Source organism: Triturus cristatus, chromosome 5_1 (assembly GCF_964204655.1).
Source record: "Triturus cristatus chromosome 5_1, aTriCri1.1, whole genome shotgun sequence".
NCBI classification, from domain to species: Eukaryota; Metazoa; Chordata; class Amphibia; order Caudata; family Salamandridae; genus Triturus; species Triturus cristatus.
The window spans coordinates 972568378-972640466 of NC_140587.1; positions in this window are offsets into that span (position 1 = coordinate 972568378).

Sequence of the window (72089 nt, forward strand, 5' to 3'; positions counted from 1 at the left end):
AGGCATTGTGGCATCTCTGCATACCCCGCCTGCCAACTAACAGGCACCACCTGCCACCCCACCCCGACCCATGGACCCTGAGGACCCACAGATTGACTTCCAACATACACTGGTAGGAATACAGCGGGAGTTGGTATGGCAGGTATGGGCGGGGATGGAGACTGTGGTGGCCACCTTGGAGGGAGTCCGTGGGTGCCTCAGTTGCAATAGGGACAACACTGCCGCCATTAGAGGCACATAATCTCAGCTACGTGGCTTCCAGTAGTCCCTGGCTGACATCGAAGGTATCATGAGGTAGAGGCATAAACAAATGCCTGCCAAAGTGGCACCAGCAAGTTGGCCAACCAGCAGGGGGCAATAAGAACCATCTTGGAGTCCATGGAGCAGAAAGAAGCAGGGCTCCTACTTTGCTGCCATGGCTGCCTACCACCACAACGTTGCTGCTGTGTTGCAAAACCAGCAGATCCTCCTCGCTGCTGTGCTGCCTCATGTGTTTGCACAGATGAATTCTGCTGCATTCACAGGATCCACATCTTCTGCCCCTGATGTGTGTGCCTCCCTTGGCTGCCTCACCTACAACATCACCCTCACTGGAGACATCACACATCTGCGGAGGGAGATGTGGATGGCACCTCTTTCGAATGAAGAAGTCTCCGCTAGGATTCATCTGTGCCACATACGCAGTTTCTCCTTTGCCCTGTGCTTATGAATAGGCCAGGGAACATCTGCTGCCATTGTCCTCATTTTTGACTTTGCACTGTTTGTGAACTGTCAATGTGGCCTATCCTCTCTAATGACATTCTGGTCATTCTCGTGGCTGAAGCACTCCTCTCCTCCACATGTCGCATGACATGTTCCCCACATGGACTCTGTCTGGACATCCACTGGTTCTAAACATCTTTTGGGGTTGTGGTCCAATTAACTTTACCTGTGAGTCACTTCAACATTTGCACATGTAAATACATGCAATTAGAACTACCTGTGTGTTGTATGTAGGAGTCAGGACCAGATTGACCATTGACCATCCTGTGAGACAATTAAACCAACTACTTGCCAAAGGGGCATGTTTTTGTGGAGTTAGTGACAATGCTAGGCGGTGATTGTTTAACATGTTTGGTGAACACTATGAGGCCGATTACAATGTCGTGTGTCTGCCCGACACTGTCTCGTAAACGGGACCGACCAACCTCATGTTGGTGGTCCCGACCCCCTGATTAGGATGTGACCGGACACTGTCCGGTCGCATTTCGACATTTCACTATGGGAGCATGTGTTATGGCCGTAAACCTGCTGGAAACCATGCATTGTAATCCCAAGGGTGGAAAGGCCACGCTTTGGGATTACGGACCGGCCTCCGACTGGTGAGGGGTTCTTTGAGCCCGTCAGAAGCCAGCTGGAATGACCAGCTGGTTTCAATTCCGACCAGCTGATTCATAATCAGCCGGTCGGAATTGAAACCCACAATGGCGGTCGCAAAGCCTCCAACCGCAGGTCAGAGGCTTTCAGACTGCCATCGTGATGAGCTCCTAAAATGTGTGTTGACTAGCAAGTGATTACTCAAGGTTGCAAGCATGAAGTTCAACTTGTGTCACACAGTTAATGGTAATGGTGAATTAAGTCAGCCCACAAGTGCCGGGTCCACCCATGGTATCAAGCATACAACATTGGGCTGATAAGTAAAAGCTTAAACTGTGAGTGAGTACTGGGCAGCAATCAGTATGTGAATCCAGAAACCTACTAATTGGCCAAATGCTTTTGTCCACAACATGGCATGTTGCATGATGTACCCACACAGAGATATTGTATGTGAACACATGATTTGCACTGGTTCAATTTCCCTTATGAATGCCACGTCCACTGCTCAACAATGTCTGATAGATGTTGTAAAGTCATGGCCAACCAGACAGATCCCTGTCCAAAGGTAACACCTACTCACACATGTTGCCAAACACTGCTAGCAAAGACATATACATATACATTACATTACCTGAGCACACATGCTAACTCACACATAGTAAATACTCACGTAGACCTGTATGTAGCAAACAATGACGTTTAATGTCAATGGGAAAAGTAGCAACTACCTATCCTATACTAACTAACTATTCTAACTTAACCTACACCATCTTATCCTACCTACTTTCTAAAATGACCTTAACTTAGCCTAACTTACTCTACACATTTAGAACAACATGATAAATAACAACCCCACCACCCCTCTTTAAGACACGTCTTCATACTAGGACAACAGAAACTACACCTAAACATCAACTACCTACACGTAGAATCCTAAACAATCATATATTGTTTGTATTTTAGTAAAATTGTATATTTTTTGGTTTTTTTTATACATATGGAACGCATCAACCCCATTCACAAAAAACAAAAGGTAATCCTACCCACTAAAATTCGAACCCACTGCTACAAAACCCCTAAAGCCATTACCCCTACACTATCACTATAACTCCACTATCCTAAACTAAGCTATAAAACATGATAACCCACATTAAAAATATTTCCAGGGGAACGGGCAGAAAGGCTCCCTGTGGCTAACATGGCCTGCATCTTCTCACTTCCTGCTTCAGTTCTTGGAGGAGAGTCAATGTCCGGTCCATCTTGTTTTCCAAGACACCCACCCACACTTTTAAGTATGAAAGGTCTCTTTCTAGTTCCAGCGCAAATGAGCTAGGCACAGCTTGTGGCCTGAGGAGTGGGGCCAGGTGGTTGGTAGAATCCACTAGTGGATGGCCTAGGTACGGCTGACTTGGAGGAACGTTGCCCTGATTGTCCTTTCCTGCCTGAGCTCCTCTCCTCCTGGGTTGGTGGTCCTAGAGGAAAGCTGCTCCACTTCCCCTTAGCCTTCTCCTTCTCGTGCCATTTCTTCTTGAAACTGTGTGCCTTTGCAACTCGTCTGAGGTGGTGGTAGCACTCCTTTCTTTTGATATGCTGCCTCAGCTGCTCTGGGCTTATGTTGTCAGATGAAGCAATACGGATAACTGTCGGCCAAAGGGTGACTAGGAACAGGTACCAACATCATGAAACAACATTATTTACACAACATCTAAGGTAGCAGCCCTACTGCCTAAGTTCATCTTGCAGTTTAGAGTGAACATAAACGTGCCTATTATGTATCATATCAGATGTACTAAGCCCTAAATGCAAAGTCAGGCCAATTGTTCCACAATGCAATTGCAACACCATGGCATATCTAGGTATGGCCATGTTAAACTCTTCCAGGAGGCAAGGTTCAAAGCTGAAGCCAGAGTTTCTTCCATGACGTCAGATACATTATCATTGAGCTCCAGCTGAAGTTATTGTTTTTGCCGCCAAAAGGTTTCATTGCTGCTGAGGTAGATTTGCCACTTCGCCTCGGTGTTAGGCGTTACCATCAGACTTTGGGCCTTATGCAGATTTTGACCCATAGAATACTCCATCATAAGCATGATGGATGTCGAGTCCACCTATACTACATCTGCATTACAGCCTATGGCACTTGTGCTGTGGTGGATGAGAGATCCATCACATTTTGACAGAGTATTCCATCCACCAAAGTCTAAATAAGGCCCTTACTCACTCTTCTGTTCTCAAATTTCACCAGCAGGTAAAGGCTGGAAGCTGGAGACACGCAGAGCTCCACATGGTCACACATATTTACACAAGGTCAGCTGAACTGGTTTTTCGTTTTCAGCGTGATAAAAAATTGGGAATTATATGATTAGCATGCCTACTGATGGTGTACACTCGCTGCCCTGGGAAAACCTCTGCAATTTTTACCAGTCCTGCAGAGGTGGGAGAAATGACTAATGACCTTTTTTTAAAGTTGCTAAGAAAGTAATCCCTGATATCTCTTGCAGCCTCGGGTCCTCCTGCAGGCTTTACAGCACCAGGTTTCTGTAGGATCTAGATTTGGATGGTCAGCTGGGCCTTCTTGGAGTCAGGAGTTCTACGTTGGTGATTCTGTAGTTGGTGATAGGAGGCCAACCACTTGACACTTGGAGAGCATTTCCAGTCCACTGGAAATTGAGCCTTTGTCTGTTGATAAAGTGAGTCTTATTACAAATGGACAAGCATCAAATGCAAAAACCCTACAGTAACCAAATGATGGCTGATGTAGACTTTGCCAAATATGAAGATGTAACACATTTAACATATTAACATTATGCCAATTATCACATATCTATTGCTAGACCTTTACAATACATGATGTGAGAAGGTATTTACACATTCATTGTCATAAACACATTTGAAATATATTTACAGGTTATCTGCATCTGCATGATAATGTAATTGAGGCCGAGAACACCTTAGGTTTTGGCTCAGCAATAAAAGTAAAGAAAGACAAAATAAATAAATGATTTCCCTCCAAGGGCCTGCACGCAACAACATTGTAGCTACTCCTGCTCCATATTTGTGTCTTGAGGGCAGTACTTTTACTTCTAGGACCACATGTTGAACCTCTTTGCCTTTAGAGTTAGGACAAGAACCCACAGAATGAGAGTTCGAAGAATTCATCTGTTTTAAAATATTTCTGCATTCTAGAATCTGGAAAACTCTGTGCAAAACGTTTGCATATAGGATGCCTCCAATGTATATGTTATTGTGTCTACTTATTATTTTATCCTTGTGTTTTAAACTACTTTATTTGTTTTAAATCTGGAAGAAATGTCAGTCTCTAAATATAAAATTCTCTGCAAGACTTTGGCAGCAATTAAGATTTGTGAAGTGAATTGTACATGGATCAGTGAAAAGCAGAGCTCATGTAGGGCCTTATGTAGGTGGGCTTGCATTTACCACTTCATAAATACCGAATCATACCGATTCGGTATTTATGAAGTGGTAAATGCTATGTAGGTAATTGGTCGGTAAATAATACCGATTCGGAATAATTCGGTAATTACCGAATCGGTAATGAGGCATACCTTCCCATTGATGGGAAGGTATGCCTCATTACCGAATCGGTAAATACCGATTCGGTAATGGGGGAGCACATGCAAGGGTGGCAGGGTGTCACATTGACACCCTGTTGCACCCCTGATTCGGCCATGTGTGCACATGTGGCACACATACATGCCCTGAGGGCATGTGTGTCTGCCACATTGCACACATCTACGGGCAAAATAATGCATTTACACACATATTCGTCATTTACCACCAACTATTAGTTGGTGGTAAATAACGAATCCCCACACACACCACACAGTCCCCCTACATCTGATTTCTGTATTCGGAATTTACCGAAGCGGTAAAATTACCGAATCGGTAATTTTACCGATTCGGTAATTTTACCGATTCGGTAAATTCCGAATACAGAAATTCTCCCCCTACATACCAAAAGCCAAAATACCGGTCGGTAACGTTATAATTACCGAAAATCGGCCATTAACGACCGGTATTTGGCTACCTACATGAGGCCCGTAGTGAGGACAAAAGAGTACGTTTCTGTCCGTTAATGAGAAAAGAAGTCATTGATATGCATTCTACCATCAGCCCCCAACAAATGATACCAGGCAATTTATTATGCCGTGAACATCTTTGCAAATTGAAAACAATAAATGGACCTCAATTGTTGATAACAAATGTGCTACTAATATAATAACAGAGGGGCATGTGTATCAAATGATTTTGTATTCGCAAACGCTGCGATTTGCAAAAACACAGCGTTTGCGAATACAAAATCGCAAAACGCGATGTATGAGTCATTTTCGCATCGCATCATTAAGGAATCGCTAATTTTGCGATTCCTTAATTTTGCCTAAGCATTTAAGGAATCGGAATTTGCGATTCCTTAAATGCTATGTAACAAGCACCCAAGTTGTGCGATTTCTCCTTAAGAAATCGCAAATTACCACCAACTTCAAGTTGGTGGTAATTTGCGATTTCTTTGAAAAATGCCCTTTTTGGCATTTTTCAAAGTGCCATGTGGCACAAATACATGCCCTTAGGGCATGCATGTGCGCCATATGCGCACACATGCTCATTTCAGGGGTGCATCAGGGTGTCCTTATGACACCCTTGCACCCTTGAAATTATTCTTAATTTGCGATTCTCTAATTGCGAATCGCAAATTGAGAATGACTTCCCATTCATTCCTATGGGCCTCCTGGTCCATAGGAATAAATGGGAAGGTATTCCTTAATTGCGATTTCGCAATTTGCTAATTGCAAATAAGGAATAACAAGAAATCGCAAAATATTTGCGAATTTTTAACTACATCCCGTTTTGCGATTCTCAAATAGCGATTCTCAAAAAATCGCTATTTGAGAATCGAAATAACGGATTTTGATACATATGCCCCCTTGTTACTACAGTTGCGACAAAATACGGTTGAACACAGTCCTTTTCAGTCCTTTTGGCTGAAATGGAAAATGAAACATTGAACAACAAGTGGCAGAAGTGGCAAATGTAGAGGTTGCTTCTAATGACAAATCACTACATGTAGTAGTTGGAAGACCCAAGATGAAAAAAAACGCATTGTATTCAGCTGTTCTCTGAGGCTTAATGTCACAGAGCTACTTTCATCAAGTTATCTCAAATGTTCTTGAAACATGAAGAACAAATCACAACTCATACTGCAAAATCCAAACTCTAACTAATCCAAAAAATTTAAACAAGTCTTCTCTTTATGCAAAATCCTTGAACCTTCTGCCAGAATACATAGAGCAAACAACCAAAAATCTTCCCTTTAGGAAAACTCTGAAGAACCTCCTTTATCATCAAAACAACCAGGATTGTCTTACTATTATGCCTCTGGTAAAGTCAGCTCTGGACTACGGTTGGAATTGAATCTTTAGGGTTCCGAATATTTTCTGACATCAAATCTAGCTTTGCATTGAAATGCATTTGGGAATCTAGTTTCTCTCTCTCTCTCCCTCTCTCTATCTCTCTATCTCTCGCTCTTCTCTCTCTCTCTCTCTCTCTCTCTCTCTCTTCATCCTGTCCTCCCCAATATTACTTCTTTGCTCTTTATTCTCTGTTTCCCACCCTTCACCTAGGGCCCAGAGCCACATCTCCTCCTACCCACTTGCTCATTCTGCACCACCTACTGGGTTTTTTGGCCGACAGTAATTTCAAAATGTTTTTCTAACAAATATGAGATGACTACCTATGCATATCTATGCACATTCATGGAGTTTGAATGTGATTTGTTAAAATATTCACAAAACGCATTTAAAGATGGCCACAGCAGATGCACAAACATCCATGGTGGCTGTCTTTGAATGCATTTTGTAATATTTTACAACAGCCCTTTTAAAGATGCCAGCCAAGGGTGTGCACACATTTTGAACAGCCATCTAAAGGAAAAAAAGACATAGGCAAGCCAATAGGGTTCACAGTCGAGAAGTCTTTACATAGCATATTGTTGCCATTTATATGTATTCACAGTGTTGTCTTCCACCATAGCATTTCATAACTTACAGTGTCAAGTCAGTCCAATAAAACTGCAGTTTATTGGACTGCTTAATTTTGTAGATCTAAAGATAAAGCTGCTTGAAACATGTTCTGTAAGAAATTCCATTGACGTGTTGATACTTAATATAAGATTATCCTTTATAACTATCTTCTCAATGCTGATTGAAAATTTGGAGAAGATTGCCACCTTCATACCTTACTCTCAATCTGTTGTTCCACCACATGTCATAGGGTCATGAAAATACATGTTTCATATAGGGGAGACAGATATCCAAAGTCATATCTCAAATGCACACATATCATCTGTGTCTGTGTTCACCATATTGTATTTCACTGTTAAATTTACATTGTAAATAGAAAATGTATGCAGGTTTGCATCCAAAGTTGTATCTTTAAAAAGAGGTTCGCAAATAAGTGTGAGTAGATTAATATTGTGTTTTTTAATGAAAGCAAAATAGAGAAACAGAAATATGATGCATAATACTGTAGCACCATAAAAGTGCATTATGGTTGAGCAGAGATATATTTTTATCAGCTTGAGTGCTGATGACCTGAGGGGGTCTCCTAGAGCTCATGCAGTCCTCTCTGCTGTTTAAAAAAGATATATTTATCAGTATTTTTATTATAAACAATGACATTTGGAATATCAGTATGATCATGCACATTCATAATAAGATCATTTAACATGCAGCAATATTTATTCTGGTTAGACTGCTATAGATATGTCGTTCAACAGATAAGTAACCACAAACAGTAGTAATGGCTTACTCAACCACGGGAATGCTAAAATCCAGTTGTAATGGTCAAAGATGAGTGGACAAGGTGCAAAGGGGGAAGCCCATCGGGTCCTGATTTGAATATTCTGATTATCAGGGACCAGCATATACTTACGCGCTAAGCGGTGAGGGTACAATCCCAGGGAGTAAGAGGATATTGATCTAAACAAACGGATGAAAAGGGGCAGGGCTTGTCTAAAGGTCACCATCAGAGTTAAGCAGTGGATCTGCCACCAGTTTAATCATCGAGCCGCAATATGACTGTCTATGGAGTCATGGGCCATATCCTGTATGTGGCACCTTTTCTTGGATTGCACTTTCAATATTACAGAAGGGGAAGCACAAGCATCTGCAGTCCCTTTTGTAATACGAAAGGGACCCCGGTGCGCATAAGGAAGCCGTTTTTATAATTATTTTCTTCACCTAATTAAGCTGCTTACTTTTTGATACTAATAACTACTTTACAGTCCTGTGGAACGTTGACAAAAAAGAATTAAATAAATGTTTCTGCAGTTGCTTCAAATAGGTTGCCTTCTTCATCTAATGTTCTGTTATTGTGTTATCCTCATTTGTCTTCCACCCCCTACACCATACAGCATGGGGTAATGGATCATCCCACTTTGGTCATGGGATAATTTAATTTCACTGTGAGTGACAGCATTCTTCCCTTTCACAAGAACCACATCCACACACAAGGTACCTCCCTTCTGTGCCTGGCACTATTATGCCAACGCGTTATTTTGAGACCAAAAATGTTTGCTTTTAGCCAAAGTTTATATTTTATTTTTATATTAATGGAAGCCCAGCAGTTTCCCCAACAATATACTTTTACAAAATCAATTTCCTCAACAATAAATTTTTACAAAACAAATGACAAAACAAAAACAAGCATTGACAAAGTCTAAAGGCAGGATGCCAAGGCCAAGCCTATCGTCTTTGCCTGTGTTTCTTTTTTTATAGTAGACAATAATGGTTCAAAATACTAGATGATAATGTGTGCATTTTTGTGGTTGATAACACACGTGGCTACCTTTTAGTGAAAAGGTACCACCGACCTATGCATCTTTTCATACCTACAACAGTGAGTGAGAGTGCCAACCACATGGGACTCAGACACACTACCAACAATCATAGAACCAATGATAATATCCCTGAAACGCTGTCTGAGCAGACAGAAACGGGTTGAAAGCTCCATTGATACTGAACTTTCATTCATGGTTATCTGGGAATCTTAGTAACTTCAGCACCACATTAAAAGAAGAGCATTATCCTACATAGAACAGCCCTCAAAGCTGTCCATCTCTTCAGCATGTCATTTATCCTTCGGTTAGTGCAGAACAACATTCATGGTGCTTTTCCAATATGTCCGAGGAGCATGGATGTTTTTGTCCATAACAGTATAGATTATTGTGTTGAACACAATGGTGATCGATTTCTTGTCTTCAAGTATGTACATGCTAATTAATGGTTAAAATTGCTAGTTTTGCATGTCAATAAATAAACGGACTTCCATAGTCCTTTGTTGTTCTTGTCCTATAAGTGGGGCTACTGGTTTTAGTATATTTCATTTTTTTGAATTTCAGTCTATCTGTAGCATATTTATTGGTTGCCTATCTCATGGAAATGTATGTGCATTGTGTTTCATGTGGAAAAAAAGGATTGCACGTGGTTTCTTCTACATTTGTAAGTTTTTTTATTTTTAACAGGTGTTTTCGTGATACCATAATACAATCATCACAGGACATCCAATTTGTAGTACAAAACATGTCGGCAGCTGCAGGTATCTAAGGAAGAGTCACTCTTGTTGGAACTCCCAAGGAGGGGTTTACTAAGCTTTAGCATCGTGTTTACATCACAAAAATTACACAAAATGACGCAAAATCTTTTTTTTTGTAATTTACTTTCCAGCGCTAAACTTGTTTACCTCTGGAAATAGCGTAAAAGTAATGCGCCATGGGGGCGTACCAAGGCTGGTGCATGGGCGTTCCCATGCAACCACCTAAGGTTTCTCACGCTAAACCCAATTTACTAAAAACAGTAGATTGGGTTTAGCTTGAGAAAACTGTGCCCTTTTCAACTAGGCGCAAGGAAGGAGAAATGCTTTCATTTCTCCTTCCTTTTCTGACTTTGCATACAGGCTGCACTGTGCCGCATGCATACCCTTCCTGTACAAAACCTATGCTGGATTCATCCACACACCCTAGCTCTGCGGTGCTAAGGTGTGTGCATGGCGCACGGCAGCTGTAATCAGTGCCGGCGCAAGGGAAAAGGGAGGAGATAGCCATATCTCTGAAGATATGGCGCTCTCCTGCTCCCTTCCTGTCGCGCAACGCAGTTCAGCCTCATGGGGGGCTGTGCTGCGTCGCGTGACTTTTTTGTAAATCTCCCCCACCCATCCAGGGCTTTAACCTGCACAGATAGTGACCTGACAGGCATTGTTGATAGTTGTGAAAGTCACTAAAAAAGAAGAACAGCTTTTTTATTTTTCTAAAAATGATTACAGACAGTGGAATGTATTTCATCTTCCGTAGAGATTTGTAAAAACGGAAAGCCGAGAGCCTTGCCTGAAATTATCATTAGTTGTAGTTGATCGCCAGTACTTTTTTCTCTGGCTTTCAAAAGTCAGAAGTTACCAGAAAATCACGCGGACAAATGTAGGATGATATTTAATTCTTGCTGGTTTGTTTGGTAACATACATGGTAAGACTTTTTTTTTGGTCCTGGTTACAAGCATGGTGGAGCGGAGCAGTATTATCATGCTAAGAGTTGTCCAGTATTTTAATCCTCAAAATAGCCAGGCCAGAGACAGTGGACTCAGTTTCACCGGGTTCAGTTCTGCACCTGAAAGCAGAGGAGAGGTGGTGGCAGAGCAAGTCCTGCGGGCAGGGGCACAGCTGGGCCTTCGCTTGTCCCCTGCATCAAAACCAAAGCTATTGGCTACGCCTGGTGCTGACTTGTCTTTTCCCCCATAGAGGCAGCAACAGGGACCTTACAAGCAGGCAGGACAAGAATAGAGGAGGAGACAAAATCCAGTATTTGATCTGAAAAGGAAAAAACATCCAGTATTTGATCTGAAAAGGGGAAAAACATTCAGATTTTGGCCTGGCATTCCAGGATGCGATCGTTACTCTCCATTCCAGGCGGAATAATTTGGATTTGCTGGAATCTGCAGAGATGCTGCACAGATCATAATTCTGGCAACACAGTGTCCCCACAGCTACATGAGAATCACTCGTAATCTGGACCTTGATATCTTTCTACTAGCAGTTGCGGGTGGACTTTGAAAGCGGTAGAGAGAGCGAGCACACTCCGCGAACGGAGTGGAGTTCACCACCCAAGCCTAAGAAATACCCTACTCGAATTGCACAAAGTGGTTGAGAAAAGCAACAAAGCAACACCTTCTCCACAGAAGTTTAGGTAGCTGCTAATGCATTGTGTACATTCTGAAACAAGCATTTTCAATGCAATAGGTCTCGCATTCACACGATTTTGAGCTATTGGCATTGTAAATGACAACAATGCCTTCTATTTATGTTTTGGGTTTTAAAACATAAATACAAGGCATTGTTATTTCCAATACTAATACCTTAAAATCTTCCGGTTTGATAACTGCATTGAGGCCGGTGGACACCTGTACCTAGCGCTGGGACACCTCTAATGAGGTCTCCGCACACCGCACTGCATAAACCATCTCAGCGATCTCAACGAGATTAGGCCTCTAGGATTACTCTGTCCCCCCCAGCCTGGCTTGCAGTAACCCTATTCAGACTCCCCAGCATCCAAGCCTATGGCTTTCAGGATGCAGAACTCTCCATGCAGCAGGTGCGTGAACCCACTCAGCTAACCCCCGCACAGCCATGCTCTTGCATTACCGTGACGTCTCCGGCCTGGCTGCGGGAGCTTCCTGGTGCAGCAGGAGGTGGAGAGCTCGTTGGACCCGGTCCGGACCCGATGAACGCAGCACTTGAAGACTGAGCTAGAAAAAAAAGGGACATCGCTTATGGGAAGGCACGTGAGGAGGGCAGAGCTAGAGCAAGGGGCAGCGCTTATGGGAAGGCGCGTTAAGACAGAGCTAGAACAAGGGGCCAGCGCTTATGGGAAGGCAGGCACGTGAGGAGGGCAGAGCTAAAACAAGGGGCAGTGCTCATGGGAAAGCACGTGAAGACAGAGATAGTACAGGGGGACAGCGCTCATGGAAAGGCATGTGAAGACAGAGGTAGTACAGGGGGACAGCGCTCACTGGAAGGAACGTGAAGAGGACAGATCTAGTACATGAGACATCAGTTATGATAATGCACATGTGGAGGACAGAGCTAGTACAAGGGGACAGCACCTATGGGAAGGCACGTGAGAAGGACAGAGCTAGTGCATGGGACAGCACTTAAGGGAAATCACGAGTGGAGAGGGCTCCAACATGGGACAGCACTTACAAGGACACAGGTGAGGACAGGAATAGGCCAATACAAATATTTCATTTTGGACATAAACACACATTTTTCTCCCCCTCCCCAAAAGAAACCTTGTAATTTTCATGAAAGAAACACTTTTTTTGTCTTTATGATCGATTTGGTCCCCAGACACGAGCTTGTTATTTGCATCAGGTGCCCTCATGTAACACTGTCAAACATGGAAGTCACCATTATGCCAAGGATACACACAATTAAGCCTAGTACGTTCACAGAATTTCAAGGATGGCCATCATTATTCTAAATTCAAAAACAGAGGTTCACTGAGGAGAAAGATTAACTGGAGAGAGTTGCATAGAGGTCGGACATACTCATGGAGAGACAGTCAACAGGACTGTTCCATGTTGCTCTCACACATCCCGGAGGATGTCATGCTTTATCATAGAAAGATTGCTCCTCGTTGGGTCAGTGCTGCAATGCCTTATGGGTCCCCCAAAGGGTCACTTTGGCTGAGATCTGTTGTTTTTGTTGCCGTATGATGAATGCAAGTGAGGTCTGGGTGGGGTGGTGAAGGGTGTGTAGTGACGAAAAAGTTAAAACTGATTAGGGGCATCGCTGAAATTTTAAATAACTGGATTCACCATCAGATTAACAACCTAATTATAAGGTCAGTGCTACTTGTGGGATTATAAGGTATCCTAGTAGCTGATTGTTTGTACCTAAAGATGGGGTCAAATGTTAGTCAAGATTTCGGGGGAGCAGTGGACCAGGGTATGTGCGACACACGACTCACACTTGGGAACCTTTTACCAAGCCTGTGTGACAGTTCTGTTTCACCCCAGGGTCTACCTTATTTTCCAGTCATAGGTTGGACAGCAACACCAAGACAAGCAGGTACCAATCTTAGGGCACCAACACCTACACAAATGTAGGGTAGGAAGTTTCACTCACTATTATTTTTGTCCTGTAGAACCGCCACGGATTCTTATGACCACCAGGGTTGTGATACATATTGACTAACATTTGACCCCATCTTTAGGTACAAATAATCAGCTACTAGCTTACCTATAACATCTGTGTAACCTTTGTTTTTTTCCTAGCTTTATCCTGTTACCTTTGATATTGGTTATGTGAGTGACTGTATAGGTCATTGAGTGGGTGTGAGAATGGCTGTCTAGGTCAGCGAGTGTGTGTGTGAGAATGGTTTTATGTGTGTGTGAGTGGGTGCGTGAGTAGCTGTATGGGTCTGTCTGTGGGTGTGTAAGTGGTTTTGTGGGTGTGTGATTGGGTGTGTGAAGGACTATGTGGGTCTGTGAGTGGATGTGAGAGTGCCTCAATGGCCATGTTAGTATGTATGTGAGTGTCTGTGTGGGTGTGCAAGTAGCTGTGTGATTGACTGGATCTGTATAGAACCTCAATTGCCACTTTTCCTTTAAAATGAGTAAACAATAAAAATGGAAAACTTCAGGTAGATATTTTAAAAATTATAATATAAGGAAGGGACACCTGGTATTATACCACCTGTTTCTAATTCAGGCCCCTCATGTCATTATCACATGTGTGTCCACATTATAAGGCCTCACAATGCCTTCATAGAGTGATGAATAAATAGATTTGATTGGCTGAAACAGTTTTCAGAGGACGTGTCCTCCCACATTTTATGACTGTTGGGTGTAGCTGTCTGGTTTCACACCTCTCTTTACATTAACAGAATCCTGACTTTTTGGTGAGTATTTTATTTATCTAAAGAATGACAGTCTCTACTTCCAGTCAGGACCCAAATGCAGAGGAGAATGTATCATCATCATCAAAGGAAGAGCTGTCGAAAAGAAAGGGAAGTATTGCCTGGAAGTAGAAGAAAAGGGTGTGGCATGGCAGTTGCAGTGCAAACTCTGCTCTCAAAATACTTTTTAGAGGCACCGCTAAAAAATACACCAATGGAACAACATTGATGCTGAAGCACTTCCAAACCATCAACTCCAAGCACCTCTTCAGAGCAGAGAAAGAAAGAGAGGCAGCATCAGTACCTGCTATGGTACAACTAGCAGTGCTACACCTTTACTGTGCCTAATACTGAAGCCTTTCCTGCAGTAATCTGGATTTAAAGGATAAGCACACATTTTGCAGGATGTGAAACAAGGTGTTGTCTGTGGGAAAGTAGTCTCTTTCTGCAATTGTGGAAGCCAAACGATGCCACAGATGTTAATTTTTTGTTTGCTTGAAACTGTTGCACAAATTTTGTGCATGTTGTTTTTTAGTTTTATTTTTCAGTTACCATTTTTGAGAATAAAAAAATACACCCTTACAAATAAAACATTTTCAGAAACATCAAAAAAACAGGTTCTCAAAAAAAATAGGGTCCTTTTAGAAAGAATAACTATGTGTTTTTGGTTGGTATGTCATTGTATATGCCTGTCAGTATCCGTCTATATATATGTTACTTTAGCAATAAGTGCCACCCAAAGAAAGAACACTCTCAGACGCCCTTGCCTGTTCAGTAGTGCCGTTTATTTTCAGTAGGCTCTCCCGACACATTTTGGCCCAGCCAGTCCTTTGTCACTGTAATATATATATATCTTAGATTGAGTGGGTGTTTGAGTCATTGTATAAGGGTGAGTGAGAAGTTGCATAAGGGGCTGTATGGCTGAGTGAGTGGGTGGAAGGGTGGCTGTATGGGTGAGTGAGTGGGTGCATGAGGGGCTGTATGAGTTAGTGAATGGCTGTGTGAGTGGGTGTATGGGTGAGTAAAAGGGTGCATGGGTGGCTGTATGGGTGAGTGAGTAGGTGGATGATGAAGGGAGTGACCAGATTAGGGCCACTGGGTCATTTATGACTACCTCATAGCCTTCCAAACAAGTGAAGAGTTGGTCAGACAGTAGAGAATACAAACAATTATTTATTAGTAAAATACACTGCAGAGGAGACCAATCTGACCAGCACCCAGAGATAGCTTGCGAGGGGACTGGCTCCCCAACACTTGGTAATGCATAATCATTCCTCTGACAACCCCCAACCACACCCCCAGTGGCTTGAGCTGTACATGAACAAAGAAGGCACAGAAGGATGGTCTACCACCTGCGAGATGGGTACACACTATCACTATTTCAGGGTTGCCTTGCTAGGCTCGGCTCCTCCTAGCATAGGAGCAGGGCTACGAAGAGGGATAGACATGCAGAGGCAGAATGGCCTATTCATTAGTGAGCCAGAATCCAACCTTGAACACAAGAGAAAATAGCTAAACACAGTCTTCCACTGAGGCAAGAAATACGGATAATTGGAGCTTGAATCAGTCACCACATAACACAGCCTACGAACTCCAAAATGTAGCCGCAAATGTTAACTTAAACGTGTATTATAAGGATAACTCAGTAGGGTACATTTAAGCGTGGCGGCTACTACTAATCATAGCCTTCTAAATGCTAACATAACATAGCACAAAACAAGTCCATGAAAGTACATAAATTGCCAAATTTCAACAAACCCTTCTTTTAGCATATAAAAGGCTAACTTTGTTTGTGCTATCAAGTAAGGGTATTTACAATTATAAGCAAGAAAGAATAATCACAATTTGTATTTTCTCATTTACTAATATAGCTAAATAAGCATGTAATTACGAAACATGTTCAGTATTCAAAAATGCCCTCATCAATATTCATCATATCCTATATATCCTGCATCATCATAATTGTGGCTTTAGCATCAGATATCGCTGTTTTGGGTGTAGGTGTCAGCTTACTAACACAGTAGGAGCAACAGACTGGAAGACAGTTAATAAACAAGCAACACGTAAAAATGACACCTGCAATGACCACTTAGAAAAGAAGTATTTTCCAACCCCAGGTAGTCATCAAATCCCAGAACCACCCAGATAAGGACCAGGTCCCATTCTCTTGGTGAATATCAGAAGCAAGCCTGTGCAACTTCTGTATGGCTGCATAAACACTTGGGGCATGGTCCAGTATGTACACGCAGCAACTACTGCTGATGACGGGACAGGCTTCTCTCCTATCAGCAAGTATGACATCTAACACCATCCGGTTTTGAAGAGCAACAAGTCTGGTAGCCTGAAGCTCGGCTGTAATATTGGTCAGTATTACTGCAGTGGTTTTAAAATAACCCCGTCCACTACCCTGGTGAGGTGACAAATACTAATATTATTGTACATAGGAACCCAAAAGGGCAATATACCCTTCATAGCATCAGTAAATTGCTGCAGGGTAGTGTCTGTTTGATCTATATCCTCAGCTTCAATGACCCTTTTTACCCGGGGCAGGTGTCTACTACTACATTGTAGCCTATGATCTTTGTAATAACTAGATGGTGCAATATATATGGGTGGCAGCAGGAAGGAGGCGTAACATATGCCGGACCAGCCCCTAGGGAGCCATATATAAGTCTGAGATCCACAAACAAAATACACATTATGGGTTGGGAGTAAGGGCGGACTACTAGTTGTATTCAAGCAGTATGTGTAGTTGCAATTACTTTTCCCTACTAGGACATTTCCGAAACCCTGAACACAAAAACTGGCTGTATTGTTTACTACTGGTATAGGCATTGCTCTTGGGTAATGTTACATGAATGGAAAGATTTAAAGTACTCAGTGACATTAAATCCCTGGAAATCCATCATCTCATTCTGGAGCCACGTGGCATTTTTCTTGGTTCTTAGACATTCATGCAAGCATCTGGATGTAAAGTACCCTGTTCTTCTCCTTTTCCCAAAGAAAATCCTTGATGTTCTACTATATATTCTAACACGGTCTCGTAGTCAGACTGAGTTATATTCATTGGTCCTGGACCAATTATTCAAGGAAGAGTTAGATTAACAGAATTAACAACTTATTTGACCTTACATTAATCAGCTGCCAAACGTCTGTAAATCGTGAAAATAAATGTGCAGAAAAAAACACTAAGTATTATTACAATATCTTTATTTAGTCATTTAAAGGAACAATCATTAGGGGGTCAAGAAGGTAGGAAAATGTTCTAGGGAATGTGTAAGAAGGAGTGCTCAAGTGTATATATAGGAGTCAAGAGAGCTCAAAGTGTGTAGGAAAGTAAAAGGCATATATTCACAAGACTGTACAAAACTGATAATCAATAAACAGTTAGCTGCAACCTGGCCACATGCAAATTATTCATTTGAATTTGTAAGGAGAGTTTCCTTAAGGCTGTAAACAGGGGTAATGGGGAAGGGGAAATTGGTCCAGGTGCGGTAGGGGGTAGCGTCGATCTTTCGATCCGGCTTATCGGCAAAAGAGGGACTTTAATACCTCAGCTATGCGGATCTTCCTCAGGACAGGGGGATGGGTGAAGTGACCCTCATCACTCTTGCAATGCTCAATTGGAGTCCAAAACCTGGTTACACCAATGCCCGTAACGTGGCAAGGGCCAGCTAAGGACAATTCCCGTTATTCAGTAGATATAGACCATGGCGGTGGGGCCCAAACCATCCATGGAACAAAATATTCAGATCCATATCTGTGGCAAAAGTTGGCTGAATGAATCAGGCAATCCAGGGCACAGCGTGATTTTTACATTTGGAGACAATCTGATCGACGTCCTTACTTCATCCTTTCTCCATCGCGGTGGCTGCTACCGCGATGGAGTAAGGACGTCGATCAGATTGGGAATTGTCCTTAGCTGGCCCTTGGGAAGCTCCGTGAAATGGTCAAAAATCTCTGCAAGCACGCAGAGTTCCGCGAACACGCGGAATTGCTTGTTCCGCCTGTTCGCAATGCTTTTTTCCTGTTCGCGAACACTGTTTGCGTGCTCAGGGGCAAATATCTCGCGAACACGCATTTTGAAAGCGTAAACAAGCAAAAAATTCCGCGAAGCAGTGGAACGCAGAATTTTTGGCAATTCCGTGTTCTCCGCGGAACGCAAAATTACCCAAATTCCGCGAGCGGAATGGAATTTACCGCTCAGGCCAATCGAAAGGGAAGGAAGGCGGTGCAAAGTTGCCGGTGGGTGTGCCTTTTCCAGGATTGTGAGTCATACAGATCATACAGTGTTCTACCAGATGAGCAGCTACCTTGGGGATATTGTCATTCTGCCATATGGGATCTAGTACCTTACATATTCCCTTTGCGCTAATGTGGGCTGGGCCATGTGCCATAGTGACAACAGGGAGCACATATGCATTAGGCAACATCCATCTTTGTTTCCCAGACAGATCAGTCCCGCACACATCCTCATCTAGACGCCCTGTACTCTCCTGCCATATTGCCAACTCATCCATTGTCGCCTCACTCTGTATCTCTTTAACATTATCTAGTTTGTCCTCAAACATTCCATTTTCAGTCACCCATCTAGCTGGGCCTGCCACAAACATCTTTTTCATCTTTGATCTAGCTGTCTCTTTCGCTCTCTGATCTGCAAATGCATTTCCCCTCCTAACATCATCAGTAATCGCCTTATGCGCACTTCCCTATTGCTACTCTTTTTGGAAGTGTCAGAGCTGACAAGAGTCTATATATCAGTGGGCCAGTCTGTATTGGTAAACCATGTGAGGTCAGAAACCCTCTCTCCGCTCAAAGGCGCCCAAAGTTATGAGCGACCCCGAAGGCATACTGGCTGTCAGTATAAATATTGACAACCAGTCCTTCACTTAACTCACAAGCCCAGAGAAGGGCAATAAGTACTGCAGCTTGGGCCGACTGATACGGGACACGTGATGTTTCAACAACAGAACGCAGCGTTGTTATTGCATACGCTGTAGTAGTGGTGCTATCCGGTAACTTAAAACAGGAGCCATCGACATATAGTTACCCTTTTGGGTCAGATAGAGGGACATCAGTCAAGTCTACCCGTCCCTCTGTCTCCTCTTCAGTACGATATGCACAATCGTGTTCTTCTGTATCCCTGTTCACTGAAGGGAGGGATAGCAACGTGGCTGGATTGAGAGTGGCACATTTCTTGATAGTAATGTGCGAAGCAAATAATGTTAGTTCATAGCCAGTCAACCGTGCACTAGTGAGGTGCTGTGTCTTTGTTTTGTTTAGAAGTGTATCCACAGCATGAGGTACCATAACTGTGAGAACAGTATCAAGAATGAGCCCCGCCGATTGCCTGATGGAGATTGACACGGCAGCAGCAGCTCTTAGACAGCTCAGGAGGACTCTGGTGACGTTATCCAGGATAGCAGAAAAGTATGCGCAAGGCCTTTGCTTACCTTCAAAGGCCTGTGTTAAGACAGAGAGTGCGCAACCAGCCGTCTCATGTACATAGAGCACAAATGGCTTCTGGTAGTCAGGTGTACCTTGCACAGGAGCAGAGCAAAGCGTAACCTTTAATTGCTCAAAAGCTTACTGGCATGCAGGTGTCCAAGGCAAGGGTTCATGCACATCTTTAGTGGTTAGTTGGAGTAGGGGCTTTGTTAGTAGGGAATAATTTGGGATCCAGTGACAGCAGTACAAAGTAATGCCAATAAACGCACGCACATCACATTGGGTATTAGGGACAGGCATGTTATTGATAGCAGCAATGCGCTCAGGCGTTAGTCTACAACCCTCCTGTGACAGTGGGTGACCCAAATAGGTAACCTCCTGTCGACAATATTGAAATTTGGAAAGGGACACTTTATTTCCGTGGTGCGCCAAATGTAACAATAACTTAACAATTGCGTCTTTGCAGCCTTCCTCAGTGTCAGAAGCCACTAAGAGGTCGTCGATGTACTGCAATAAGACATTGTCAGAGGGGAGTGTCAAAGAATTCAATTGCCCTTTCAGAGCTTGACTATAGATACTAGGACTTTCAGTATAGCCCTGAGGAGCACAACAGAATTGGAAGCTCCTGCCAGCTATGGAAAATCCAAACAGATATCTACTATCTGGATGGATTGGAATGCTAAGGAAGGCATTTTTAAAATCAATCACAGAGAAGAATTTCTCAGAGGGAGAGATCATCGTTAACAATGTAGTATTGTCAGGAACCACAGGATATTGAGGAATCACAATTGTGTTTATCGCGCACAGATCAATAACACAACGGTAAACATCAGGGTGAGAATCAAAGGCGGCCGATGGTGCCTTCTTAAGAATGGGAAGAATAGGGCTATTGCAAACATGTGCTACTGTCTCCTCAACCACTTCTGTCCTTATTAAGTCCTTAATTATTTGCAAAAGGGATTTCTCCCCCACCTGTGGTATCTTATATTGGGGAATATGTTGTTATACAGCATTACCTTTGATCGTAATAGAAACCGGTGGGATCTGTAACAACCCCACGTCCGTATCTCCTGTAGCCCATAGAGTACGTGGCACATCCTTGAACTCTGCAGGGAGGGGGTTATCTTTAGTAAAACACTGCTTTGAACTAATCACCTTTGGGCCAATGGGCATGTAAACACCATCTGGTGAACAGAATATGGTCGCATGTAGCTTCATAAAAAATCTAATCCCATCAAATTCTCCCCACAATTAGTTGTCAGTAAAAATGGTGAGGCAACCGTGAAAGGGCCAATAGTCATTGCAAGGGGCTTGAAAATGGGGCTCACAACCGGCACACCTGAGAAACCTACAGAAACATTATTTAGGCCAGACAGAGCTGCCCCTGGGACCAGCGAATGAGAAACAGAGCTATTTATAGCACCCGTATCAATTGGGAATATCTTGGCCGTGCCATGTAGGTCAGCGGTGACATAAGGTCCACGCTGATCTACAGGCACCAAAACTGGTCCCTATCCCTGCCAATCCGAGCTGTAGGACATTCCTGTCACCTCATCCATATCATAATTATCATGATAATACTGTCCTCCTCGAGTATTATCAAAATAGTTCTTATTCTGACGACCAAATGATGAATCCTACTTCTGCATCTTATCACAGCCACCTCCATCATGACCACGTCCTCTAAAACCCCGACCTCATGGAGCCGCAACTTTGTGTAACCGCTCTGGACACTCACTTTGCCAAAGCCCCACCTTTTTACAATACGCACATTGGTTCGGTCCAACAGGTGCACCTGCTGTGCTGCTTCTGTTGGTCAGAGGCAACTGCTGTGCCAACCTTGAGCCCCCTCTCCACCTCCCATTTACCCTTGTCACTTGCAGCATTAACACCTTTATCCTTAAGTCCTTATTCTTATTCTCCACTTTCTCCTTCTCCTCATTCTCTCTGTGCTCATAATACTGTGCCATACTCAATATCACTGATGGGGAGGAAGTAGTCCAAGTACTCTCCGCAGCCTGCAGCCGAGTCGCGATCTCTGGAAGCAGGTTCATAACAAATCTGTTAACAAACAATCGGATACCACCCTCCACCGACAAATCTTGGCCGCTCAAATCCAAGAACACACCTTCAAACCTAGTGAATAAATCAGATACACTTTCATCCTTCTTCTGATGACATGCTGTTAACTTGTCCCAATCTACTCATCTAGGTGGAAAAAGAGAATGTATATAAGTAATGATGCGACATGGTAAAGCTAATCTTTCTGCCCTCGCCAGGCTTCCGGTCCTTATCCCATGCCCTTATCTCATTCCATGTGCACCCTAACTCCAATGCATGATCCTATGTATGCACCTGCCTCCATATATCCACTGGTACCAATAATCCAAAAAACAGCACAATAGCACCTAGTGTCAATACCATGGAGGAAGTTGCCTCCGTCAATTTCTTATAGTACGCAGTTGGATTCTTCCTAGGGTCTTGCAACTGACTTTTAAGGGATAATACCTCACTCCTCTTCCAAGGATTGTAGACCCACTGTTCCTGGAAATGAGCCTCTACCCTTTGCTGAATAACAAGGTTTGCTGCATTATGCTGGTCCGGAATCTTGGGATGGTAAATGGGATGTACCTCCCTCATAGGGAACTGCGTAGCCATCATTGGGGTCTTCTGATGTAATCTACCACGGTAACCAACCAATGTCGCAACATTACTAAAAACGGCATTGGGGGCCAAATCAGTAGCATAAACACAATCCCGGATATCATATATGATCTGTGGTGCAACACCATTGAAACACTGTTCCTACAATCCTATTAACGTAGCCAACATGTGCTTAAGAGCATGGTGCTGCACAAACGGCTCATAATCTTTCATCACACTCCACACATCTTCCACACTGTATATCGGATTCCGGGCCCACTGCGCAGCCTGGTCAGCCACCATTATTTTCTCCTCATTTCCCACATCGGATCTCTTCAATGCCCTCCCCATTTGTTCTCGCGCTGCTGACCAATTCCCCTCAACCTCTCCACGCACAGGTGTCCCAGCACTCAGCAGCTCCGGAGACAAAATATTTGAGGGGGCAAGAGCAAATGAAGAAGCAGGTATCCACGTTAGCAATGATTGCGAAGAAGGGGTGAGAGAGGGGAGATAACAGGTGTAGGGCCATCAGGCTGAACAGGAGAAATAGTGACCCCCGCACCTGCAGCTGACAGGGACAGAGAGGAAACAGGTGGGGCCGAGGCTGGAGCAGTAGAGCCAGAGGCAATAGCAAGTGTAGGATCTGAAAGCTGTGATGCCGAAACAACGGGGTACACGCTCTGCGGGGCATAAGGGGGTGGGGGTCGAGTATCTAATAGTTTTTCCACAAAAATATCACCTTCTTCCCGAGCGACATAACATTTATCACTCTGTAAGTGAAACTTCCTATCTGCACATTCTATACCCTTCTCTGTTCTCTTTCTATCATAAGCCACAGCTTTCTGCATCTCTGTCCTCACTTTACCGATTTGGGCCTCCTTCTCAGCCTAAATATGTCACTGCTTCGCTTCCTTCTGCCACACCTGGAGATTGTCAAACATAGACTCTCTACTTCTGTTAGCAAACAATTTATCCTGCAGGAAATTCAATTTTCGTTCATCAAATGTACCCATAAGTGGCCACTGCAAGCCGGCATTGTCCCCCTTATGCCAGAGAGTGCTAAACATAATAGGGCCAATACTGTACTTGACGTATACATCTAAATTTGGGGTACCTTCTGGAGGCACAGGCTGCCTTTCCTCCAATCGGGCCTCGGTGGAACAACACCGGCATCCAAAACACTCCAATTTACTCAAACAATGCATCTTAATATAAGACACATTCACTGTCCACACCGGACAAATACCGTACCAGACAACACAAATCACGACGGTCCATAAACCGTACCAGGCAGTTCGCAGATTGCACCAGACAGTTCGAAGACTGTACCAAGACAAGTAGATAGGCTCTCGCCCCAAGCCTTTTCAAGAGTAGACCAAATTTCCAAGTGGCCTGGCAGAGCGTTCGCAAACACTCTGCATCTCAAGGGTCCGCAGACCCACCAAGTCCGAACAAACTAGGACTCAAAATGGCGCCATAGGTATAAAAAAAACTCACCTGGTGCACACAGGTCGAGTAAAGTTATTCTCCACTGCCAACTCTTTGGACCAAACAGTCGAATCCAAGGATTTCGCCTTCTCAGGACCTCAGCCGGGTGACCACTAGACAAGGAGCCGCCCGATCAGACAAGCGGAGCAGCTGCGAGTGCAAAACTCTATCGAGCAGGGTACCCTGATCCGCCCATCTGACCAGACGTAACCCTTTCCTCCTTACACCTGATTACGTGTGATGCTGGAACACCCGATGGCGGGGTCCCTATTCGGGCACCAACTGAAGAAAGTGACCCGATAAAGGCCATCCAGGTCACTTACAACCATCTCATAGCCTTCCAAACAAGTGAAGAGACGGTCAGACTGTAGAGAATACAAACAATAATTTATTAGTAAAATACACTGCAGTGGAGTCCAATCTGACCAGCACCCAGAAATGACTGTTGACCTGGAGGTAAGGCCGCTGGCCCGGATGGGATACCAATAGACCTCTATAAGTCAAACCTGGAGATCTGGGGGCCCATCTTGACAAGAGTCCTACAAGCATGTTGTGAAAAGGGTTTTATAGGCACCTGGTCAGAATCGATTATAGTTCCCATTTTTAAAAAGGGCGAGCGAGGGAACCCTGCCTGTTACCACCCAATATCCCTGCTGGACTCCCTAATGAAGATTGCTGGCAGAATTGTCCTTGATCACTTACAAGCATGGACAGAAGAAAATGATATTTTAAGTTATGTACAATATGGCTTTAGAGCCGGGCTAGGTACCAATGAGCAGATCCTGAATCTTAGTGTATTAATTGGCAAATATACACAGGCAAAGCCAGGGAAACTTTACCTGGCTTTTGTCGATCTCTCAGCCGCCTTCGACTGTGTAATACATAACAAGTTGTGGGAAGTCCTCCACGAATTAAAAGTCGACCCTGTTTTATTACTTTTTTTGAGACAGCTGTATTCAGGCGCAAGGGCAAAAGTTCGTTATGGACTTAAGGGAGAGTGCACGGAGCCATTCAGGGTGGAGAGGGGCGTTAGGCAAGCTTGCGTTTTGGCACCACTCCTGTTCTCACTTTATACCAACCCCCTGGAGCAGGAGCTGGTGTCACACACTAGGGATCCCCCGACAGTTAACGCACGCCCGATAGCCTCCCTCCTTTATGCCGATGATGCAGTACTTATGTCTCGCACACAGGTTGGTTTACAGAGGGCCCTTTCCTTTTACACGTGTTTTATGGATAGGCTTGGCCTTAAGCTGAATGCAAAAAAAAGCTTTGTCATGACTTGTGGGGGGATGAAAAGTAAAGCTAGAAGTTGTCAGGCGGGTGGAAACCGGGTGGAAACCATCAACCTGTCCAGCTACCTGGGCGTCCTTTTTAATAGAACAGGTTCATGGACTGCAGCAGTTAAGGCCAGGAGTTTACTTTTTATGAAGTTTATAGCCGCCTTAAAAAGCTTCTTGAGAAAACTGGGGAAACGTCCGCCCGTAATGCTGCTAAAAATCTATCAAGCGAAATGCGTAAGCATAGCAATCTACGGGGCGGCCATATGGGGTTTCCAGGACTGTAGGTCGATACAATGTATCGAAAATGGGTTTTTTAGGTACATCCTGGGAGTCCCAGCTAGCACCTCAGTTTTCAATTGCCATAGTGAATTAGGAGCTGTTTACATCACTGACCTAATTAAAATCCAACCAATTCTGCTATGGCACAGAATTTGGACATCAGCTAGCATGGGCCTTAACAGGGAAGTATTAACTGATGCCATGAGACTGGTTAATGTGGATAAAATACCCTGGTTTAGTTATGTTAAAAAGGTCATGCAGGATATTGGACGCCCAGACTTTTATTCCTCACCTGATAATATGAACTCTACCAATCGAAAAGATTTAAAAAAAACTTGCATGACTCACCTTGAAGAAGTTAGGCTAGCCCTGGAACTGAACAAAATTATGGTGATTCATCACCAAATTATCTCTGTAATAAGTGAGATTCAACCATACCTAATATGTGTGGCAGGAGGTTATGACAGATACCTGCTATCCAGATTCAGATTTGGGTCTTTCCATCGTCTCATTACTCACCCAAACACCAACGACTGGTCGAGGGATCTTTGCCGCTGCCCATGTGATAACATTTCACCGCAAACCACTCTACACGTAATTTTATTTTGTAAATATTATGTTAATGAAAGACGCAGATGGCTGATCCCTTTCCTAAAACAAGGTGGATGGAGGCAATGCCGTCCAGCCTTCTTGTATCTACAGAAGCTGGAAAACTGTTACTGTATCGGCTCAGTGATGGGCTTTCTAAAGGGTGTGGTACGAGCCAGAAAACATTTAAACAACTAAAATGTTAATCCCGCTATAGGTTGATTCAGTCAGAGAGATACCATTGCCTAAGGAACTTTATACGGTCTACATGAACCCAACTTTATTATTCTGTATATATTTCTATGTGATGTGTAATGATATTTTTTACATGTAACTTATGTCTTGCTTTTTAATTGTTGTTTTTATCTACATGTTTGCTTTTATGATTTTAATTTCTAAAATCGAATAAAGCTGGGTTTTGATTTGATTTGATTTGACTGTTGATGGGACTGGCTCCTCAACATTTGATAATGCATAATCATTCCTCTGACAACCCCCAACCACGCCCCAGTGTAAAGTTTCCGGCTTGAGCCATACATGAACAAAGAAGGCACAGAAGGAAGGGCTACCACCTGCGAGATGGGTACACACTATCACTATCTCAAGGTTGCCTTGCTAGGCTCGGCTCCTCCTAGCATGGGAGCAGGGCTACGAAGAGGGGTAGGCATGCAGAGGCAGAATGGCCTATTCATTAATGAGTCGGAATCCAACCTTGAACACATGAGAACAAATAGCTAGACACAGTCTTCCGCTGAGGCAAGAAATACAGATAATTGGAGCTTGAATTAGTCACTACATAACACAGCCTACGAACAACAAAATGGAGCCGCAAATGCTAACTTAAGCATGTATTATAAGGATAACTCAGTAGGGTACATTTCAGCGTGGCAGCTGCTACTAATCATAGTCTTCTATATGCTAAAATAACATAACACAAAACAAGTCCATGAAAGTACACAGATTGCCAAATTCCAAATGTATGTCACCCTATGGATGAATGAGTGGGTGTGTAAGAGTCTGTTTGAGTGAGTGAGTGACTGTGTGAATGGCTGTATGGCTGAGCGAGTGGATGTGTGAGTGGTTGTATGGGTATATGAGGGTTTGTTTGAGAGGATGTATGAGTGACTGAGTGGGTGTGGATGTGGGTGTGGGAGTGGCTAAATGGGTGAATGAGTTGGTGTGTGAGGGCTTGTATGGGTGAGTTGTGAAGGGCTGTATGGGTGAGGGAAAGTGTATGTGAATGGCTATATGGGTGAGGGAATGGGTGCATGAGTGGCTATATGGGTGTCTGAGTCAGTATGTGAGTGTCTGCATGGGGGAGTGACTGACTGTGTGAGTAGATATATCAGTGAGTGAGTGGGTGGTTGAGTGACTGTATGGGTAAGTGAGTTGTTGAGTGGATTTTTAAGTGAGTGAGTGACTGTGTGATTTCTTCTATGGTTGAGTAAGTGACTGTGTTAGTGGCTATATGGCTGAGTGAGTATGTGTATGAGTGGATATTTAGGTCAGTGAGTGACTGTGTGACTTCCTCTATGGGTTAGTGAGAGACTGTGTGAGTGGCTTTATAGCTGAGTGAGTGGGTGTATGAATGGCTTTATGGGTGAGTAAGAGGGTGCATTAGTAGCTGTATGGGTGAGTGAATGTTTATGTGAATAGCTGTATGCATGAGTGAGTGATGTATCAGTGAATGCATGGCTGAGTGAGTGGCTATGTGAGTGGCTGTTTGGGTGAATGCCTGACTGTGCCAGTGACTGCATGGGTAAGTGAGTGTATATGTCAGTATCAGTATGAGTACATGAGTGATATATGAGTATTTATATAGGTGAGTGAGTGTATGTGCTGGCAGTTGTGCTGGGAAGTGAGTCAGTATGTTACTGACCTTTATGATGAGTGTGTGGGTATGTGAGTGGCTGCATGTGTGAGTGACTGGGTGTGTGAGTCGCTGTATCAGTGTGTTTCTCGATGCTTCAGTGACTGTATCAGTCTCTCCCTTGGTGTTTACCTTGACATTGTAAGTTTGTTGAACAACACAGCAGTAATTTAGAAGTTACTTTACTCCAATAGATGGTGCCATTCATATGTTTAAAAAGAAAAAGGACATAAATATAAGTTAGTATTAAATTTTACGGAATTACACAAGTAACTTTTCATTTCTTTAATGCATAAGTTCACATTATAAACAAAACAGTAGATATTTCTTATCCTGTCATATTATCTTACATTACATTAAAGCATTTAATTTTCCCTTTTTTACTATTCTCAGCTTCTATACGTGTACACCATTAACGATGTACTGTATAAAGATTCATCCTTAAACAGTGGGAAAGAAAATTATATAGAATAGAGAAAAAAAACCTGAACTGCACAGTATGTCACTATAAAAAAAGTGTCATGGAGCATTGCACTCACTACAGTTATTTAATCAATTGTTTTACCTATAGTTGCTGAACTAATCAAAACAAACATATCTTAAAAATAACTCTTTTATTTTTAGAAGTGGTACAATACTACTAATAGATATAAAGGACAAGTGAATTATGGAAAATCTTATCAAGAATTCACTCCTGTTAGGCTAAATGAAGTCATGAACACTGACGATCCACTTAGAAGAAATACCGTATACCACTTTTTAAATAGTAATCCTCCTCAGAACTTTGGTTGAAGAACAAAAGATTGGAATTTGGTAGTTTAAAAGGCAGTATTTGTTATTTAAGGTGTCTGTAATTACAATCTATCCATCCAGTTTCACTCTTTAAATAGACAGTGTAGTTTACAGATGTTACACTATGTCCTTTGTGAAAGATGATAGCCATAGTAGTATAAGTTTTTCCCGAAAATGTTATTTGTCCAGCTTTGAAGTTTGTCATTTCTGTTTCCAATGTACTGCCATCTGCTGTGAAATGTTGTAGCAATGTAGCATTAATGGCATTTTCCACTTCTTCATATATGTAATATCGACATACCATCTGATCGACAATTTGAGCAAGTATTGTTTGGTTGGCTTTTTTGATCAGTGTGTCAAAAGACACAGTGCAAAAGAACAATCTTCACACTCATGGTTCCATGAGTAACTAAGCCAAAATAAGTCATCAAAACTTATTTCTTCTTCTTCTCCAAGGATGGCCATTGTAAACTCCTGTGTGTCTTGTTGAGTGTTGTGTCTAAATAGTACTGATCCACTACATTTGTCTACTAGATCTCGAATGCCTGAAGCACAAAATATTACAGTCCTATCACTATGTAAACATTGCAGCAAACCACACAGTGCAGAACATAATATCTTCTGTGGTTTCTGTTCATTTCTATTTATAAGATGTGGTAAATGAAAAAGTACATTGAGAACAACATTTGCATAGCCTTTGACAGCTGGTAACCTAGAATACCTCCCTCATGCTCCAGTTTTTTCTACTTAATAGCGTCCTTGTTCTTCTTCTTTTCAGCAACATAAGCAGGATCCTTCATAATATTTTGCTATGGACATATTTTCAATTTTTCAGAAATGGGATACTGTCTTCAATGAGGAGCATATACACTTCTTAACCCGATTGTACTCTTTGGCACAACTTACATCAACACTTAATTTGCTGTCATCAAAATCAACCATGAACAAACTGGACAATGTTCTAACTCGGGATAATGCTACATATGACATACCCTCTTTAAATACAGTACTACAATCATTAATAAAAGCTATGTCCACACTTAAACCTTGAGATATATGGATAGTTACAGCGTATGCTAGAGAAACTGGAAACTGCTGCCGCTGAACATACAAGTCTTTTACATGTAAAGAATTTACAATACATCTACCAATCTGCTTCACACCATCAATATGATCAAATTTAATTCCAAATCTCATTCCTATTTGGAAAGGTAATTAAATCAATCACTATATTAATCCTTCCTCAACATTTCAAGTATGCCAAAAATTGCTCTACAGTTTTTGCAAACACATACATAATTTTCTAATCCCACTCTTCTGGAAACACATTTCTTCAATTAATATAATATTGCTTGTAGTTTTTTACTTAGCAGTACTTTCACCCTCTGATGTTCCATTTTGTTGATTGTTGTAATTTCCAAAATGTCTTCTATCATCAGCTTGAGTAATTGTTTGTTAAAACTGGAGCACTCCTGAAGTGTAGGTATTAGGCAGACTATGGATTTCCCTTCTTCTAAGAAATTGTACATTAGCTGTGCTGCTGTCTTGCTTGAAGTAAATTGTTTCTTTATAAGTCAACTTTCTAAGCAACGCTTCTATTCCTTTGTGAGAACTCCAACTCTAATATCCTTCAGAATATTTCCATATTCCACGTCAGATGCTTGACATATATTGTTAAGTAGTACATTATATTGGAAGTTTAGCCAAATGTTTACATTTCCAATACTTCCCAATGAATTCTGAATTTGATCATGGACATGTGTCTTGAATACAGGCTGTCCTTTGACGGGTAAGCTGTAGTAGGTTGCCGAAGACAAGTGAGTGCTTTCTTCCAACCAGCATGTCATACTCAGTTTTTAAAATCTGTTCCATTCTCAAGTGTATAAAAGGCAAGTATTAAGTTTGAGACCATGTTCACCTAATCGATGATTAAGTTTCAGTTTCTTCAGTACTCTAGAGACTTCATGACAAACTTCACTGGATAACTTTTGGCACTCCAGTTTATTGTCATGTTCTACAGGTAGCATAAGTAGGTGATGTAAAGTAATTCCTTTAATGTTATGTGAAGTCCAGTTGGTGATGTTACTACACACAATAAATTTGATTCTGTATCTCTCTGTGCAAAAGTGGTGAGAAATTCAATTAAAAAGCTGTTCCCAGTGCCAGCTTGACGACTGACATATAATAGTATTGGCTTAAATGATAAACATTTACATTCATTCTTCTTATGGGGGAATACATGCTCTATTTTCTCTTTCACCTCCATATACATTTCTTTCTGTTTGTCATTTAGTTGTCCAGCTAACTGTTCTAAATCAACACTTTCCCATCTCGCTTGTTGCATTGCACTTTCCACCTCATTCTTGGCTATTGCAGCTTCATTTTCAATATTTCTCTGTCCAAGAGGATCTTGACTCAGTGGTCCTGAACTTTGGCTGTTTTGTGAACTCTCCTTAGCTATCTCATCAGCAATTGCTTCTTCCTGTTCAATCTCATCGTTTAACATTCTCAAATAGTTTGGAAACACTGAACACTGAGTGATGTCTTTCACATTGATGAAAGAATCATTGTAGAAGTCATAGTCTACGAGTAATTCTGATTCAGAGTGCCAAAGCTTGATGGGTTGTAGTAGTGCCAAATAGAAAAACTCTCCTTTAGCTTTGCAACTAGGTTTTCTGTGGATAATTAGAGTTCCTTTTGTGGGTCTGACCATGTAATGTCACAACCAACTACTGCATATTTCCCTTCATATACGTTTTCTGTTATAGTGCTTTTATATCTGTTGTGTTGATGTATTTTATCAAGAGACATGTTTTCTAGATGTGGACTCCTTCTTGGAAAGTATGTGTCCAACATATTTGATTTCCCAATGTCTGTACTTTCGGGGTCGAACTCTGCTTAGTGCTGAATATCAGGAAAAAGAATTCAGAACTTCATTTTGTGTGCTTGCAAGGCCTGGACTTACCCAAACAACTCCCATTGACTTAGAGTACAAACTAATTGAGCTCAACCGGTCCTAGCATTCATAGTATTCTATGTGAAAGCATTTTCAAGCTTAAGCTATACAATTTCTTGGTTATGGTCTTTTCTGCAAAAATCTTCTCCTACATCTCTGTCTTATCTGATTTTGTAATGTTTGGAGTGATATATCGAGCAACAGTGATAAAGTTGTCTGCAACAAATCATATATCCATATTTGCATTCCACATTTTCAGAATCACAAGATTGTAGTTATTAATATACTTGGTGGGCTCTGTTCTGAGGTTGTATGTGTTTTTCAGTGATTTTTGTGTAAGTGCCTGTCTGACTGCAAATAAAAAGCTGTTCACTCTTCCTTGGGAAATGAAAGGTTTTGGAAATCCAAAACAACACCTTGTGTAAAATGTTCCTTTACACCTGTATTTCTGACAACAGTACTTGCCACATCTGTTTGTTTGAAAGCGCAAAACATGTTTTCTTAGGCCTTTTTCATCATTGTCTTTCAGGATGGTGTATGTCAAAAACTGTTCTATGAAAGAGAGTATAGAGTTAAAACTGTATGTTCCAAATTTCAGTGCATCATTTATCAATAACAGCATGTGATTATGAGGAGCACCTCTTGCTTGGTAATCTTTACACCAAAAGAAATCAGTGATTTCACCAAGAGGAGAATTTCTTTTGTTGCAGATAAAAGACAACATGGCATGAAATCTGTGGTTTTAAAATATCTACAAACATTAGCTGGGTCCAAAGAGCAAAGATCTTCTGCTGTCTTCACAATAATGTCCATAATGTTTGAGTTTGGTTCCCTAAAAGACTGCAGTAAGTCATCCTACGTGTACTCAGCATAACTGAGTGTCACAAACCAAGTAGGTGCGGATAGGTTTCTCAAAATACATTTCAGTTCTCCATGACGATGATACCAATACTCATCGGTGCCACATTGGCATGCCATCAAATGAATCACATTGTTGTCCAAGTTCTTATCCTTCCCATTAACTTTGTCAAAGAATTCCTATGCAGGAATATTTTGATGATTAACTCCTGTCTTCAGTATATGGTTTACAGCATACAATAGTTCAGACAAGTCACTCTCAAAAAGTAGATGAAATATGAAATGGATATATTGGCAAAATCTAGGATCCTCTGAATATAATCTGATTGACCTGTCTTCAGCTGCTAGCATTTGTATGGGGCAGTTATCATACCTGCCACCTATTCCAGTGGAAAATAGTTTTGTAAAACAGTGGGCCTCTAAACTTTTCTCCCACACACTCATGGGAGCTGCTTTTGGCTTGTTTTACTTGAAAGAGATCATTGGCATCTCCAATACCTTCTTTGGAATGCAATAGTTGGATACTATAGTGTACATATATTTCTTCTTATTTAGACCAATCCACTTTTTCAATCTGTCCACTTGATGGCAATGTTTCATTCTCCATACAATTTACATCTTGAACAACATCAACATTTTTGTAATAAATATTATTGTGTATCTGGTATATTGTTTCTTTTTTTTTACTTTATTAACATCCACTAACTCTTGCCAGACTTTTTTGTTCTCAGTAAGCACACCATTTACTAGAATGATAAGTGGTTCTTCTCTCTACTGCTACAGTTTCAATATCCCGTTTAAAGTCTAAAGGTAAGTAGACCACTCTTCTTTTAATGCCTTTCTGTTGCTCAGTTGGTGACAGTGTCCCTGTCTTTGGTTGCATACCAACTATTGCCTGTAACGGGTGCGTATATTGTACAATAATTGATTCATAAACATTTAATTCTTGAAGTTCTTTTGGAATTCATACCAATCCTAACTCTGTGGCAGGCACCTCAAGGTGCCTGCCATGGAATTTCAGGGATCAACAGGGGGCCCTGCTGGGGGCCCTGAAGCACGCTTTCTGACATGGTTTCCATATCGGACAGGCCAGCATGGAAACCATGCTGGAAACTGTGCATCGTAATCTCAAGGGCGGAAAGACCTGCCTATTAGATTACTGGCTGGCTTCCGACTGGCTGACAGGCTCCTGGAGCCCATTGGAAACCAGCTGGAATGACCGGCTGGATTACTTTCTGACTGCCTAGTTCATAATTAGGCAGTTGGAAAGTAAACTGAGCGGCCCATTGCAATGAGGCTCTGAAGGCTCCGACCATCGGTCAGAGCCTTTACGGGCTGAATCGTAATCGGCCCCTAATATGTCAAAATTAAAATTTTAATACAGTATATGAAAAGATCCGCACCAGCCAGTAGCCCACATAATTGGCGGTGTTCAGCCTGCCATACTGCAAGTTGATCAAGTTACCGGTGGTATGGCTGCGGAGATCTTGCAGCAGTGGTGATCATATTTCCAAATGTATCGATGCCTGTTTGAGCCCATTCAAAGCTGGCGGGCGCTCCTCCACGGTCAGCTTATCGGAAAAGTCAACTCATAATACGGACAACAGTGGATCTCCCCTCTACCGCTCTATGGCAGCTGCCTTTCTCCTATCGTGAACCTGGGGGTCAGGGTGTGCTGATGGTGTTGGTTGTTCAGCCGCAGTCTTTGGAAATTCAATCCAGCCAAGTCAAAATACGGCGGTTGGACAGCTGATATCACCGCATTCAGACCCCCGGTTAGGCGTGCCACAGACCGCCAAACTCATAATAAGGCTAATATAGTATAAAAATAAAGAAAATGTTAATTAATAGTAAATCATATAACACAATTTGTATAAATGTAAAACAAATCTTTTCTAATATGAAACAAATTTTTAAAACATTTTATATGTTTTTTCCCATGGTTTACCACTAAGTTCAAAGGCAAATATTGTCCTTTTTATGATTTTACTTTTGTTGTTGACACTCGCTGTTGCAGTTATGTTTTTACAGTATGTGATGATTTGCAGTCAAGATTGGGAGCAAGGAAGAGCTGTGATCAGGTAAGAAATTTTTATTTTACATTACTAAGGGCCTTATTACGAGTTTGGTGGTCCTCCTGCAGCACCACCACCGCTGTGCTTGCAGGAGGACTGATAAGCCCGTGTGGCACCCACCCTCCGATTATGAGTTTAATTTAGTTATATTTTTTTACTTTTTCTGTGGAGAGAATAAGAAAGTTTAGATACTCTGTTGAAAAGAAAATATTTATTGTTAGTTAATATTTTTCACCTGGGAAAATCTTTGGGGTTTTTTCTTGGAAATTGAGCAGTTGTTTGTTTTTCAGGGAAGTTATCAGTACTAGGTGTTTCTACGTTGAAGTATTTTTTAGGTAATTTTATTTTCCTTCAAGTCTGTTGTTATCTGTTCCAAAAAGAAAAATGCAATTTATTATTTATTCATTACCTTTGAGTTTTATGGTGCTTTTCTTACTATCTGCTGTTGATATTTACAATATTTACATTAATATTTCTGTTTTTGTGGTTAGGGTTTGTCTCGTAGTTTGATGTATTTCAATTTGTTTTGTAGATAGGTATATCTGTTTTAATAAGAATCAAAATACATGTTGTTCATTTTTTTTGAGTATATATTTTATTAACGTAAACATCTTGTTTGAGTTGAAAACTTGGTTCTTTAAAACTACTAAATTTGTACTTTAGTCACTGTCCAGCACCAGTCCTGAGGTAAGTACTTGGTGGAGTTTGAAAAGTAAATCATAAAAAACATCTTTAATTAGCAATGTTTGAATAGTAATTTTGCCCCCTAGTCATGTGCCCTGAGGTAATTACCTGGTGGAGTTTGATAAGTCATTTTGTCCCTAGTTACTGTCCAGCACCTGCTGTGAGATAAGTACCTGGTGGAGTTAGAATAGCAATTTTCTTCTCCAGTCACTATCCAGCACCTGCTCTAAAGTAAGTTGCTACTGGAATTAGAATATTAATTTTGCCACTTAGTCACTCTCCAGCACCGGCTCTGAGTTAAGTACCTGGTGGAATCGGAATAGTCGTTTTGCCCCTTAGTCACTGTCCAGCACCTGCCCTGAGGTAAGAACACGGTGGAGTTAGAATAGTCATTTTGCTCCCCGGTCTCTGTCCAGAACCTGCTGTGAGGTAAGTGCCGGGTGAAATTAGAATAGTGATTTTGCCACTTAGGGCCCGATTATGAGTTTGGCGGTGTGGGAGCAGGCCAACATGCCACCGCCCCACTCCCACACCACCAAACAGGGCCGTGGTCCACCATCCACAGTATGAGTGAAATCAGGGACTGGTGCGGCAGTGGCATGGCTGTACCATAGTGGTAATGTAAAAAGGCTTAAATGTGAGCCTTAGTGCTACATCACTGCGGGACAGCTGCACTGCATTCCAGCACGGCATGGACTGTGAAGTCCATGCCGTGCTGGGAATGCATGCACACAAGGGGGGGCACAACATGTGCCCCCTGCTTACACCAGCATGCATGGGGCAAGGGAGGCCCTGTAGGGTGCCTTTTTTTCTTGACCACCATCTGTTTCATGGAGTTCAAATCTCCACCAGCAGCACCACAAGCATATTGTGAGCTCCTGCTAGCCAAGCCACCACCAGGGAATGCGTGAAGATACAATAGTAATTTTTGGTTATAATAAATTATTGGTATTTGCTTCTAAGTTTACACCTAGTTCTTTTGTTTATAGTTTTTTAAGATACCGTTTAGGAATTGTTTTGTGGGAAGAAACATATTGCAAGATTTTGTTTTTTTATTTATTTTCATTAGTTACATAAGATTTATAATATTTTAGAAAGATAATATTTCATAAAACTGCAAAATTGTGTTATAAAAAATAATTTAAAATATTTAGACCAGTACCTGTTTGTCTGGCCACCTTTTGTAAATTTTGTGAGTAAAATCTGTAAGATTAGGAAAACATAAATTAATCTATATGTCATATAACTAACTAGTACAAATACAAGTATTTTCTCGTGAAAGTTCCACTTACTTTGATGGGTAGATGGTATAGTTTGTGGTAGTAAAGTCTCGCTTCAGTAACAATCTATGTGTGGTCATAAATGCAATCAGTGTAGTAGTGAAACTAAAATGGTGGGGGGCCTTTTTTATACATGTTTGGTGTGATAGATGAAAATTTAAACAAAGATATGTGTTGGCTGTGTAATTCATTATTTTGTTTGTATAAAGAAAAGATTTCTTCCACTTTCTGTTGTACAATGCTTGTTCCCGGACCATGGAGGACCTGGCTTTTCAGTTCGGACTGGACTATTCCCATGAGGCACAGGGTCAGGACTGATTTGCATATGGCTGGGTCTGAACTAGGGTGATGAAGTGAGCTAATGAACAATTATGGATTCAATTCAGAACTGTGACTGGGGGAGAGTGTCTGAAAAGTTTCAGCATTATGTTCATCATCTCCTTGTGTTTGCTTTGTATAATGAGAGCCATATTTTTGGGGAAAAGTGTAAATAAGGGGTTAAAATAAAGGTAGGACTACGTTGCAAATGTTGTATTTAGGAACACATTTTTTCCAATAATAGCTATATTGTGTCATGTTTGATTTATGATGTTTATTAGTAGAATGTGCGTTGGAAAATATTAGTTTGTACATTTTTTGTTGTTATTTTTAGAATTTGTTTTCATTTTTTAACATTTTGTGACGGAAAGTACTTTTTTGCCTTGGTTATAATGATACGTTGTAACGGTATGAGTGCTGATGTGATACGTGTTATTGGTATGCGTGTTAATGACAAGTTTAATGATACTCTATGTATATGTGTCGTAGTTTGTTTCGTGGTGGAAACGTGCGTTGTAGTAGTAAGTGCATTGTAAAAACTGTGTTGTTGAGGCATGCATGGTAAAGGCACTTATTGTTCTGTCATACATCTCTGTCTTAGTATCTGTATAGGTCTCTATATGTATATTTAAGTGGCTGTATGTATTACTTACTGGCTGTATTGCAGAGTTTTGGGGTATATACCTGTGTCTCAACTGACTCTGTTATTGCTGGATACATAAGGGCTGTATGAACATGTGATGGAATGTGCAAGTGTTTCTGTTTGACTGAGTGGTGAGTGCCCCCATGCTTATGTAAATACATATGTGACTTACAGCAGGGGTGGCAGACTGGATATTTAACTGTGCTTATCGCACCAGGATATTCTTGTAGTATCCGAGGGCGGTACAAGTGGAAATAACATAACATAAGGGTGTGTACGTGTGTATGTAACTCACTAAAACTTCAAAGTGCGTGTCTTACCTTCTAAGCACATAGGATCCAGCCCTATGGCCTCCCTACACCCTACTTTACGGATAACATATGTAATAGAAGGGAAATTGAGGCCTAGTTAGCAGTTTTAAATGGTGACTCAACATGGCAGTAAAACTGCAGACATATACTATGTAGTACAAGTCCCAACACATGTTTAAAGAGCTAATTGTCTGGATGGGTAACTTGGAATATCAGTACTTGAGAACATATGTAAGTAAGTGCATTAGTTCCTTTTTGGGTGTGTCACTGGATGTGTAAGTAGCTATCTCACTATATAACTGGCTGTCTTTGTATCTGTATAGATCTCTATATGTATATGTAAGTGGTATTATTGGGTCAATTACTTAGTGTTGGGGTTTTTAACTGTGTGCAACTAGCTGTTACTACTGAATACATAAGTGCTGAATGGGCACATGACTGAATGTGTGTCTCTGTCTCTGTTGGACTGGGTAGGCGAGTGCCTCTATTCTTTTGTTAATAGGTATGTGAGTGACAATATGCGTGGAACACTGAATGTATATGTAGGAGAGTAAGATCTGCACTTATGTTGCCCCCACTTTTTTCTGATGTTAACAATGGTTTCTGGCTATAGTCTGGCTGGGACCCTGCTAATCAGGACCCCAGCCTCTCTGTTCTCTCTAAACAACTTGGAGTGCATATTAGATGCACTAGTGATTGGATACTGTGGTACCTTATGAGCCCCTAGTATATGGTACCTTAGGTACCAAGGGCATAGGTACTTCACAGGCCTACCAGGGGCTGAAGCATGTATTATGCCACCCCTGAGAAGCAGACTAAATCTGACACCACTGGCCTGCTACTGTAGCCTGGGTGAGGTAGTGATAGCACTCCTCACTGAGATATAGGTCCACTATATCTCACCTTACACACACATATAAACCTATCAGTCACCCCTAAGGCAGGCCCTATAAATCCTGAGGGCAGGGTGCTTGGTTTCCATGTGAGGGGGTGCCTCTGCCTGAGCAGGGCCCCCCTGCAGCTCTCAGAGTCCATTCTCTGTGGCTGTTTGTGGATGCGGTTAAACCATATACTCTTAAGTGCATTATAACCTTGCGGTAAATGCTAACTTTGGGAAGGCTGCATCAAAACATGTTGTGTTTGGTGTCAAACGCTTTGGAATCATACCCCCACACCAGTAACTGGTGTGGGAGTATGATCCCACCCTTCTAGAGGGATAGACATGTACCCACTGTGGAAACACGGTAGAATCCTGAAGAGCACTGGCATCACAAAATGGATGCCACCAGTCACAGACACTGGGCTGCCCTCCTGCTGCTGACCGAAACTCGCAGTGGAGGAGGCCCAACAATAGGCATCCTGTCACAGGGCAGTGTAACCACCTTCCAGACAGGATTTAGTGTATTGGGGATGGGTGGGTGCACTCAAAGAGTGCTTTGAAGTCCTGCTCTGGGGGAGCAGTAGGCTCCTCTGTGCATATGCCAGCTCAAACCGGTTCAGGGGCTACCTGCCCCTGCTCTGGCACAAAACTGGACAAAGGGAAGTGGGTGTAGCCACCCACTCCCCTGACCCTCCCATAGGAGGGGTCATAGAGCTAGTCCCTCCCTTCCTTGTAGTATAAGTTAGGGAACCCTTGACATTGAAAACTAGATATCCCTGGACGATGCTCTGAAGAAGAATCCTGGACCTTCGACATTCCACTACCTTTGTAAGACTGAAGAATCTCCCTTGGAGTCAAGGAGTGACTCCTCTGCTTGGCAGGCACCAAAACTTTGAATCAACAGTCGCAAACTTTCCCGATCATGCGGGAGTCTGAAGTCCCTGCAGCCCTGGAAGTAGATTTCCTGACTTCTCCAAGGCCATCCGGATTTCCCAGGGAAGCTGAGGCAAGTGGACCCCACGAGTGACGAGGAACAGCAATACCCGGAAACCGTGCACTATTGTCGAGTGCAACCCCTTCACAACAATCTACGAACTTGTGCATTGGACCACGTGTGGTCCAAGCCTCCAGCAGGATTTTCTCCGAAGATCAGAGGCCTACCTCGTCCCAAGTGACCGTGGGCTCCTGGTGAGTGAATCCTCCTGAGGCATCTTTGCGATCCCTTGCTGGTTGGCTGGTGGGTCCCCAGAAGACCTTTCTACAATTCCAAAGGGATCCCCTGGTTGCTCCAGTCCTGCCCTGACTTACGTTTGGTGGGTGAGTCTCTTAGACCTTGCTGGTCTGCACCGCAGACTTTTTACATGTTCCATGAGACTTGCTGTTACCAAGGCTTGTTGGCTCCAATCTGGTCACCGACACTGCAGTAAGCTGCAGACTTTATGGGACACACCGGATCCAGCTCCTGGTTGTCATCAACACCTCCTGGACCTCGTGCCTGAAGAGTCAAGACACCCGTGATCACCTGAAATCACCCGACGACTGTGGGCATCCAGCTTCCTTGCCCCGGGTCACTGCCAAGTGACTTTGAACACTGTCTCCTCTGCTTTCACATCTTCTTTCTTCTGAATCCAGCCTTGGATTCCACCGGACACTTCTTCTGTCTTCACAAGCAGCAAGTATTCTTTGGCTCCCATTGAAAACGACGCCGCGACCCGACACCAAAAGAAACCTATGCACCGGCTTCCCTGGGTGAGGTAACTCCAGCACTACGGTCCTTCTGTGTGTGTTGGCTCTAGAACTACTTACCCTGTAAGTGACTTGCTTGTAGAATCTCCCGAAGTATCCTAAAACTTTAAAATTCCAACCGCGACTTGCTCCATTGAAGTCAATTGGGATCCGCGGCTGTGTTCTCACACTGCATGCGTCTCCCGTGGGTCCTTTACTTACCTGCCTTGGGTGGATTAGTGAGGCCCCAGCGCTTCTGAAGGCCCTAGGCTTTGTCCCCTCGCAAGTCGATATTCCTAAATCTCTTTTTTAGTATATGGTCTGGTACGCCCTTAGGGCCCCAGCCATATTTGTGCTCAACTTGTTGTGAAATGTTGATTTGTGCATATGTTCCTGACTTCTAATCTCATAAAGAGATTAGTAGAGTGTGTTAGAAATAAATACATATATCTTTTATATATATACCTGTGTGGTGTCCTTTCATTTAGTAATTTAAGAGATTATAAGGTAAAACAAGCTGCTTTACATTCCTCTAAAGACTTAGCCTGAAGGATGCACTCCACAGCAACCACTAGGATAGCTTTCTTTAAAAGGTTGTCTTAAACCTATCTACCATAAGAGTCGAATTGTACTGGTGCAAGGTGACCACTTTAACTAGTGACCAGCATATACCAGGCCAATTTCTCACATTGGTGGGCAGCGTGTGGGATTACAGCTTGCCTTTGTTTTACCAGAAAATCTCTATTTGAATTACTAACTGAAAACCACTATAGGTACTCAAGGTACATATAAAGTCAAGCTTAGTATCAATAAGTTCTACTGAATGTAGAGCTGTGTGTCAAGGGATAGCACACCCTTTCTACAGCTCAAGCTAGGATCAGTAGGCCACAAACTAGTGTAGGTAGTACAACACTGCACAACACTAGAATGTCCTTAAAGGGTGGAGCCAGTGGGTCCACTCAGCCTCAGTATAAGGACATGACTTTCTTTGACTTGAAAGCCATGTGTGCTGCAAGGCACCTGAAGCTAGGACAGAGTCCCTCCACACTACACCTGATAGATCTGCTGACAGCAGATGATCTTAGATTAGCTCTAGGAGCTAATAGGTCTGAATCAGGGGGTGGGTCAATTACAGTCTCTGGGTCAGATGATGAAAATCAAGATGACCTGGACTCTGTGGTTGAAGGGCCAGATCCACAGGGATCTGAAAAGGACAGAGGAATGCTTCCTAAGAGAACTGACAGAGTGGAGGAGAGGCCTAGGTCACCTTCTAGGGAATCTGACCACTCCTATCACTCTGGCAGAGAATCTGTCCAGCAGAGGAACTCATACTTTAATAGAAGAGAGACCTCCTCTGAAAGAATGTACAAACTGCTGCAGTATGAGGAAGCAAGATTTGCCCTCAAAACCAAGCAGTTGGCATTAGATAAGGAAGCCTTTGAGCTCCAGAGAGCTTCTAGAAGAGAGGGGTTAGAAACCCCTGGTGGCAGCAACAGTGTCCCTAGAGTTAGAGAATATATTCCAGACCATAGGAACCTGTCCAAGGTTGTTCCTCCCTACCAGAGTGGGGATGATATCCATAAATGGATGACTGCTATGGGAAGGGCCTGTAGAGTACAACAGATCCCCCAAAAGCAGTGGGCAGCAATCTTGTGGCTCTCCGTTTCAGATAAAGGTAGCGACAAGCTCCTCACTGTTAGAGAAGAGGATGCTGATGACTATGAAGTCCTGAAGAGTGCATTGATAGATGGGTTTGGCTTAACCACTGAGCAGTACAGGTTGAAGTTCAGAGATACTCAGAAAGCACAGACTCAGGACTGGACTGACTTTGTAGATTGTGCAACCAAGGCTCTGGAGGGTTGGCTGGTTGGTAGTAGAGTTACTGATTTTAAGGGATTGTATAATCTTATGATGAGAGAACAGATCCTTAATAATTGCCAGAACCAGTTGTTGCATCAGTACCCGGTGGACTCTGATCTGACCTCTCCCCAAGAATTGGGAAAGAAGGCAGACAAATGGGTCAGAACCAGGGTGAGGCAGAAAACCCAGAACCAAGGGGGTGACACCAAGAAGCAAGATCCTAAAGGCTCTGAGAAAGGTGGGGATAAGTCAAAAGATCAGAAGTCTTCACAAGGGCCCCAAAAATCTGCATCTGGTGGGGATTCACAGTCTAACAAGGGAATCGGCCAAAAGAAGCCCTGGTGCAAATTCTGTAAACAGAAAGGGCACTGGACTTCTGACTGTAACAAGTCCAAAGACCAAACTACCACCACTTCTGCCCCTAAGGCAACTGTCCCCCTAGTGCAGCTACTGGTGGAGGTGGTAATCAGAATAAGGGTGAGGTAGGGTTGACCCTGGGTTCTGAAGTGGACTCTGGCCTAGTCAGAGTACCCACTCAGACATTGCTGATTTGTGATGGAGACATTGATATGTCCTTCCTAGTGAGCCCAGTAATCTGGGCAAATACAAACAGCAGCCTGTAATAAATGGCAAACAGGCTTTGGAATTTAGGGACACAGGTGCAAGTGTCACCACGGTAGCAGAGGATCTTGTGGACCCTGGACAGATCATCCTGGGTGAAATGTACCAGGTTACCAATGCAAGCAATGTCCGGACCAACCATAGTCTGGCAGTTGTGAATTTCTCCTGGGGAGGGGTAACTGGCCTCAAGAAGGTAGTAGTCAGTGCAGACCTCCCTGTCGAATGTCTATTGGGCAATGATCTAGAGACTTCAGCCTGGGTCTGAAGTAGAGTTATGGACTCATGCTGAGATGTTGGGCATCCCTGCAGAGGTATTTGCTGTGACCAGGTCACAGGCCAAAATGCATCAAACTGAACCAGCTCTGGATCCTGAAAGTATGGACCAGGTGCTACCCAAGAAGAGGAGCAGTAGGGTTAAGGCAGTGCCTTCCCCTCTGTCTCAGATAACAGATTCACCTCTTGAGGGAAGAGAAGCAGATCCTGCAGAAGGAACTGCCCCAGAGGGACTTGAGCCTGATCAGGTTGAGTTCTTGGGGTCAGGGGGCCCTTCTAGGGAAGATCTGAGTAAGGAGCAACAGTGCTGCCCCTCTCTTGAACCCCTCAGACAGCAGGCTGCTGCTGAGGCTGCAGGGAGTGCTAGTGGGTCCCATAAAGTTTATTGGGATGAGGGACTCCTACATTCTGAGGCTAAAAATTCAACCCCTGGAGCCTCCAGGAGGTTGGTAATACCTCAGAAGTGTAGGGGGCTCCTCTTGACCCTAGCACATGACATCCCTTTAGCAGGTCACTTGGGCCAAAACAAGACCTGGGATAGGCTTGTTCCACATTTTCATTGGCCACATATGTCAGAGGACACCAAGGAGTTTTGTCGCTCCTGTGTCACTTGCCAACACAGTGGCAAGTCAGGTGGCACAACAAAGGCCCCCTGATACCACTACCTGTGGTGTGGGTACCCTTTGAAAGGGTAGGGATTGACATTGTTGGTCCCCTTGACCCTCCAACTGCATCTGGGCACAGATTTATCCTGGTGATAGTGGATCATGCCACCAGGTACCCAGAGGCAATTCCCCAAAGGACCACCACAGCACCTGTGGTGGCAAGAGCCCTCATTGGAGTTTTCTCCAGAGTGGGTTTCCCAAAGGAGGTCATATCTGACAGAGGTACCAACTTCATGTCAGGATATCTAAAAGCAATGTGGAAGGAGTGTGGTGTAACTTTTAAATTCACTACTCTCTATCACCCAGAATGCAATGGGTTAGTTGAACGATTCAACAAAACCCTAAAGGGAATGATTAAAGGCCTCCCAGAAAAGCTTAGGCGAAAATGGGACCTTTTACTTCCCTGCCTTCTGTTTGCATACAGAGAGGATCCACAGAAGGGGGTTGGTTACAGCCCATATGAACTTCTGTTTGGGCATCCTGTAAGAGGTCGATTATGTTTGGAGAAGGAGGGCTGGGAGTTACCTCTCAAACCTCCCAAACAGGATGTGATGGACTATGTACTTGGTCTCCGCTCCAGGATGGCCGAATACATGAAGAAGGCAACTAAAAACCTGGAGGCCAGCCAAGAATTACAAAAAACTTGGCATGACCAAAAGGCTGTGCTGACTGTATACCAGCCAGGACAGAAAGTGTGGGTGTTGGAGCCTGTGGCCCCAGCAGCCCTCCAGGACAAATGGGTTGGCCCCCATACAATTGTTGAGCAAAAGGGAGAAGTCACCTACCTGGTGAATCTTGGAACTCCCAGGAGCCTCCTTAGGGTGCTCCATGTCAACAGATTGAAAACATATGTTGACAGGGCTGACATGGGCTTGCTCATGGCAACTGATGAGGAACAGGAGGAGGAGAGTGACCCTCTACCTGACCTGCTCTCACAGAACCCTGCTGATGGGTCAGTAGATGGTGTTGCTTTGGCAAGCAGCCTCACTGACCATCAGCAATCTGAATGCAGACAAGTTCTACAACAGTACAGACATATGTTTAGCCTGACCCCTAGTCAGACTACCTGGTGCACCCATGAGGTGGACACTGGGGACAGTCTGCCTGTCAAGAGTAAAATCTACAGGCAACCTGACCATGTCAGGGACTGTATCAGGACTGAAGTCCAGAAAATGTTGGAATTAGGTGTGATTGAGCCTTCAGATAGCCCTTGGGCTAGTCCAGTAGTCCTTGTGCCCAAACCTCATACCCAGGGTGGTAAGAAAGAAATGAGGTTTGTGTAGACTACAGAGGCCTCAATGCAGTCACCAGGACTGATGCCTATCCAATTCCCAGGGCAGATGAGCTGATTGATACTTTGGCCTCAGCCAAGTATCTGAGTACATTTGACCTAACGGCTTGCTACTGGCAGATCAGGTTAGCTGAGGATGCCAAGGCCAAAACAGCATTTTCGACCCCTAGTTGGCATTACCACTTTGTGGTGATGCCCTTTGGATTGAAGAATGCACCTGCCACTTTTCAGAGGTTGGTGAACAAAGTTCTGGCAGGGATGGAAACTTATTGCTCAGCTTATCTAGATGATATTGCTGTCTTTAGTTCCTCCTGGCAGGATCACCTGGTCCACCTCAGAAATGTTTTGGAGGCCCTGCAAAAAGCAGGCCTCACTATCAAGGCCAATAAGTGCCAAATAGAGCAGGGTAAGGTTGTGTACCTGGACCACCTTGTAGGTGGAGGCCAGGTTCAGCCTTTACAGAGCAAAATCCAAACCATCATGGAATGGGTTGCTCCAACCACCCAGACACAGGTGAGAGCCTTTTTAGGCCTGACTGGGTATTATAGGAGGTTTGTCAAGGGATATAGATCTATAGTGACCCCCTTGAATGACCTTACCTCACAGAAAATGCCAAAAAAGGTTCAGTGGACAGCTAGCTGTCAGAAGGCATTTGAAGACCTAAAGCAGGCCATGTGTACTGCCCCCATCTTACAGAGTCCAGATTACACCAAAAAGTTCATTGTCCAAACAGATACTTCTGAGCTGGGTGTGGGAGCTGTACTGTCTCAACTGAATGATGAAGGTCAAGACCAGCCAGTAGCTTTTATAAGCAGAAGGCTGATCCCTAGAGAGAAACGTTGGTCAGCTATAGAGAGGGAGGCCTTTGCTGTGGTGTAGGCCCTGAAGAAGCTGAGGCCTTACTTGTTTGGCACTCACTTCATAGTTCAGACTGACCACAAGCCCCTCCTATGGCTCAAACAGATGAAAGGTGAAAACCCAAAACTTTTAAGGTGGTCCATTTCCCTACAGGGGATGGACTATACCGTGGAACATAGACCTGGGACCCAACAATCCAATGCAGATGGACTCTCAAGGTATTTCCACTTAGAACACAACGACTCAACTGGTCAAGGTTAGTTTAGTGTCCCTCTGTTTGGGGGGGGGTTGTGTAGGAGAGTTGGATCTGCACTTATGTTGCCCCTACTTTTTTTCTGATGTTAACACTAGTTTCTGCTAATGAGGGGCCCAGCCTCTCTGTTCTCTCTAAACAACTTGGAGTGCATATTAGATGCACTAGTGATTGGATACTGTGGTACCTTATGAGCCCCTGGTATATGGTACCTTAGGTACCAAGGGCATAGGTACTTCACAGGCCTACCAGGGGCTGAAGCATGTATTATGCCACCCCTGGGAAGCAGACTATATCTGACACCAAAGGCCTGCTACTGCAGCCTGGGTGAGGTAGTGTTAGCACTCCTCACTGAGATATAGGTTCACTATATCTCATCTTACACACACATATAAACCTATCAGTCACCCCTAAGGCAGGCCCTATCAATCCTGAGGGCAGGGTGCTTGGTTTCCATGTGAGGGGGTGCCTCTGCCTGAGTAGGGCCACCCTGCAGCTCTCAGAGTCCATTCTCTGTGGCTGTTTGTGGATGCGGTTAAACCATATACTTTTAAGTGCATTATAACCTCGTGGTAAATGCTAACTTTGGGATGGCTGCATCAAAACATGTTGTGTTTGGTGTCAAACACTTTGGAATCATACCCCCACACCAGTAACTGGTGTGGGAGTATGATCCCACCCTTCTAGAGGGATAGACATGTACCCACTGTGGAAACACAGTAGAATCCTGAAGAGCCCTGTCATCACAAAATGGATGCCACCAGTCACAGACACTGGGCTGCCCTCCTGCTGCTGACTGAAACTCGCAGTGGAGGAGGCCCAACAATAGGCATCCTGTCACAGGGAGGTGTAACCACCTTCCAGACAGGATTTAGTGTATTGGGACTGGGTGGGTGCACTCCTAGAGTGCTTTGAAGTCCTGCACTGGGGGAGCAGTAGGCTCCTCTGTGCATATGCCAGCTCAAACCGGTTCAGGGGCTTCCTGCCCCTGCTCTGGCACGAAACTGGACAAAGGGAAGTGGGTGTAGCCACCCACTCCCCTGACCCTCCCATAGGAGGGGTCAAAGAGCTAGTCCCTCCCTTCCTTGTAGTATAAGTTAGGGAACCCTTGCCATTGCAAACTAGATATCCCTGGACGATGCTCTGAAGAAGAATCCTGGACCTTCGACGTTCCACTATCTTTGGAAGACTGAAGATTCTCCCTTGGAGTCAAGGAGTGACTCCCCCGCTTGGCAGGAACCAAAACTTTGAATCATTGGTCACAAACTTTCCTACTCCTGCCGGAGTCCAAAGTCCCTGCAGCCCTGGAAGTGGATTTCCTGACTTCTCCAAGGCCATCATGAGTCCCCAGTGAAGCTGAGGCAAGTGGACCCCACAGGTGACGAGAAACAGCAATACCCGTGTAACGTGCACTATTGTCAAGTACAACCCCTTCACGACGTTCTAAAAACTTGTGCATTGGACCACGTATGGTCCAAGCCTGTAGCAGGATTTGCTTCAAAGATCAGAGGCCTACCTAGTCCCGAGTGACCGTGGACTCCTGGTGAGTGAATCCTCCCGAGACCTCTTTGCGATCCCTTGCCGGTTGGCTGGTGGGTCCCCAGAAGACCTTTCTGCAATTCCAAAGGGCTCCCCTGGTTGCTCCAGGCCTGCCCTGACTTATCGTTGATGGGTGAGTCCCTCAGACCTTGCTGGTCTGCACCACTGACTTTTTACACTTTCCACAAGACTTGCTGTTACCAAGGCTTGTTGGCTCCAATCTGGTCACCGACACCGCAGTGAGCTGCAGATTTTGTGGGACACGCCGAATCAATCTCCTAGTTGTCATCGACGCCTCCTGGACCTCGTGGCTGAAGAGTCAAGACACCCATGATCACCTGAAATCACCCAACGACTGTGGGCATCCAGCTTCCTTTCCCCGGGTCACTGCCAAGTGACTTTGAACACTGTCTCCTCTGCTTTCAGGTCTTCTTTCTTCTGAATCTAGCCTTGGATTCCACCGGACACTTCTCCTGTCTTCACAAGCAGCAAGTCTTCTTTGGCTCCCATTGAAAACAATGCTGCAACCCGACACCAAAAGACACCTATGCACCCGGCTTCCCTGGGTGAGGTAACTCCAGCACTATGGTGCTCCTGTGTGTGTTGGCTCTAGAACTACTTACCCTGTAAGTGACTTGCTTGTAGACTCTCCCGAAGTATCCTAAAACTTTAAAATTCCAACCGCGACTTGCTCCATTGAAGTCAATTGGGATCCCTGGCTGTGTTCTCACACTGTATGTGTCTCCCATGGGTCCTTTACTTACCTGCCTTGGGTGGATTAGAGAGGCCCCAGCGCTTCTGAAGGCCCTAGGCCTTGTCCCCTCGCAAGTCGATATTCCTAAGTCTCTTTTTAAGTATATGGTCTGGTACGCCCCTAGGGCCCCAACCATATTTGTGCTTAACTTGTTGTGAAATGTTGATTTGTGCATATGTTCCTGACTTCTAATTTCATAAAGAGATTAGTAGAGTGTGTTAGAAATAAATACATATATATCTTATGTATATACCTGTGTGGTGTCCTTTCATTTAGTATTTCAAGCGATTATACGGTAAAACAAGCTGCTTTACATTCCTATAAAGACTTAGCCTGAAGGCTGCTCTCCACAGCTACCACTAGGATAGCTTTCTTTAAAAGGTTGTCTTAAACCTATCAACCATAAGAGTCGAATTGTACTGGTGCAAGGTGGCCACTTTAACTAGGGACCAGCATATACCAGGCCAACTTCTCACAGTATAACTGGGCATATGAACCTGGAAGTGCACATTTGATTCACTGAGACTTCACATTATATGTGGAACCTTCTAAGGACATAGAAATCTTCCCTGTGGCCTACGTATACTCTACCATAGGGGTGACTTGTTGAAGGGAACTTTAAAGCTTAGCAAGGAGTTTTCAAAATCAGTTTGACCTGGCAGTAAAACTGCATACACAGACTCTGCAGTAGCAGGCCTAACACATGTTTAAAGGGCTACTGACACACCCACTTACACATCCACACATTCACTCTCAATTATTTTGTATACATCATACACACTTCCATCCACCTTATGTACACACATTCCTTTTCAAACACATTTTTTAAAACTACACTCTAATTCATATACCTGTTAAATGAGTTTCTTGATCTGTGCATTTTTGATAGTATAAGTTAGAATCTCTTTTCACAGAAAATGTGAAATCTAAGCATAAAACTGGTATACCACTCTTATACAACGTGACCGATAATGGGAACCTTTTCAACTTTGCTCTCAGTGATACTTTCGTAGCTAGCAAATCATTATGTGTGTTTCATATTTTATTATTGTTATTCCACTTCTCAGTGGTCAGTGTTTGTTATCCCTTTCTTGTGCTGCTGTTAAGAAGCCCAATCTGGGAGTGTTTTGGGCAGGTTAATGAATCCGTCATGAAGATTAATGCAAGACTCTATGTAACTTTGCAATGGATTCGCAAATTACTACGGGAGTATGAAAAAGTATTTAGCATTGTACTCTCAATACTTTACATCTACAATGCACTATAAAAGAGAACTGAATAAGAAAAGAAACCCTTCATAATAAGCAATGTGCTAAACCACTCAAATTTTACCCATCACACTACAGTCACTTAGCTGAGTTTCCATAGCAACGCCCTTTGGAACACTGTCTTGAAGCAGTAGGCCAAAGTTCACAACACATTCTAGAAGCAGTGTACTAGCTTCGAATTTCACTGTAGGAGGTGTGGTTGACTGGAATTAAAAGCATATTCAAATTTGCATTTCATTGTTTAATTTTCACCAGTGCCAATCACAGATCTACTTACTTTTCCTTATTAATCACTTCCTAATTTAAGCCACCTGTATATTTATACAATCCTATATATATATATATATATATATATATATATATATATATATATATATATATATATATATATATACATATACATATATATATATTTTAACCAGGCCTCACTCCATTTTAACTACCTTTCATTTAGAAAACTTTCTCATTCAGCTCCAGCCTTCTCCTATGTGCTACTCCACCTTGTCTTTGAAATGGTTAGTGTGTGGATTGTGGGTCATAGCTTTACGTTTTGGGTTAGAGAGTGTGCTAGAAAGAGTGGCATTGACAAGGACTTGGGTTTGCCTAATGTGAGCATTACTTGTGTTGGCCAGAGAAGGTTAAAGTGGCATCAATTGCTGCCTTTGGTTGAAAGCATTTCGGATTGCCAACATCCAGAGTTCTTGATTGTGCACTATGGTGGCAATGATCTAGGCACACTTACTGGGGTTGGATTGCAAATCCTAATGAAGGATACCTTTGCACAATTAATTACACGTTTACCTCACACTGCATTGGTTTTATCTAACATTTGCCAAAGGCAGAAATGCAAGTGGTCACTTGAATTCTGTCCACCGATAGACAACAGGCCAACAAATTTGTCAATAAAACTGTTTCTGCATTCCTCAGAGACCACAACATGGGCTTCATCTAGAACAACAATTTCCCTTGGAGGGTGTATATAGAAATGATGGCATTCACTTGGTAGAGAAAGACAACAGGGTGTTCCTCAGTAACTTCAATGACTGCATCCTGTATTATGTGTACTTATCACAATCACATCATAAACAAAGGGCTCTGTTCAGCCAATCCTTTCACTGAAGACAGCTTTTTTTTCAATTCCCATTGCTTAAATCTCATGCGGATCTGTTGTAGAAACCAAAAGCACTCATCTAATACACACCATTACCACTGCAGAATGGCTTATTAGATATGTCAGTGGTTCATCACTCTAATAGTAGGTTTTCAAGTGATTGCATGTGTGTGTGTGTGTGAAGAGGGGTGTGTTTGTCTTGGTCTGTTAGTGAGTGTTTGAGAATCTGAGTAGATCTGTGAGTGGATGTCGGACTGTCTGTCAGTCTGTGGGAGAGTGTATGACTGTGAGTGTCAGCTTCTGTGTATGAGTGAGTGTAAGAGAGTTTGCATGGGCATCAGAGTGGATGTGAGAGCATCTGACCGGTGTGTGAGTGGGTGTCAGAATGTTTTTATGGGCATCGGAGTGGGTGTAAGAGTGTCTGCCTGGGTGTGTCACTTGGTGTGAGTGTTTGTATGGGTATCAGAGTGGGAGTACGTGGGTCTGTCAGTGTGAGTGAGTAGCTGTGAGGGTGTCTGTATGGATGTCAGAGTGGATGTGGGAATGTCTGTCTTGGTATCACATTGGGTATAAGAGGGTATGTCTGAGTGTTTGTGCTAGCATTACAGTTGGAGTGAGATTTTCTGTCTGTGTGTGAGTGGGTGTGAGAGTGTTTGTCTGGTATGTCACAGTGGGTGTAAGAGTATCCGTCTGGGTGTGTAACTGGGTATGAGAGTGCCTGGGTTTCACAGTGGGTGTGAGAGTATCTGAAAGGGTGTCACAGTGGGTGTGTGAGTACATATATATTTTTTTGCGGCTAGATTCGCAGATCCATAGCAAATTTATATGGAGGGCCACACTCAGCGCCACGACGGATCCATGGATCTCGAGAGTGACAAAAAAAACAATTTTCTGTGATTTTACTGCCCATTAAACATGCTTTCCCCACATTTATATCAAACATGTGTGGTCAGGAAAGCACACAACTGACCCCTTCTTTTAGTTTAGATGCAACGTTTCAGTCCTTAGGATCATTTCCCTATATATAAAATAGCAGCTGCAACTTTTCTCTCAGGTTGTGATCAATCAATCCGGCCCTTGCTGTAGTGTGGAGATGCGTATTCATCGCGTGTGGTTCCACGGAAGGTCAGCGTCCATAGATATACAAATTTGATTTTCCTTTAATGTCTCAAAAATTACTGAATGGGTTTACAAAAATTATGAAAAATACGCTTTCTGGAGCAAGGGATAGCTTTCTGCCGAATTTGGAGCAATTCCGTCCAGCGGTTTGGGCTGTAGTCGTGCTCAAAATCCGCAATGGAATTGCACGGGGAAAGTGCTTTTTGGGACCCCCCCTTTTTTTGGGCAGAAAGCTAGATGTTGGTCCAGAAAGCATGTATTTGTGATTTGGTGCAAATCCATTCAGTAGTTTCGGAGACATTTAAGTTTAAAAAATAAAGATATCTGGGGAGGTGAGTCCTTGCAGTGGACTCGTAGATCCTACTGAAATTTGATTGGCTGCCAACACTGCCAAGAAGTGTTGGCAGCCATAATAGGACTTGGCTTGAAGCCGAGTCCCCCACAAGAGTATAACATAAAGAAATGAGGGAATGGTAGCAATACCCTGACATCCCAGATATGGTGGAGGTGTATTACACTCTGTAAATCTATATAAAAAAAGGTGTATGCATTTGTCTCTGCTCACAATACAGCGCTCATGGGTATTAAATAGTATATTTGAGGGGCTCTATAACACATATATATATAAGACATGTCTGCATGTGCAACTGAATGACAGAGTAGAATTGAGAAGATTTGACCACCTATAGGAGAAGTTACCAGCTTTTTAAGCTTCCATCTTCAGATGCATAACACATGTAAGAATACATATACAAGTAGACATATACCTCAGTCATGAGATCACACAGACCTTTAAACTTGAAAGCTTGCACTTCCCATTAGAGTACAGAAAGAGGCGCGAGAAGTTCAGAAAGAAGCAAGAGAGTTGCAGAAACAGGCAAAAGAGGTACAGAAAGAGGGAACAGATGTGTAGACAGAGGCAAGAGAGGTGCAGAAATTTTCAAGAGGGGTGCAGAATGAAGAAAGAGCAGTGCAGAAAGAACCAAGAGGGGTGCAGGAGGCAGCAAGAGAAGTGCAGAAGGAAGCAACAGAGATGCAGAAGGAGAAAAGAGAACTGCCAAAAGAGGCAAGAGAGATGCAGAAACAGGTAAGAGAGGTGCAGAAAAGGGGAATAGGGGTACAGAAAGACACAAGAGAGGTGTAGAAAGAGGGAAGAAGGGTGCAGAAAGAGGCAAGAGGAGTGCAGAATGAAGCAACAGAAGTGAAGAAAGACGCAAGAGAAGTGCAGAAAGAAGCAACAGAGGTGCAGAAAGAGGTAAGAGAGGTGCAGAAAGAGGCAAGAGAAGTGCAGAAAATAGCAACAGATGTGCAGAAGGAGGCAAGACCGGTACAGAAAGAGGTAAGAGGGGTATAGAAAGAGGTAAGAGGGATGCAGAAAGATGCAAGAGAAGTGCAGAAAGAAGCAACAGAGGTGCAGAAAAAGGCAAGAGGGGCGCAGAAAAAGGCAAGAGAAGAGCAGAAAGAAGCAACATAGGTGCAGAAGGAGGCAAGAGAAGTACAGAATCAGACAAAAAAGGTGCAGGAAGAAGCAGGAGTACTGCAGAAAGAATCAAAAGAGGTGCAGAAGAAGGAAAGAGGGGTGCAGAAAGAAACAAGAGGGTGCAGACATTTGCAAGAGAGGTACAGAAAGAAGCAACACAGGCGCAGAAGGAGACAACATAACTGCAAAAAGAGGCAAGAGAGTTGCAGAAACAGGCAAAAGGAGTGCATAAAGAGGGAACAGCTGGTAGACTGAGGCAAGAAAGGTGCAGAAAGAGGGAAGAGGGGTACAAAAGAGGCAAGAGGAATGCAGAAATTTGGAACAGAGGTACAGAAAGAAGCAAGAGCGGTGCAGAAAGAACCAACAGAGGTGCAGAAAGAGGCAAGAGGGGTACAGAAAGAAGCAAGAGAAGTGCAGAAAGAAGCAACAGTGGTGCTGAAAGAGGCAAGAGAGGTGCAGAAGCAGGCAAGAAAGGTGCCGAAAGAAGGAACAGGGGTGCAGAAAGAGGCAGAAGGGATACAGAAATTTGCAAGAGAGGTGCAGAAGAAGCAAGACCAGTGCAGAACGAAGCAAGAAAAGTGCAGAAAGAGGCAAGGGAGGTGGACAAAGAGGGAAGAGAGATGCAGCCATTTGCAAAAGAGGCACAGACAGAACCAAGAGCAGTGCAGAAAGAACCAACACAGGTACAAAAAGAGGCAAGAGGGTGCAGAAAGAGGTAGGAGAGGTGCACAAAGAGGCAAGAGGGTTACAGAAAGAGGCAGGAGGGATGCAGAAAGAAGGAACAGAGGTGCTGAAACAGGCACGCAGGGTGGAGCAAGAGGCAAGAGAAGTGCAGAAAGAAAGAGGAAAGAGAGGTGTGGAAAGAGGCAAGAGAGTTGCACAAAGAGGGAAGAAGGATGCAGAAAGAGGCAAGCTGGGTGAAGAAAGAAGCAAGTGAGATGCAGAAACAGGCAAGAGAAGTGCAGAAAGAGGAAGAAGAATTGCAGAAAGAAGCAACCAAAGTGTAGAAAGAAGCAAGAGAAGTGCAGAAAGAGGCAAGATGGGTTCAGAAACTTGCAAGAGTGGTACAGAAAGAAGCAAAAGAGGTGCAGAAGGAAACAAGAAAACTGCAGAAAGAGGCAAGAGAGTTGCAGAAAGAGGGAAGAGGGGTGCAAAAGAGGCAAGGGGGATGCAGACTTTTGGAACAGAGGTACAGAAAGAAGCAAGAGCAGTGCAGAAAGAACCAACAGAGGTACAGAAAGATGCAAGAGGGGTACAAAAAGAGGCAAGTAAAGTATAGAATGAAGCAAAAGAGGTGCAGAAAGATGCAAGAGGGGTGCAGAAAGAAGCAACAGAAGTGCAGAAAGAAGCAACAGAGGTGCTGAAAGAGGCAAGAGAGGTGCAGAAGCATGCAAGAATGGTGCAGAAAGAGGGAACAGGGGTGCAGAAAGAGGCACAAGAGATACAGAAATATACAAGAGAGATGCAGAAAGAAACAAGACCAGTGCCGAAATCAGCAAGACGGGTGCACACAGAAGCATGAGAAGTGCAGAATGAAGCAACAGGGGTGCAGAAAGAGGCAAAAGAAGTGCAAAAAAGAAGCAACAGTGGTGCAGAAAGAGGCAAGAGAGTTGCAGAAAGAGGGAACAGGGGTGTAGACAGAGGCAAGAGAGGTACAGAAAGAGGTAAGAGGAGTTCAGAAAGAGGCAAGAGGGGTGCAGAAATTAGCAAGGACGTATAGAAAGAAGCAAGAGCAGCGAAAAAGAACCAATGGAGGTGCAGAAACAGGCAAAAGGGGTGCAGAAAGAGGGAACAGGTGGTCAGACTGCATCAAGAGATGTGCAGAAAGAGGAAAGAGGGGTGCAGAAATAGGCAAGATGGATGCAGAAATTCGGAACAGAGGTGCAGAAAGAAGCAAGAACAGTGCAGAAAGAATAAACAGAGGTGCAGAAAGAGGCAAGAGGGGTACATAAAGAGGCAACTGAAGTGCAGAGCAAAGCAAAAGAGGAGCCAAAAGAGGTAAGAGAAATACAGAAAAAGGCAAGAGAGATGCAGAATGAGGCAGGCGAGATGCACAAGGAGCAAAAGGGGTACAAAAAGAAGCAAGAGAAGTGTAGAAAGAAGCAACAGAGGTGCTGAAAGAGGCAAGAGGGGTGCAGAAAGAGGCAAGAGAAGTGCAGAAAGAAGTAATAGAGGTGCAGTAAAAGGCAAGAAAGGTGCAGAAAGGGGGAACTGGGGTGCAGAAAGAGGCAAGAGGGATACATAATTTTGCAAGAGAGGTACAGATAGAAGGAAGAGCAGTGCAGAAAGAAAAAAGAGAAGTGCAGAAAGAAGCAAGTGAGGTGGAAAAAGAGGAAAGAGGGGTACAGAAATAGGCAAGAGGGATGCAGAAATTTACAAAAGAGGTGCTGAAAGAACCAAGAGCAGTGCAGGAATAACCAACAGAGGTGCAAAAAGAGGCAAGAGGGGTGCAGAAAGGGGTAGGAGAGGTGCAGAAAGAAGGAAGAGAACTGCAGAAAGAAGCAACAGAGTTGCTGAAAGAGGCAAGAGTGGTGCTGAAAGGGGGAAGAAAGGTATAGAAAGAGGCAAGAGAGTTGCACAAAGAGGAAAGAGGGGTGGAGAAAGAGGCAAGAGGGGTACAGAAAGAAGAAAGTGAGATGCTGAATGAGGCAAGAGAGGTGCAGAAAGAGGTAAGAGAGATACAGAAACAGGCAAGAGAAGTGTAGAAAGAGGCAAGAGAGGTGCAGAAAGAGGTAAGAGAACTGCAGAAAGAGGCAAGAGAGTTGCAGAAAGTGGCAAGGGAGGTGCAGAAGAAGGCAAGAGAACTACAGAAAGAGGGAAGAGAGTTGCAGAAACAGGCAAAATGGGTGCAGAAAGAGGGAACAGGTGGGCAGACTGAGGCAAGAGAGGTGCGAAAAGAAGAAGAGGGGTCTAGAAAGAAGCAACAGAGGTGCAGAAAGAAGCAAGAGAAGTGTAGAAAGAAGCAACAGAGGTGCTGAAAGAGGCAAGAGGGGTGCAGAAAGAGGCAAGAGAAATGCAGAAAGAAGTAATAGAGGTGCAGAAAGAGGCACAACAAGTGCAGAGGCAGGCAAGAAATGTGCAGAAAGGGGGGAAAGGGGTACAGAAAGTGGCAGAGGGATACGGAAATTTGCAAGAGAGGTACAGAAAGAAGCAAGAGCAGTGTAGAAAGAAAAAAGCGAAGTGCAGAAAGAGGCAAGAGGGGTGCAGAAAGGTGTATGAGGGGTGCACTAAGAGACAAGAAGGAGACAGAAGCAGGCAGGAGGCATGCAGAAAGAAGGAAGAGAACTGCAGAAAGAAGCAACAGAGTTGCTGAAAGAGGCAATAGTGGTGCATAAAGAGGGAGGTGAAGTGTAAAATGTTGCAAGAGAGTTGCACAAAAAGGGAAGAGGGGTGGAGAAAGAGACAAGAGGGGTACAGAAAGAAGCAAGTGAGGTGCAGAAAGAGGCAAGAGAGGTGCAGCAAGAGATAAGAGAGGTACAGAAACAGGAAAGAGAAGTGTAGAAAGATGCAAGAGAAGTGCAGAAGTAGGCAATAGAACTGCAGATAGAGGCAAGAAAGTTGCAGAAAGAGGCAAGTGAGGTGCAGAGGAGGCAAGAGAGTTGCAGAAACAGGCAAAAGGGGTGCTGAAAGAACCAAGAGCAGTGCAAGAAGAACCAACAGAGGTGCAAAAAGAGGCAAGAGGGGTGCAGAAAAGGGTAGGAGAGGTGCACAGAGAGACAAGAGGGATACAGAAAGAGGCAGGAGGGGTGCAGAAAGAAGGAAGAGAACTGCAGAAAGAATCAACAGAGTTGCTGAAAGAGGCAATAGTGGGTCAGAAAGAGGGAAGAGAGGTGTAGAAAGAGGCAAGAGAGTTGCAGAAACAGGCAAAACGGGTGCAGAAAGAGGGAACAGGTGGGCAGACTGAGGCAAGAGAGGTGCGGAAAGAGGAAGAGGGGTACAGAAAGAAGCAACATAGGTGCAGAAAGAAGCAAGAGAAGTGTAGAAAGAAGCAACAGGTGCTGAACGAGGCAAGAGAGGTGCAGAAAGAGGAAAGAGAGGTACAGAAACAGGCAAGAGAAGTACAGAAAGAGGAAGAAGAATTGCTGAAAGAAGAAACCAAAGTGTAAAAAGAAGCAAGAGAAGTGCAGAAAGAGGCAAGTGAGGTACAGAAAAGAGGCAAGGTGGGTGCAGAAACTTGCAAGAGTGGTGCAGAAAGAAGCAAAAGAGGTGCAGAAGGAAACAAGAAAACTGCAGAAAGAGGCAAGAGAGTTGCAGAAAGAGGGAAGAGGGGTGCAAAAGAGGCAAGGGGGGTGCAGACTTTTGGAACAGAGGTACAGAAAGAAGCAAGAGCAGTGTAGAAAGAACCAACAGAGGTGCAGAAAGATGCAAGAGGGGTACAAAAAGAGGCAAGTAAAATATAGAATGAAGCAAAAGAGGTGCAGAAAGAGGCAAGAGGGGTGCAGAAAGAAGCAACAGAAGTGCAGAAAGAAGCAACAGAGGTGCTGAAAGAGGCAAGAGAGGTGCAGAAGCATGCAAGAATGGTGCAGAAAGAGGGAACAGGGGTGCAGAAAGAGGCACGAGGGATACAGAAATATACAAGAGAGGTGCAGAAAGAAACAAGACCAGTGCAGAAAGCAGCAAGACGGGTGCACAAAGAAGCATGAGAAGTGCAGCATGAAGCAACAGGGGTGCAGAAAGAGGCAAAAGAAGTGCAAAAAAGAAGCAACAGAGGTGCAGAAGGAGGCAGGAGAACTGCAGAAAGAGGCAAGAGAGTTGCAGAAAGAGGGAACAGGGGCGTAGACAGAGGCAAGAGAGGTACAGAAGGAGGCAAGAGAACTGCAGAAAGAGACAAGAGAGTTGAAGAAACAGGCAAAAGGGGTGCAGAAAGAAGGAACAGGTGGTCAGACTGTGGCAAGAGAGGTGCAGAAAGAGGGAAGAGGGGTGCAGAAATAGGCAAGATGGATGCAGAAATTTGGAACAGAGGTGCAGAAAGAAGCAAGAGCAGTGCAGAAAGAACAAACAGAGGTGCAGAAAGAGCAAGAGGGGTACACAAAGAGGCAACTGAAGTGCAGAGCAAAGCAAAAGAGGAGCCGAAAGAGGTAAGAGAAATACAGAAAAAGGCAAGAGAGATGCAGAATGAGGCAGGCGAGATGCACAAGGAGCAAGAGGGGTACAAGAAGAAGCAAGAGAAGTGCAGAAAGAAGCAACAGAGGTGCTGAAAGAGGCAAGAGGGGTGCAGAAAGAGGCAAGAGAAGTGCAGAAAGGGGGAACTGGGGTGCAGAAAGAGGCAAGGGGGATACATAAATTTGCAAGAGAGGTACAGATAGAAAGAAGAGCAGTGCAGAAAGAAAAAAGAGAAGTGCAGAAATAAGCAAGTGAAGTGGACAAAGAGGGAAGAGGGGTGCAGAAATAGGCAAGAGGGATGCAGAAATTTGCAAAAGAGGTGCTGAAAGAACCAAGAACAGTGCAGGAATAACCAATAGAGGTGCAAAAAGAGGAAAGAGGGGTGCAGAAAGGGGTAGGAGAGGTGCAGAAAGAAGGAAGAGAACTGCAAAAAGAAGCAACAGAGTTGCTGAAAGAGGCAAGAGTGGTGCACAAAGAGGAAAGAGGGGTGGAGAAAGAGGCAAGAGGGGTACAGAAAGAAGAGAGTGAGGTGCTGAATGAGGCAAGAGAGATGCAGAAAGAGGTAAGAGAGGTGCAGAACCAGGCAAGAGAAGTGTAGAAAGAGGCAAGAGAGGTGCAGAAAGAGGTAAGAGAACTGCAGAAAGAGGCAAGAGAGTTGCAGAAAGAGGCAAGGGAGGTGCAGAAGAAGGCAAGAGAACTGCAGAAAGAGGCAAGAGAGTTGCAGAAACAGGCAAAATGGGTGCAGAAAGAGGGAACAGGTGGGCAGACTGAGGCAAGAGAGGTGCGAAAAGAAGAAGAGGGGTGCAGAAAGAAGCAACAGAGGTACAGAAAGAAGCAAGAGAAGTGTAGAAAGAAGCACAACAAGTGCAGAAGCAGGCAAGAAATGTGCAAAAAGGGGGGACAGGGGTGCAGAAAGCGGCAAAGGGATATGGAAATTTGCAAGAGAGGTACAGAAAGAAGCAAGAGCAGTGTAGAAAGAAAAAAGCGAAGTGCAGAAAGAGGCAAGAGGGGTGCAGAAAGGTGTATGAGGGGTGCACAAAGAGACAAGAAGGATACAGAAACAGGCAGGAGGGATGCAGAAAGAAGGAAGAGAACTGCAGAAAGAAGCAACAGAGTTGCTGAAAGAGGCAAGAGGGGTGCTGAAAGAGGCAAGAGGGGTGCAGAAAGAGGCAAGAGAAATGCAGAAAGAAGTAATAGAGGTGCAGTAAGAGGCACAACAAGTGCAGAAGCAGGCAAGAAATGTGCAAAAAGGGGGGACAGGGGTGCAGAAAGCGGCAAAGGGATATGGAAATTTGCAAGAGAGGTACAGAAAGAAGCAAGAGCAGTGTAGAAAGAGAAAAGCGAAGTGCAAAAAGAGGCAAGAGGGGTGCAGAAAGGTGTATGAGGGGTGCACCAAGAGACAAGAAGGATACAGAAACAGGCAGGAGGGATGCAGAAAGAAGGAAGAGAACTGCAGAAAGAAGCAACAGAGTTGCTGAAAGAGGCAATAGTGGTGCATAAAGAGGGAGGTGAAGTGTAGAATGTTGCAAGAGAGTTGCACAAAAAGGGAAGAGGGGTGCAGAAAGAGGCAAGAGGGGTACAGAAAGAAGCAAGTGAGTTGCAGAAAGAGGCAAGAGAGGTGCAGAAAGAGATAAGAGAGGTACAGAAACAGGAAAGAGAAGTGTAGAAAGATGCAAGGGAAGTGCAGAAGTAGGCAATAGAACTGCAGAAAGAGGCAAGAAAGTTGCAGAAAGAGGCAAGTGAGGTGCAGAGGGAGGCAAGAGAGTTACAGAAACAGGCAAAAGGGGTGCTGAAAGAACCAAGAGCAGTGCAAGAAGAACCAACAGATGTGCAAAAAGAGGCAAGAGGGGTGCAGAAAGGGTAGGAGAGGTGCACAGAGAGACAAGAGGGATACAGAAAGAGGCAGGAGGGGTGCAGAAAGAAGGAAGAGAACTGCAGAAAGAATCAACAGAGTTGCTGAAAGAGGCAATAGTGGGACAGAAAGAGGGAATAGAGGTGTAGAAAGAGGCAAGAGAGTAGCACAAAGAGGGAAGAGGGGTGCAGAAAGAGGCAAGAGGGGTACAGAAAGAAGCAAGTGAGATGCAGAAAGAGGCAAGAGAGGTGCAGAAAGAGGTAAGAGAGGTGCAGAAACAGGCAAGAGAAGTGTAAAAAGAGGCAAAGGAGGTGCAGAAGGAGGCAAGAGAACTGCAGAAAGAGGCAACTGAGGTGCAGAAGGAGACAAGAGAACTGCAGAAAGAGGCAAGAGAGTTACAGAAACAGGCAATAGTGGGGCAGAAAGAGGGAAGAGAGGTGTAGAAAGAGGCAAGAGAGTTTACACAAAGAGGGAAGAGGGGTGCAGAAAGAGGAAAGAGGGGTACAGAAAGAAGAAAGTGAGGTGCAGAAAGAGGCAAGAGAGGTGCAGAAAGAGGTAAGAGAGGTGCAGAAACAGGCAAGAGAAGTGTAGAAAGAGGCAAAAGAGGTGCAGAAGGAGGCAAGATAACTGCATAAAGAGGCAAGAGAGTTACAGAAAGAGGCAATTGAGGTGCAGAAGGAGGCAAAAGAACTGCAGAAAGATGCAAAAGAGTTCCAGAAACAGGCAAAAGGGGTGCAGAATGAGGGAACAGGTGGGAAGACTGAGGCAAGAGAGGTACGGAAAGAGGGAAGAGTGGTGCAGAAAGAAGCAAGAGAGGTGCAGAAAGAAGCAATAGGGGTGCAGAAAGAGGCAAGAGAAGTACAGAAAAAACCAACAGAAGTGCAGAAACTGGCAAGAGAAGAGTAGAAAGTGGCAAGAGAGGTGCAGAAACAGGCATAAGAGGTGCAGAAAGAGGGAACAGGGGTGCAGAAAGGGGCAAGAGAGGTGCAGAAAGAAGCAACAGAGTTGCAGAAAGAGGCAATAGGGGTGCAGAAAGAGGCAATTGAAGTACAGAAAGAACCAACAGAGATGCATAAAGAGGCAAAAGAAGTGTAGAAAGAGGCAAGAGAGGTGCAGAAACAGGCAGAAGATGTCCAGAAAGAGGAAGAGCTGAGCAGAAAGAGGCAAAAGAAGTGCAGAAAAACCAGAAAGGTACAGAAAGGGCAAACTAGCCTACCTGATACTTCCAGTATGCCCCAGATAGTGGGACTGCTGACAGGTGGACACAGGCCACGCCTCCTTTGTCTACCACGCTGCAAACGCACCTCCTGGTGAGCTCTTGGTTGGGGGATGAAGTCCCCTTGCCTCCTGAGGGTCCCTGGGGGCCAACTAGCCCACCAGGTACCTCCAGTAAGCCCCATACAGCTGGATTGCTAAGAGTGGTCCAGTGCCACGCCCCCTTTTTACACCACTCTGCAAACACACATCGTGATGCACTGCTGTTCGGGGAATGAAGTCCACTTCAGTCTAGAGGTCCTCAGCACAAAAGAGGACCTCATCGCCCCACCAGCAGTGTGCCAAGAGGCACGTTTGCAGAGTGGTGCAAAAAGGGGCATGGCCTCAGACCACCTCTCAGCAATCTCACTGTGTGGGCCTTACTGGAGGTAGCTGGTGGGCTAGTTGGCCCTTAAGGACCCTTTAGATTCTAGGGAACTTAATCCCCCAACCCAAAACACACAAGGAGGCACGTTTGCAGAGTGGTGCAGGGAGGGAGCGGGCCCCCTTCTCTTAGTAATTCCTGGGCCCCCTTCTGAAACCAATTATGGCTCCACGGACCCCATCCCCTGGGGCTTTGCATTTTTTTTTAAATTAATACGGGAAGGGGCCACGTGGGCCCCCTTTCCTAGGCCACTATTTACCCCAGTGACCCCATTCCTCAGGGCCTGGCCTCAATGTTGGGCACCGCAGGGGGAGTCCCAGCTGGCTCCCCACCTACTGAGGGAGTACACTGTTTTCCTGTAAAATAATTAATTGTAATTGTGAAAAAGTGTATGACAATTATTACAGTGAAGGCATGAATAACTGAATGTTCCCTTCCAGTACAACTGTAATTGCTCTTACTTCAAGTACCCTTTTTGAAACTTGATGATAAACTTTATTGGTTTTATATACACCCGTATTTTCTCTCTTTTTTTCTATGTTGCTTTGGATTAATTTGTTCTAATCTTTTGATGGATATATACTCATTTGAGATATATTTTCATATGATTGATGCATAATCGGAAAGAATTGCATTGTTTAATGTATAAATTGTCAAAAAGAATTGAGTCTGTAAGCAAATCACAAAACCTTACATATAACTGAGATTCAGAATTACATAACTAAGTATTTTAATAAATCCCTTGAAGGCACCTCTTACCTGTTCATCCTGAGGGAGCTGGCATTGCTTTTGGACATGGAGAGCTGCTGACATGCAACTCCCCTTGTCCAAAAGCAATCTGCTTTGCTTCGTGGAAGCGAGAGCAGGTTTCCTGCTCTCACTTCCATGAAGAAAAGCAGAGTTTGAAATGATGCTCTCACCCTGTCATTGTAAACTGCAACATTGCTGGAGACGGCCCCTGGGGAGGGGCGGTCCCCAAGGCCATAGATGTCATCAGTGATGTCATGAGTGATGTCACTGACCATGTCATGAGTGATGTAAAATGTGACGTCATCAGCAGTGCATTGCGGGCGCACGAGTTATAGTTAGCTGAACTAACTATAACGGGTGAATTTCAATGGTTTTGTATGAGTGAAAAGTCCAGCTAACTATAACGCCCCTGAAACCTACGTTTTTTTCAGTGAATTTCTAAGGTTTTTTAAATGCTAATTCCTAACTATAACGTGCCTGAAACCTATGGTTTTTTCAGTGAATATATATATGTATATATATGTATTATATATGTATCTGTATATATTTAGAGATATAAACATTTATATACATACATGTAGATATATCTCATATATATATGTATGTGTGTATACATTGATATACACACATGTAGACATATAATATTATATGTACGTATATATGTATAGTATATGTATATGTATATGTATGTGTGTGTGTGTGTATATATATATATATTCACTGAAAAAACCATAGGTTTCACGCATGTTATAGTTAGCTGGACATTTCACTCGTACAAAACCATTGAAATTCCCCCGTTATAGTTAGTTCAGCTAACTATAACTCGCGCGCCCGCAATCCACTGCTGATGACGTCACATATTACATCACTCATCACATGGTCAGTGACATCACTCATAACATCACTGATGACATCTCAAATGACATCACTGATGACATCATCCATGTGTAAGAGTGGCAGACCTCCTCTTATCCTAATATAAATTTTGATACACATATTGAAAAATACAAACTAAAGTTTTGAAAACTATAGAGATACCAATACCAGTTAGAACAACCTATTCAGTAATTCCAAAATCTAGATAGCATCCACTCATTCATCAACACTTCTATATAGTCACTCATACATGTACTCAGTCATCATATGTACTCATACACCTATACATCACTTATAGAAACACATACTTATCTATACAGGATCTCTTCCAATCTCTCACTCTCATATATCCTCACTTATATACATCAATACTCACATATACTAGTTCAAACCATATGGACTTACTCATAAAGACACTACTGAGGCAGTCATTCACTCTCTTACTCACCCATACACACACTCATCCACCCATACTGTCCTGCTCACATACTGTCTTCAAAATACATAGAAACAGTGAGTCACTCATTCATGCGTCCATACGCTAAGTAACATCCCCCACTGAACCATGCAGACACTCATACTGATACTCTAAAAACGAACTAATAACCCATATACACACTCATGTAGCTACTCTCCAACCCATACAGCCACTTATCCACAAAGTGAGACACTGATACAGATATTTAAATATTTAAACATTACTCACTAATACTTGTATTCACTAAGATACTGTTAATAAGTCAGTTATACAATTAATTTTACACAAAAAAAACATCCATTTAGACACTTATTTACCCATTTTTTCTTCCATTAACCTTTAGATATACATATATAAAAAATATGTATTTTTCAGAAAGACACATATTCACTGGATGATGTCATCAGTGATGTCATCAGTGATGTCATTTGAGATGTCATCAGTGATGTCATGAGTGATGTCACTGACCATGTCATGAGTGATGTAATATGTGACGTCCTCAGCAGTGGATTGCGGGCGCGCGAGTTATAGTTAGCTGAACTAACTATTACTGGGGAATTTCAATGGTTTTGTACGAGTGAAATGTCCAGCTAACTGTAACATGTGTGAAACCTATGGTTTTTCAGTGAATTTGCAAGGTTTTTTAAATGCTAATTCCTAACTATAACATGTGTGAAACCTATGGTTTTTTCAGTGAATTTGCAAGGTTTTTTAAATGCTAATTTCTAACTATAACATGTGTGAAACCTATGGTTTTTTCAGTGAATTTGTAAGGTTTTTTAACTGCTAATTTTTGTATGTATTATTATATTTTTTATATATTTATTTTACAATAAACTACCTATGTATATAGTTATAGATTGACTGTATCCTGTAATATGGAATGGCTCAGCTTTTTTTTTTTTAATTTCGATAAAATTGAACATATCTTCTATAAACTTATGAACAGTTTAATTTTTTTTATTTATTTATTTTTTTTGAGTTTTTGACGGTGCGCGCACCGTGCGCGCACGGTGCACGCACCAGAAAAATCAAAAGCATTTTTTTTCCTCTTGCGGGTCCTTTTGAGACCCTGTGACAAGGCCTAGGGCATTAGGAAGTGTCTTCCGTTACTTGTTTTCACATTCTTAACTCTTCTCTTTGGCTATCTTCTGCCGCGGGGGTGCTCGCACCGTGCGTGTACCGTGCGCGTACCGTGCGCGCACCGTGCACGCACCGTCTTCGTGTGCGCATGCGTGCTTCGTGTGCGCATGCGTGCATGCTCCGTGCGTGCTCCATGTGTGCTCCGAGTGTGCATGCGTGCTCCGTGTGCGCACACGTGCGTGCTCCGTGTGCGCATGCGTGCGTGCTCCGTGCGCGCACCGTGCGCGCACGGCAAGTCATGTGATTACGAAACAACACTTTTCATTGGTTCATAGTAGTTTCAGTTCCAGAATCTTCAAACACCACACCCACTCCCCTCATTATTTCTTCTTATTTTCTGGGAGAAGGAGCTGAGCAGCAATGGCAGAGCAGCAGACTTCTTCAGAGAGTGAGGAGAAGACCTTTGTGGCAGCAAGGCAGAGGAAACAGAAGGACTCCTTCATCTGGAAGTACTTTACTTTTCCGGAGGGTCAGAAGAAGGTGAATGCCCCAAAAGTCACCTGCACTGTTTGTGGAGTTGTTTTGTCTCGAGGAGATCCTAAGAAAAAATACTCCTTTAGTATTTATACTATGTTGAGGCACTTTCAATCAGTGCATCCTGTGGCTTATGCACGTGAGTGTAGAACAGCCACAAGAGACAACCCTCCGGAGCACATAATCTGCGGCCGCAGAATCACCAGGTTCCAGCCCTCTGGATATCCACCCTCTGTTCCAGAGGGTTCATATCCGGTGCAATGAGTGCAATTTTGTTCTCTGTTATGCTGAGAGCAGCATTAACCTGATAGAGAATAAAATCCAACAGCACAAATGCACCACCCCATAGTTTTTTTACATTTTTTTTTTGTGTTCCTGGTGAACAGTTTTTCATTTTTTTTTTTTTTGCTGCTCCACCCCATATTTATTTATTTATTTATTTTGGTCCTGGTGAACTGTTTTTCATTTTTTTTTTTTTTTGCTGCTCCACAAAAAAAACAGTTCTTTTCAGAACTCACTTCACTTCTCCAAGAAGAGCTATATTCTTAATATACTGTGTTGTAATTTTATTGAATGAATGTGTCGTGTATACATGAATGATTGAAATTATTGAAATGACTGAGTGAAGAGGAGGAAACGACTGACAGAATGAGTGAGAAAAGGAAAGTATGATCAGTCATGAAAGTGAAGTGAAAGACTGACTGCAACAAAAGGACTAAAGGTAGAGGATACAGGTAAGAAGAGTGAATGAGTAAGGGAATGGCAGTGAGTAATGGAGAGTGAGGGAGGGGTGAGTGAGAAAAGGGGAGTAAGGGACAGAGATAGGAAAAGGGAGTAACAGATGAAGCGGATGAAGTACAGCAGGGTAAAGGGATTGAAAGTAAGAGAAGTGGAGTGATGGTGAGATAACGGGTATGAGGATTAGAAAAGGGGGTAAGGGAAAGTGAGAGATGGGGAGTGAGGGGATGGAGGGATTTAGGAAACTGGAGTGAGAGAAAGGGAGACAGGATTTCAATGAGCAAAGCAGAGTGAGGGAGAGTGAAGGAAAGAATGTGAAAAGGTGAAGTGGTGTGAGATACAGACAGGAGGAAGTGAAGTAGGAAATAGGAGTGACTATGAGAAAAGGATAGTGACAGTTAGGGAAGGAGAATGACAGAGAAGGTTAAAAAATTAACATAGATGGAAAATGAGTGATGGAAAGAGGAGGAGTGGTAGAAACAGAGGGGCAGATTTATAACAAACTAACGCAGCACGGTGCAGCAAGTAATTTTGCTGCGCCGTGCTGCGTTAGTTTCGAAGCACAGGGATGCAACATATTTTCAAGAATATGTCACATCTCTATGCTTCCCCTGCGCTGGCACACAAACTGCAGCCATGCGACGGCGCAGGCTCCCTTGCACCATGCTGCAAGGATGCCTGCGTGGTGGGGAGATTGTTCTTGTGCAGGAAGGGACCCCTTCCTGCACAAAAACAATCACAAGAGGCTTTTTCCTCTTTCAATGCGTGCTATAGCATGCAGCACACACTGAAAGAGGAAAAAAGGAGGAGAAATGAAAACATTTCTCCTCATTGCGCCTCGCTACGCCACCTCTAGGGTGGCGTAGCATTCACACGTATCTCCAGAGTTACGATTTCTCGTAAATCTGGAGATGTGTCTAGTTCTATGGGTGTTGCGTGGGAACACCCACAACAACACCCATGGAACGCCCCTTCAACGCACAGTGCTGTGTGTGAAGTGGCTGTATTTACGAGGAGAGGAAAAGTCACGCAGGGTGGCTTTTCCTCTCCTTGTAAATATGGAGGAGCCCCCTGCGCCACCAGTACGTCATGAAAAGTGACGTAGTGGTGGCACAGGGGGCTTGTAAATCTGCCCCAGAGATGTTAAGGAAATTAAGGGTAAGTCAGACAAAGGGAGGGAGACAGAAACAGAGACAGAGAGCAAGGAACTGAGAAGGAGTAAGGCAGTTAGAATGACTGAGACATATGGAGACAGGGAGAGAAACATGGTTGAAAAAATAGTGATGGAGGCAGTAAACCTAGGGGAGTAGTAGAGAACGAGTGAGGGAGTTACGAAAGAGCAGTAAAGGAAGAAGAGAGAGGGAAGGGCAATGAGAAAAACAGAGTGAGGAGAAGTGAAGAAAAGGGAGCATGAAAGTAAAGGGCTGAGAAATACAGATATTTTAAACTTACCTGACCAACAAAATAACTTAATTAGAAATAAATGTTTTTTTTAATTACAAGAAAAATGGATTCAATTTCCTAAATTTTCTCTCTCGATCTGAAAAAAAAGAAAAAAAGTAGTAATATTTAACAATACATTTTAGAATACAGTACACATATTTTCATATTTAACAAAGTAATTTTTTACCCTTTTTTTGCTGTTTTCAGAATATATTGAATATCACTGAAAATAGTGATATCAATTCAATTCAAAAACTTTATTCGATCATAAATTAATGATCATAAAAGTACATACATACATTAATAAAAACATGAGGTTTCAGCAAATTTTAAAATTAATCACATGTCATAAAACGGTGCTTTTCCTCATACATATCGATTTTAAAATATATACAGCAGTAAAATAGCAAATGTCCTGTGAGTTAAGCCCGAATAAAAGCCCCATGGCTGAAGCAATATTAAATACTTTATGTTTTTTAAAAAGTGGTTTCAGATATATTTTTCGAAGATGGAGATAAAGAGGACATAGCAGTAAAAAGTGCTCCGTACTTTGTTTAGTAGTCCCATCACACGGACAGGGGGCAGTAGTATATGTCTTCATTATAGGATACGCAACAAGCAAATGAACAGTCCCCATCCGAAGTCTTGTTAACACAAATTGGTGGGAACGAATATTAACCATTTTGAGGTATCCTGGGAGCCCCAATTCTTCCTTGTTATATTTGTCATAGAAAACGTGTGTGGAGAACTGGACAGTAGCTGCAATACGCTTCGTCCTGCTAACCCTCAGAAATTCATATTTAATCTCAGTCTTCGTAATATCTAAAACACAAGAAGGGTTATCACAAACCCTAGAATTAAAAAGATCATCAAACGTTCGAATGATATAGTTAAGCCACGGGATACGGGAACATTTATCCAAGTTTAGACAATCGAGGATTATCTTTCTAGTAAAACCAGTCTGTTCCTTCGACCAGATAGATCTCCAAACTAACAGGGGTCTTAACCTAATCAGGTCTGATAGATGTTCTAGGCCAGACTCTTGGTGGATCAACTTTGTTGAAGAAGAAGATGGCAGACAAAGGAGTTTTTTAATAAATTTGTTCTCCTCTACCTGGAGCATGTTATTGTTACAGTGGCCCCACACTCCTGATCCGTATAGAGCCAGAGCAACACATTTATGACGGTATAGGTATAACATGTCGGGTATCCGTCTAGAACCTAGCTTGGATGCAAACCTGAATAGGCCAAAAGAGCACTTAGCCATCTTGGCCCTAACATTTGTCATTTCAGAAGTCCACATCCCCCCACTATTAAAAGTGATACCCAGATAACAAAATTTATCCACCACTGTTATGGTTTGATCTATAACTGTAAAGGGCCTTAAGTTCTTAATTTTCTTCCCACAGGGCATTATAAAAGTTTTTGAATTATTAATTTTTAATTTTCTCCCCTTGATAAAATCTGCAAATTTATTCATTAGTTTTTGCAGCCCTAAAGGGGTTTGAGAGAGCAGAACCGCGTCATCCGCGTAGAGCAGAATTGGGATGGGCAAGCCACCAGCAGTCGGTGCGTCTGCACTTACGGAGCGAAGTTCCGTCTCAATTGCATTAATAAAAAGGGAGAAAAGAAGAGGAGCAAGAACACATCCCTGCCTAATTCCTGATCCTATTTTAACACTAGGGGTACACTCCCCCGATTGCCCATATCGTATTTTTGCTGTCAGATTCCTGTACAATTGGGCCAGGAAGTAAATAATATCTTGAGGTGCCCCCATATCCAACAAGGTTGACCACAGAAGACCATGGTCAACCAAGTCGAAGGCACTGGATAAATCGGCAAAACAAAGAAACAACGAGCCTTGTTTGGCTCGTGTATATTTACATATAATGAGATCTAGGTTAATGCACTGTTCTATAGTGCCCAACCCCTTGCGAAATCCATACTGTGAATCCGCAAGGATCCCATTGTCTTCTACCCAATCTTCCAGACGACTTAATAATACTCTACTCATTATTTTTAGGGAAGCAGTAAGAAGGGAGATCGGGCGATAATTTTTTGCCTCGCCCCTATCCCCTTTTTTATATACCGGAATAATGATTGATTCCCCCCAGGTCTGTGGAGCCGCAGTCGTCGCCGCTGCATTGAAAACCTTTGTTAACAATGGGCTCCAAATGGAGATCTCAGCTTTATAAAGGTCAACGGGTACCCCGTCCGGGCCCGGTGCCTTTCCCCCCTTGCTAGCCCGAATGGCTGCATCTACCTCTAAAATTGTAATATTGAGAGGTATGGGGGTTATTGCCATGCTTTCGTTATCCCCCCCTTCAGTTAGTCCTTCGGGGTTGAAAATACTAGTAAAGTGAGACACCCATTGTTCCTCAGATACCTGGGCTGACATTACCGGGACATCTTCGTTTTGAAGGAAGGGGCTATTTACCGTGGACCAGAAAAGCTTGGTATCTTTAAGGTCCACTGCTTTTGTCAAGTTGTTCCAAGCCTCTTCCCTTAATTCCTGTTTCCTTTCCCTCAGATGGATTGTGTATTCCCTTCTGAGGGTATTAACTGCTTCCTTATCTCTTGGTTTTCCCTTGAGAGCAGCTTTAAGTCTTTGTAAAGATTTGGTACATTCTCTGTTAAACCATCCCCCATTACTCCTAGGGCCCTTTTTTTTTATTCTTCCAGTTAAAATTTCAGCAACATTTTTATTAATAGTGTCGAAGCTAACTAGAATGTCAACATTATTCTTTCCAGGTTCAAGACAGCATTCCACCTCTTCTATACAGGCTGACACGATAGCACAAAGTAGATGTTCCTCATTTTGCCTGCCCCATTTAATTCTAGGGCCGTTGGGTCTGTGTGGGACTATATCTGTCACTACGCCATGTATCAACATTTCTTTGACCCCCCACAAAGAAAGAAACATTGTTAGACAATTATGATCACTAAGTGCCGGATCTACTATTACAGGTAAGGAACACTTAGCTACAATACTGGTAGAGACAATGAGGTAATCGATAATCGTGGCACAGTTCCTCCCAATAAAGGTTGGTACCGAATTACCCTCACTGTCACCCCTAGGAATCATAATACATAAATCCATTTTTAACAAAAACGAATTAAGAGAATCCCCATAAACCGAGTGCATAAAGTGGGTCTGTTCTTCCCCTCCATCATCCCCATACCCACACACCCTATCGCCAGCAAGTGGGCACATGTAAATGTTAAGATCACCACCCCACAAAATGTCAAAATGCACGTCATTACACCCATATAGGCTTTCCACCTCAGCTTCAAGTTCATCGACCGTATCAGTATTTAAGTGGTTAAAGGCATTGTTGTAGTGATTTATAACTAAAACATTTCGCCCATTCCTATTTTGTAACCACAGCAACTGAGAGTGTTGACCGACTGTCCGGTGTATTTTTACTCGAACCGGTAGATTCACAGAAAGCAGTATCACCATTCCACCTCTGGCTCTCCCCATATTAGATGGTTGGGCATGGCAATTATAGGCAACATACCCATCAAGATAGACATCTTCGGCCGCCCAAGTCTCCTGGAGACACAGAATATCAAACTGGGTTATAAATTCTAACCATCCTAGACGTTCTACCTTGTTATTCCATCCCGCTATGTTCCAACTCGCCATCTTATATCCCCGTTCCATTAAACAATTAGCCTCAGTGGATAAAGGGGGCAAGATGTGAACATGGGTTAAATCCCCTGGCACGGGATCTACAGTTGGTAAAATCTGACTAATACTTCCATTAGCCGGGGAAAAAGCCTTGAGGTTGCAGTCAAACTGGGCAAAATTTCTTGTGCATCCCCCAGGACTACATGTGACGTTGTATCCAATGGGTGTATCATTATCTAGTAGACCTTTTTCCCCCGTTCGTCCGCCCATATCTCCCCCTCTATCCACACCAAAATCCCTCTCCCCCTTCCCTGTGTAGTGATATCAATTGCATTCATCACTTAACAGCGGGCAAAAAAATTAACAATCTGAAAGATTGTTTAAAAAAGCCCTGAATCTATCCTCAGTAAAACATACCTTGATAGAAATGTAAC